The following is a 72,089-nucleotide window of genomic DNA, read 5'->3' on the forward strand; positions in this document are numbered from 1 at the left end:
CATATTTTTTTAAAATTAAAATTTTATAAAAATCCAAATTTTTCATCGATCATCGCAAACATAATAATTTTAAACATTTTGATACCAATTTGGTGAAAATCAGTCCATAAATGCGCGCGCGCGTGGATGGGTGCGTGATTTGGGGTTATAAACTTTAAAAAACCATCATTGTCGCCATTCCCGAAAAAATTTAAAAATTTTGGTACCAATTTCTATAAAATCGGTCAACAAATATATGAGTTGATGGATGGGTGCATGGGTGGGTGGGTTGGTGAGCAAAACTTAAAAAAATCACATAATAGCCATCCTCGAAAAATTTGGAAAATTTTCTTAACAATTTCTATAAAATCAGTAAATATATTTTTGAATGCGTGGGTAGATGCGTGGGTGGGTTGATCGTAGTATAAAAATTTAAAAAAAACAGTAGTCAGCCCCAAAAATTTTAAAAAAATTTAATATCAATTTTGATAAAATCGGTCAACAAATATATGAATTGATGGATTGCTGCGTGGGTGAATGAGTGGGGATATAAAACTTAAAAAAAACCACAAAGGTACTTATATGTATATATATAGATTATATAAAAATCTGTCAATGAACATGTGAATACACCAATTTCGAGAAAATCGGTCAAGAAATATATGAATTGATGAATTGCTGCGTGGGTGGATGAGTAGGGATATAAAACTTAAAAAAACCATATAGATATATAAAGTACCTTTCGGTCGAAAATCGGTCAATAAATGCGTGAATGCGTGGGTGGGTGTGCGTGGTGGGTGTAAACTTAAAAAAACCTTTAAAAAACCACAAATTAAAGATCCCCGAAAAATTTGCAAAATTATGGTACCAATTTCGTGAAAATCTGTCAATGAATATGTGAATATACGTGGGTGAGTGCGTGGGTGGGTGCGTGGGTGGGGGTATAAAACTAAAAAAAACACATCGTCATCTACGAAAAATTTGCGAAATTTTGGTACCAATTTCGTGAAAATCGGTCAATAAATGCGTGAATGCGTGGGTGGGTGTGCGTGGGTGGGTAGAAACTAAAAAAAAACCACATTAGTAGCAATCCCCGAAAAATTTGCAACACTTTGGTACCAATTTCGAGAAAATCGGTCCACAAATGTGGAAGTAGTTCGCGGTCAGACAGACAGACGGACGGAACTTATATATATAGATTTATATTATTTATGTTATTTATTATTTATTATTTATTTATGAGTGCCCTCCCCCATTAAATCAAAATTTATTAATTTTATTAAATCAAAATTTAAATAAAATCTATATATCTAACAAAATAAAATCTAATACAATAATAATTGTTTGAAAAACTAATTATTTTGCTACAATTTTTTTTCTATTATACTACTACAATTTTTATTCTATTTATATGTTACAGATCAACGTATCAGATCAACAATTATCAAGCAAAACTTACGTTTACACCGGTTACATTCCACGCGCGGCATACGGCATTTTCTTGCGATGTGTCCGATTTTCCCGCAGTTGTAACATTCGGGTCGTGGCTTAACCTCATTTTCCGCGGTGATTTTATCACTCGGCGATTTAGCGTTTTCGTCGTTCACCGTGCTCGATTGGCTCGCGGATAAAGATTTTGACGCCTGATATTTTCGACCGTTTCTTTGTTTGCAATGCCGTTTTATTCTTTTCGTTCTTAGATGGAAGATTTCCTAACGTCGTCGTATATGCATATAACTCGTTCGCGTTGCAATGTTGCGCGGATCGTATTGTTCTCGCGACATTTTCGTCCGTAACCCCGCCGATTACCGCGTCGATTAAATACTTATCGGGTATCTCTATGTCTAACCAGAGAGAAGCCTGAGAGAGGCCATGCCGGCGATTTTCGTGGGACGCTTTTATTAGGCCGTACAGCAGCGCCGTGCATCCACTTTTAGGAATTGGAACTACGTATCCACATCCACTTTTCGATACCATCGATTATTTGGTTCATGTCCGTGCTAAATACATCCACTTTCATTTCTAGAAGTAAAATCTAAAATCATTTTTTACGCATGTGTGTCCACACATCTTATATCTATAAATTATAGATAAGAAATACATTTCGCGTATATAAATTAATCCATTAAAATAAATTTAAAAAAAGATATATATATATATATATATATATATATATATATATTTTATGTGCGATATTTTACATTTTAACATATATATACACGTACGCGCACGGATGAATATATATTATATATATGTGCGCATATATACAATTAAAATAGTAAAAATAAAATTATATAATTATATTCTCATTTTATACACTCATGAAATATTCATACAATAGACTATCTCAAGTTTATTTTATTCCTAGTCTATAATAAAAAACTTTTATGAAACATTTTATTCCACACAATTTAATTTTTTAAAACAAGCAAAAGTTTTGGTATTTCTCAAATTTAATATTTCACACTATTGCTGTAAAACGAATTAATTTGAAATTGCAAATTATACATATTTGAATATATATAATACTTGAATATATAATTTGTAATTTCAAATTATATATGTATGCATATATGCATGTATGCATACATGTATAATTCGCATGATTATATTATAACATAAGATTTCATTACTTTTATGATATAAAATTATAAATAAATTGAACCATGTATTTTTAATTAATTATATATTTAAAATTTAAATATTCTTTAAAATTTAAAGAACTGCAAAATATTGCAGAAAAAATCCAAACAATTTTTTACCCCACTCGTAGGTCTCCATGATGAGAAATCGTAATAATTAGACGAAGATGGAGAGCTCTTCTAATTACTGCGTCTCGTCACAGATTAATAGACAGATAGCCAAAGGTCTGAAAAAGGCAAGACCGGCATTTCCGTGCGACAGACTTTGCCCCTTACCGACACACTTTGCCCCTGGTTCGAGTCCGTGCTAAACTCCGTTAACTTTACCAAAAGACCCTGCACCCCTATTCTGTAACTTTTTAACAATACTTTCAAGGAGAGATCGCGGTTGACTCTTTACCGATTTTGATCTCCTTTTTTATAGTGAATCTGTATTGAATTTAAGTTGATCCGTGTTCGAGCTTTTCGTCCAATGCGCCTTGTAAGTAATATTTTTTTTTTTTTTATATTGGATATTTAGAGAAATTTTCATGTTTGTTATAAGGCCTAAAGAAAGACACAGTTTTGATTAGTACCGCTGGCGCAGCGGGAGAACACAAGAGTAGTAACTGTGGGGATCGATCCAAGGTTCAAAACTTGGGATGACATAACTTTTTTTTTGTTTTTTATTATTTTTTATCAACAGGGTAGTTAAATTAATCGACCACACTAGCCAATGAATTTGTCTAAGCTATGACTTTATCGACCATATGATTGTGGTCTTTATAAAGTACAACTTGAAATTATTAATTACAAATTTTTCTTAAGTGAGAAAAATATTGGTCCGAAAGTCGCTGAATCGGGAATCGAACCCGAGTCTTTCGCTTGCCGGGCGACTGCTCTTACCTCTAAGCTATTCAGACCCTTCGAAACAATATTTTTCTCTTTTTGCTTTTATATAGTTATTTGTAAATAACGCCTTGTATATCCGCCGGCGTATACTAAACAGTTGGAAAATCATCTATACGGGTAGGCTCCATGATTAGGTCCAGGAGCAAATTTAAATATGTTTTTTATTTTTTATATATCGCTAGTAAATTAATCAACAGGGTAGTTAAATTAATCGACCACACTAGCCAATGAATTTGTCTAAGCTATGACTTTATCGACCATATGATTGTGGTCTTTATAAAGTACAACTTGAAATTATTAATTACAAATTTTTCTTAAGTGAGAAAAATATTGGTCCGAAAGTCGCTGAATCGGGAATCGAACCCGAGTCTTTCGCTTGCCGGGCGACTGCTCTTACCTCTAAGCTATTCAGACCCTTCGAAACAATATTTTTCTCTTTTTGCTTTTATATAGTTATTTGTAAATAACGCCTTGTATATCCGCCGGCGTATACTAAACAGTTGGAAAATCATCTATACGGGTAGGCTCCATGATTAGGTCCAGGAGCAAATTTAAATATGTTTTTTATTTTTTATATATCGCTAGTAAATTAATCAACAGGGTAGTTAAATTAATCGACCACACTAGCCAATGAATTTGTCTAAGCTATGACTTTATCGACCATATGATTGTGGTCTTTATAAAGTACAACTTGAAATTATTAATTACAAATTTTTCTTAAGTGAGAAAAATATTGGTCCGAAAGTCGCTGAATCGGGAATCGAACCCAAGTCTTTCGCTTGCCGGGCGACTGCTCTTACCTCTAAGCTATTCAGACAGATATATTATTTTTTATGTATATGTTATATGTATTATTTATTACGTAGACATAAATATTCGGCATATATTTATTGTTTTTTAGATACGCATATATCTTCTTATATATTTAAAATGTATAAAATAATCATAATATAAATAAAATATTTTTAGAAATATTATCCTTTAATTTTAGATTTGATAAGGACCTGAACCAAAGGTCGAAACGTAGTCTGTATATTTATATATGATATCGAATTAAGAAAGATCAATTAAGCCAGTTGGGTCATTTACAATAATTGCTTAATTATAATTATTTTTTAAATATTCTGAAACGTGTATTATCGCAATAATGATAGCTGTGAAGATATTATATTTTCTGTTTATATATATATATATATATATATATATATATATATATATATATATAGGTATATATATAAAGTATATATAAATTATATTACTCTAAAAAATTATTATTAATTTTTATGACATATGAAAATATATTTATATATGTATCTATATTATATATACCTATATCTAAATATATTTTTATGTATAATATGAAGTGTTGTTTATTTATGTCATAAAAATTAATAATAATTTTTTAAAGTAATATAACTTAGAAATTAATTTAATTAGAAAAACAAAAAGTAAAAATTTTTAAAAACCGGAACCGTAATCGAAAAAATCATAATTTAAACGGTTTCGGTTTTTTTATTTATCAAAAAACCGAAACTGGAACCGGAACAGTTATTCAATATTTTATTTAACCGTAACCGAAACCGAACCCTAATTTTGTTTCGGTCCGGATCCCTGATATATATATATATATATATATATATATATATGTATATATATATATATATATATTGATTACTGATTTAGAGAGATAGATTTATTACTGGATTAATTTATTCACCGAATTTTTTGCATTTATATATACAATGTGTTTGTAGTTGTAAAATTATTGAAATATTTTCAATATTTAAAAATTCTTAAGTATCGCCTTTAAAAATATATATTTTTAATAATTTCTATATATTCCAATAATAATAAATATAAAAAAATATATATATATATATACCGATAGACTTGAACTCGAGTTTTCAGGGTGATAGACCGAACACCTTGCATTGAGCTATTTATATGTTATTCATAAGTTCTTTATATTATTCTTTATGCAGCTGATATTTTTATACAGTAACATCAATAAGAAATCAAGATAACACATACTTGTCAATCACATATATATATATATATATATATATTATGTATAGAGTAATCGATTACATATCGATCAGTATCAATTTAAGTTAAAATTAATCATTGAACAGATATATCAATAGATATGTGAATTTTTTTATTTTAATAACGCACAATCAATGTGTGATGTGAACATACATATATACATATATTTATTATATCTATTTCTTGCAACTTTACTTTATATGGGCATGTTTATTTCACATTCTGTTCCTCTCTTATAAAATCAATGATAATAAATCGAACTATTCAATTCGCGCTAGGAAGCGTATGTGTTGAAAACATTTGTACGTTCAAAGTTTCGCTCTTCGAGCGAATATTGCATCTTTTATACGTTGAATTCATCTTTTATGATAGATTTTTTGTCAAAGGATAAGCACAAAGATGTATCTAACGAGAATGGCATTAGAGCTCGCGGCAATACAATATATCGGGTTGATCAAAGAGGGCAAATGTCCTCTTTGATTGAGGGCCGTTTGATCTCGAGTACGCTTCGCTTCACTCTGTATACATAACGTAATATACGTAATAACGTAATATACGTAAAATAATATACGTAACTGTGCACGTGCATACATAATTGTTTAAAAGTTAAATAAAAAAATATGAAGGATTGATTGTGTTTTTTTTACATTTGGTTTGGCACAAGTTTAAAAATGGAAGACAATAAATAATTATGCATTTTGTTCTGGCCGAGATATATTTTTTAAGATGTATTTTTTGTCTACCCGAAAGATGGCGGAACATATAGTCGGGCCAAATAATAAATAATTAAATATTCAATAAAATTTTGATTTTATATATAAAAAGAACTTGACTTGATTTCAAAAGAACTTTTTGTTTAGTCTAATATTTTTTAAAACAAATGTTGGATTTTTTAAAAATGTAATATAATAGAATAAATATTTTTACTTTTCATTTGCCTGTACTAAAATTTTTACAGAAACGGGAATCAATATAATATAATATTTACAATATAATATTTATCTGAACTGTCAATCTAAACATAGAATGTACAAAAAATATATATACACAAAATTTATATATATACAATATAAATAAAATACAAATAGATACAAATAAATTCTGATGTAAATGCTGTACTAAAGAATAATTTATTTGGTTCACCGCGCAATTTTTTCATAAAAAAGCAATCTTGGATTTAGCAAAATGTGAAACTTTGCGCGTCGAAAAAATTATCGCAAACAGATGCAAAAATAGAGTAAAAAAAAAATACATTTGTATGAAAGAAATCTCTTTTCTTATACGGATCTATTTTTTACAGGCTGTTTTTCTTTAATAATTACAGGATGAACGATGAAAAAAGATTCTTCCATTACCTATTCATCGGTCCACTGTTGGCATCTTCCTTCCAGTCTGTGCATCATCTCTGAGGATTGACGGACCACAAAAGGTACTAAATTTTATCTTTCTGTCTGACTTACTTCAACGGGCGATTGATATTCTTCATTTTTATTCTTATTGTCGTCATTCCTGTGGTATTGTTGACTCTCGAATTCGTATTGATGGAAAACATTTTTTTCCAAGTGCGACAAAACTGCACATTCAAACTTGCGTATATTATAGGATTGTAGCAGATGGAGGATTTTGCGAAAAGCGCAGGCAATACCGCTACGACATGGGAGATTTGTACCTGTAATATATTAACGTATGACTAATTTTTTATGAGCTTTTCTAATCCTTCGAAGTCCGCTCCATACGTGGAGAGAAATTGATCGAGGCATTGAGAAGCTATTGGCGTGTCGGTGATTAAATCTTATTATAGCCAGGCGATCGCCTTGATCCCAATCTTTTCGCGACTTCGTCGCGATTGGACAAAATAATTTTGCTACTCGAATGTATACGTAGTAAAATATTATCACGTTATTTACTCCTTTTACGAGTATATAGAAAATGTCCTAGCATGTCGATTTCTAATTCATAATTGATAAATTAATTAAATCAGCACGCAACGAATACTTTTCGAGCGTTAAACGTTTTATAATTATATATATACTCACATAGAAATACTGAACTGCGAGTGCAAGAATGGCATAGGGTAACCAGGCGATTAGAAAAGCAATGATCATTAGGTACACCATCATTGTAATCTTCCTCTCTCGTCTGTTATTTTGAGCTATAATAAGAAAAATATGAATCCAATTAGAGGAATTAGAAATAAACTTGAAACTGCATTATCAAATTTTCAGAATATATTTTTTTCAAAAATTGTATTTAACATCGTGTGTTTTAGGTAGAAAAAAAATTATATGTATTTAACTTTGTATAACTAAGCTTTATAAAAGCTTGCTATTATAGCTTGCTATTATAAAAAAAGTCTAGCGCAAACTTACCAATCCTTTTTCGCATTTTCTTCAAGCTCCTTATAATGCCGCAGTAACTGCTGATTATTATTGTGACAGGAAGGAAAAATCCAAAAATAAATATAAATCCGATGTAAAAATCATTATGCGTCTCAGGATCGTGTATTTCCCAGGATACGCTGCAAGATATATTACCGGCCTCCAGGCCATAAGTGCCCCAATTGAAAAACGGCGGTAATGACAAAGAGAGCGCATATATCCAAACCAAAAGCGCCAATATGTAAGCGTGTCTATAAGAATTGACAAAGAATTGACAAATTTTTGAAGGAATAAATATTTAATGTAGGAGACAAGAACTTATATAAAATATTAAAATTAATGTTACATAATGATTATAATTATATTATTGCTGGCAGATTTAATTTATATTAAAAAATTTATTCAGCGACTTTCGGATCTATATTTTTCTCGCCTATAATTTTATAGGGGGGTTAGAGGGGAGTCGGGAAATAAATCTCGAATTGAGATTATTCCCAAATAAAGTCTTATAATATAAGAATTAATTTTAGTCAGTGTTGGTCAATAAAATCTTAAACCTTGTTTAAAAAATTTATATTAATTAAAATAAAATACAAAAATTTAGCGTATCCTTGAAAAAATTAAATTATTTTTCGGGGGGACTCGTATTTAAACTTTGAAAAGACAATAACATAAGTAAAATTGCTACGTTCTCTTATAAATTGGCGGATAAAATTTAACTAAATAAAAAATTATTAAATATTTTTAAAAAAATGCATAATAAAAGAATAATTGAAATACCGAAATTATTGATTATTCGAATATGTGCGAATCAAACTCACTGATCTCTATAAGTAGGGATCAGTGATCAAACTCGATATACGTATAATCAGACGCGACTCAAGTTGAACTTCACGAATATAGGTACGTTCTATTGTTTTTCTTTTGTCCATTTATCATGTAATACATTATAATACATAAACACATAATATATATTTATAACACATTTAGATGTGAATTTTTTTGACACAGAAATAAAAATGCAAAATGCATTTATTTCCACACAAGAACCTTTTCGCGTAAAAAACATTTTATGTATAATAATACTTTGTTTTTCAATTTAAATTAATATAATTACGCGAGAAAAAAGCATGCATTTCACATTTTAATTCTATAAAAACACAAATTAATTTAAAAAATAATCTAATATAATATGTATTGTTAGTTTCAATTATAACATAAATAAATTATAACATTTTTTTTATAATTAAAAATATTATATCGCATTCAAATAATAGAATAAAAGTTGTACAAAGTTTTTCAATTATTAAGTCTCACTTGTACTAAAACATATAATTAACAACAATTTTCATGCAACATGTTAAAAAAGAGTGTGAAAATTCAAGGATTTATTCTTTGATTCATTCAAAATTGCTTTTTTTCGCAAAAGTGTGCATATCATTTTTCTAAAATAATTTCTTAACGTCTAGATTAAAATCTTTTGTAATACAAATTTTAGTAAAAACTTAAAAACATTTAATTTTATTGAAGTAAAAGTTAAAGCTTAAATATAAGAAAATAACAAAAGAACACTTTGCTATTTATTCTCATTTTTAAAACAATAACAGTACAATTTGAAATAATTTTCAAAAGCAATTAATTTTCGGTACTTTTTTTCATTTTTTACAATTAAAAAATTATTAAATATTTCGATGTTTTTCGTTGAAGGAAGCAATGAATTTAAACCATAGAGCTACTTTTGAATGAAGAGATTCATATGAAGACATCTTTCAATTTTTGACTTTTTAACACAAAGGCCAGATAAAAATATTGAAATACGTCATATATAAATTCTCTTTTCGGAATAATCCAACATGCAGTATGATCAGAAACCCTACCTCGTTAATGAAACTTTTAACTCAGAGGAATAACGGATTTATTGTTAAAGAGGATTAAAAATCGTTTAGCCTTTTCTCGGTTACTATATCGTCTTTAGACAACATTGTTAACAAGGAGATCATTTTCATCGTTAATTGCGAAGGCACGAATATAATGAAGGATCTGTGAAGTAATACTGAGACGGCAATACTGTATTTTTTGTATTATTAAAAAACGCGTTACGTAAAATTTGTCAAAATGTTCGATAGAAACATATCGTGATTTTCCTGAAACGATTTATATCTACAATATTGTTTATCACGTGCAAATAATTTTACATCCTCTCGACGTAAAGAGACCAAATGTCCTAAAATTCAGGAAACGTTTATTATTCCCGTATTCCGTTCCGTTACTTCTACAATAAACAATAGAAGGGTGACAAAAAATTGTTGTGTTAGTTAAATATTTAACACATTAACTAAATTATTTGTCATAAACTGGGCAAATTTATGTAGAAATTATGTCTTGAAGGTGTTAATGGCTATTTCGTAGGTATGACGAGTAACAGCGCTTCCTGGAGAACGTCGCGATGAAAGTATGCGATGGAAAGTCGAGGAATGCGCAAATTGATCATCATTTCACTGTGTGATGTTTGTACCATATAATTCCAACATTCCGTTTCATAAAGAAAAAAAGAATTATTATGTGTCTGAAAGTTTAAATCTTTATACATGATAGGAACGGGAGTTTATTTCTCGCTGACAACATGCTTTTTTAATAACAAATTACAAAATAAATTAAATAAGTAAATAAGATAAATGTTAACTAAAGATTGAAACTCGCGTCTAAACATAACATAAAATTTTAATTTATATACATTTTTTTTCTTATTTTTTATATGTGTATGTGTATACATATACATATATATGTGCATATTTATTTGTGTTTATCTCATGTGCGTTAATTTATTATTAATAATTCATTACCTTATTGATAATGTCTTCATTGGACATGTCACCAGCAGGAACCTTTCTATTGCCATTACCGTTAAATTACCGATACTGGCGAATCCCATTGTAGTCATAAACCACGCGTACCTAAAATAGGGAATCTGGTTGCCATAATTATATGTAATATGAATCTATTGGATAAAATTTTCTAAAACGTGGATTATATATTTTAGTTTCATTCATCAAATGTTTTTTTGTATCAAATTTTGTAGTGTATAAAATTATATATTTTTAATTATATATTTTTTCTTATATAAAATAATTCTTGTCATCATTCTACATATAAAAATACAAATCTAAAATGAGATTATATAAAAAAATGAGTATTCCTACTTTATATCTTACTTTAGAATTTCTTTTAGCATGTGTGCCATTTTTTGGCATGGCATACTCAGTCAGATATTTTTTTTTAAAGATTGACATTTTTAAAATATTAAAGATCGGCAGCTGTGATTGAACGGTTTAAGACAGTGTGAAGATTTCTTTCACTTTTAGCGCCAACAAAAAGTCATGCGATAACAGCTGTTCACGACTGTTGATGACTAAAATTTATATCGCCTATCTAAGTGTACAGATGTGATTTGTTTTAAATTTTCAGAGAAATGGAAGAAAAAAAATTATTTTATAGCTGTACTCATTACTCTTTTAATATTTTTCAAGTTTATGTTTAAAATTGATAAGAGAAGAGTTTCTCGCAATAATAAGAAATCATATTTATCACAATAATAATAAATCATATTTAGTTGACAAAATCTTTCTATGCTTAGATGTATATGTGTGTCTAAGACCGGAAACGTTTTGAAATTTTTAACATTTTATATTTATATTTTAAAATCAGAGGATCGAGAGTTTATCTGTATTTTGAATGCAACTAAAAAATTCTATATCCATATTATATAGCAAATGTGCTTATAAATATTTGATTATTTTAATAATTTCTGAAATATTTTAATCGAAAGAATATGATATAAAAATTCTGAATAAGAAGAAGCAGTTACGCTCGATGAAAAATATGTCCTAACTGGATTATTAATACTTTTACATATTTGTTAAGGTACTTTTCAATTTTGATATATGCATATACATATATGAAATATTTCATATTCACTTGTGTCAATAATCTCATTTTAATATTTTTATATACAGAATTGAAAAGAAGATAGATTTATGTAAGAGATAATATATATTTTATTTAAAAAATAATAGAAATAATCTATTATTAAAATAATATGAAAGACAAATTTTTCTCCGAAACATTTTTTTAGAAAGCCTATATCAGGTTATTTAGATTGTTTCAAATGGAGTTCTCTGTATATACAAATCAGATTTTCTTGTTTCAATATTTTAAATTTGAGTACTAAAATAGTACATATTTTTTTTATTTCGTAAAAAAAATTTTTTTCTTAAATTCTGATACGAAGAAAAGTAATTTATAAATTTTACAATTACGTGTGAACGTATGTGTGTGTGTATCTCGGACATAATGTGTATATACACACACAATGTATATATTTTATGAATCATGAATTATTTGAACCGGAAAATTCTTGTCGAATTCAATTATAATGAAATAATTATGTGCACATTACCTATAAAATTCAGGTTAAACAACGGAAATATCATAGTTAAACGTGATGTTTCGATATTTCCATTTAATCTGTTTAACCGATTACTTATCATTAATAAATATAACGCTGAAATATATTACGAACGCACATATATATAATCATCTTTGATCAGTCGCATCCAAAATGTATTGCACGATATTTACGCTCTGTTAAGATTCACCTTTAATTATTATAGACAACATTTTTATTGTCATAAAAAGTAAAAAAAATTTTGTCTTTATAAAGACAAAAAATATTACTTTATTATATATTCATTTGAATAATAAAAATAATGATATATACCATAGACACACTTTATGGTTCCAATACCATGCACCAGCGATCGCTGACGTCATCGCGATGGGATTTCCCAGTGCAGCTACTAAAAAATCTCCAACCTGTTGCAATAAATGTGTCAAATGTTATATAAAACTTCTTAAAGCTATTTATATTTACATTAGTTGATTATCATCGCGCATGTAATTAATTATGCATTTGAAAGTTATCTTTCCTAATTTTAGAACAACAATTTGGATACTTTATGTTATTTTCCTGAATTTAATAATTAATATTATATGTGTGTATATGTGTGTATTTACAAAAGAAGACTAATGACACAAAAGATTATGGCATAATAATATGTCATCCATTGCTTTGATTTATTGAAGTTTTTTTCAAGCAATGTCGAATCACAGTAGAGAAACTTTTTTCAGGCATATGGAAATATTTTGAAGAACCAGTGAAATCTAAGTAACGTAATTTTATTACATATTATTCGAAATAAAAATTAATTTAAATTAGATACAAAGATAATAGAAAGATGAAAATGTAAATGTTATTTTTAAATTTCAATAGCTTAAATTTCATAAGTTTAAATTAAGCTTAAGTCAAATCTTAATTTTGTAGGAAAAATTACTTATACGCAATTTGGTTTTAATGTAAAAAGCATGTTCATCTCTCTTTGTGATATCTGTAATTGTATATAGGTTTTTATCAAACGTAAAAAATGCATTATCGTTAAAATTGCACTTTGAAGTACAGAGAAGCTTATTTCTACGCTTAATCATTACCTGCAAATTCAATTGAATAGAGTGATACAGCAATAATACTTACAACCATATTGACGAGGATCACATTGTTGGGTGTCCATAGTATGTTGGCATTCTTGACAATCGTCAGGATGACCAGCAGATTCAAGATGAATCCGAAGAAGCCGATGATACCGAGTACGATGGCCGTGAAAATATAAATAACAAACATCTCTTGTTCCTCGACATTGAGAACATCGTTCGGAAGCTCAGATTTGATGCTCAGATTCAAAAACATTTTTCTATAGGATTTCCGGTTAGATCGCGAAATCACCTGTTCTATGATGAAGAGAATCGAAACATTCGGATGATAACGACAGCTAAATTAATAACTTGTCCGTCTCCCTCATTTGTAAAAAAAAAAAAAAAATTCGAGAGAACGAGCGATGGCAACGACAGCGACACAGTGACACAACGGCAAATCCGTCCTGGCCGCAATAATCAAAACTAATGGTGGAGTTTCAAAGTCATACTACCCTTATATAAAGCTCGCCCAAGCCGCGGTTTCTTCGACCGTCCAGCAACCAATCAACCCCTGCGTGAAGGAAGAGCATGCGCGTACATACATCAAACAGATCACCAATGTTTCTTTATCGAAGCGCATTGTTCGTCCGGGATTGCGTTCCAATACACAATGCACACATATCTTTGTCATAAATTATAAGCGCAACATTTTGATACATAGATAAATAAATGAATAATTAAAAAAAAAATATATATATATAGAAGGAAAGAGAGAGAATATAAGTCATTAGATTATCACTTTTAATAAATCCTAAAATATGTGTTTTATAAAAAAATGTTTTATTGTTAGATAAAGATTATTTGAGATTTCGAAGAGGATTTTCTGTAATCAGCACGGTTTTTTTTTTTTGAGGTGAAGAGATATATTCTGAAATTTTAAATCTATCTTTTTTTTAATGAAATATGATCTTTTCTCTCATATTTTTTGACTTGGTTCTCTTTATCATTTTACATATAAAATAGAATCATAAATAAAAAAATCAATTTTATTTAGAGATATTTAATATTTTATTTTGACAAATCTACAGATCTTTTAGCTGAATTAAATTGTATATATAAATTTTTTTAAAAATCCAAGCTTGACATTAACTTTGATATTTATATTAATTTCGTCATTTATACTTTTTTTTATACAAATTCCTTTTAAGAACTAAAAATCTTAAATAACATATTGAATTTTGGTTGCAATAAAACTGCTTTGATACGTCATATATTGTAGTTGCATGACAAGATTAAATTAAAATAACTATTTTTTGCAACTTTAATTGCAAAATTCTCAAAATTTTGGAGCAATTTGAAAACTGCAATCGTACACAAGGTCAAAAAATTACAGAAAATAATAATCTTGTTCTTCTTGTGTTACTTTTTTTAACTATATAATCATTTCCTTTCCACGAATTCAATAATCCATTTTAACCTTTTAACTTTATTCTTCTGCTGCACCAAAATTTCCCTATTTTAGGCGTCAAAATCGCCTAATGTTTCCGTTGCATATGCATGCTCTGCAGCGGAAATTCCACAATTTTTGTGAAGCGACAAATTATCTCGGCGTGTGACAAGAGCGACTATGATGCTTGGCACCTATTTAACGATTCTCGGATGCCTCTCTCTCGATGAGAGATAAACTTGCCTGTATGACCTCAGTTCTAGGACGCCAATTATTCGATGCGTTCGCATTTCTCTGAAACTGTTATTAAGCGCTGCAGCTATATATACATATATATCAAATATATATGTATATTTTACGTCGGGTTCGTTCTGTTTAATGGTCGACTGCTTGGTCAGATGGAAATAGACAGGCGAAGTAACAGTACACAAATTGAAGTGCTTCAATCCGGTTGATTAAATCGCCTTCGGTTTATGCGAGCAACTCGCAGATCATTCTCTGCACATTCTCTTCTCTATACGTGTTAAAGATACGCTCCTTCGTAAACTTCTGCGAAAAGTTACGCGCAAATTATTTAAGTATTTTTATATATATATATTATATATAAAAGATCCAAACGCCCTCGCGTTTTATCGCAATGTTCTATCGCGGTTGTGTTGTACGCGATTGTGTACAACGCAGGTGTTGTGAGGTACATAAAAAAAAAGAAAAATACGTGTCTCCCATTTCAAAGCTGTGCAATTTAACCAGATAATCCAGTTTCTATGGCTCTCTCGTACGAACTGACCAATCTGCCCGATTGACTTCATTCATGAATTTCTGAAAGTCTCCCCCGTCTCAATCGTTTACTATCGATTGTCTCTTTTTATATCGGGAAAATATTCTGCATTAATACCGCTTAAAATGAATCATAAGAATGTGCTACATTGCTTGAACGATAACATTGAAATTCTGCATTTTTTGTTAGTAATTTTTGTATATAATGTTTTTATACAATTATTACTTTTTAAAAATGTAACTCAAGAAAATCCTTAACTAATATATATGATTAGATTTATCTCTCGACCAGACCTACAAAAGAAATCGATTTCCATTTAAAGAAATAATAATTAGTGAATATCTTGAAAGTAGTGCTATCTGTAAAGAAATTGATATCGCTGTGTTGTGTTTCCCTAAAGTCAAAAATTTTTTTCGTAAAAGACGTAAAAAAATATTTAGGGTGGGACACATTAATACTTTATATAATCTAGATTATAAAGATCACAAATATGTGATCTATACGTGAGATTGAAAATTGATTCGCGACGGAATGAATTAGCAGAAACGCGATAGTTGTTCACACTCTTTCGTAAAATTGGTTTCGAAATACTCTTCCAGGTTACGAGCGAAATACGTACGATAAAATGTTGATACACACGATGAAGTATTCCGCGATGTGGCAGTTTAAAACGCCGAGGCCGAAGATCAAGACCGGACGACCTTTTTTTCCACGAGTCGTTAGAGCTATAAGAAGAAGAGGTGAATCGCTTTGTATTTTATCGAAAAGTGTAAATGTCAGCTGTAACTTACCATCCATGCGAGACATGAGCGAAACGGCTAATATGTATATATTCTATTTATGTGGCACACAGTTGTCGAAGCGTCGCATATCTCTTTAGTGTAACGTGTGTAACATAGCATAGCAATAATTTTTTTGCAGACACATTGTTTTATTTTTCGAACGATGAAATACACGGATGTCCATTTTATTTCGCTATTATTCGTGTTAGCTACGTGGAGCAGAAAATAGGACAAATGTATACAGAGAGGAGGTTTTTCATTTATTTTTATAAATAATATATTTCACGAACCCGAAATTAAAACAAACGTCATTATATTGTATTATTTTGTTAAAATCGCAGGTATAAATTAATGTAGAAAATATACACATATATATTTTTATAGCTCACAATAATAACATATTACAAAAGGCGACAGAGACAGCTGCACGAATTTCACGAATCAAATTTTTCTCGGTTCTTCGCATTAACATTGTCACAATTTTACATCGGAAATTGCTGGCGGGAATAGTACGAAAATTGCATATAGTGATAGTTTGTATTACATTTCAACATCTCAGACGCATCTTGCCTCGATTCGCGCCAGTTGCTCTTATCATCCCCCGTCTCTCATCGGGTTGTGATAAATGGCAAAGTCAGAATTCTCGACGAAAGAGTCTCGTGAGAAATTTATTTGACGTATCTGGGTTGGAACAAGCCGACGACACTGTTTATTTGCGAACACCGTGCTATTTCTTGACTGTGAACGCAACGATATAACTTAGAATTCTTGTCTCCTTGTATTATTAATATCGAACGTCAATCTCTTATTTTGAACCTTCGGGCATAGAGAGCAGACGCATAATTCTCTGCCCAACGATCGTACACTACTGAATAAATTTTTTAATACAAATTCAAGAGACGAATGGCGAGTGCGAAGAGCCTCGGCGGATTCTTGTACAGCGCCGTGAATAAGGCCGGGAAAACCGTGGTGGAGGCCAGCGTGAAGATCAAGAAGACCGTCGAAGAGAACGTGAGTCTTTTTAATTATTTCACTGTCGTCACTAATCTTATAAGCGCTCTGATCGATTTGATCGATCCAACCTCTATAATGACATTACTGCTGCAGTCGATGATTTAACTCGAGATATATCTCGGGAATCGATTTCGAAATCACGTACGCAGTAATTACAAATAATATATCTTGTTAACAAATAGTGATGGCTTTTTTGGCCAATCCAAATTTTAATTTTACGGATGTTGCTTTGGGAGGAATCAGTGCATCGATAATCACATCAATATTTCGCGGAGATTAACGGTTATTTTATTTCGGAGATGTTTTTCGCACTATAATTCCAGAGGCTATGCTTACAGTAATTTGCACATGTTATATAAATCAATAGTAATTTTAATATTTCCGCCGCGTACGATGATGATGTTTTGACATTTCGTGTCTCTGAAAATGTTGCATCGCCGCATAAACCGTGTTCGTCCATATGTACGGATTAATTTGAAATATGGCAAGGAGTACCGAGCTTGGAAGTAAATTTAGTCGGAGAAGCATTTTTTCCAAGGGATGTACAAGAAACTGTATTTCCGTAAATGTTTTTTTTTTTTTTTTTTTTTCTTGTGAGTTTTATCTTCTCATCGGCCTTATGTCTCATTGTCGGTTATCGATATCGGCTCGTAGGATTTACGATTTTGAAATGGTACGGGCTGACGTGTGCATGTACGAGTATGTGTGTAATATACATACACATAAGAGAAAACGGTATTTCGCTAGAATTCGGCGAACCCGATGGTATCTCCGGGATGCGTAATCGCACATTGTGTATACATTTCGGAAAATAAAAGGGAAGGGTTTGACGTTTCGCGTCAGCTGATTCTTACTCGTCTAGTCCCAATAATCGAGAATCCGATATTCGAGACGATAACTTAATAAAATTACTTTGCAACTATCCTTTACGAATTTTTTCGGCCGGTCTATTGAATGGGATTTCTCCCTTTCTCACCCCTTGATCTTTGGATGGATGTATCGATGGCCGACGCAAATTTGCCAAATGCGACAGAGCGAAATTCGACCCGGAATCTGGGTCATCGGGATGCATCGCTGCGATTTTCGCCCACGAGATGATATACATTTTTTTTCGCGGTCTCGTGCAAATTTATCGCGAGTCGTCGGATTCGTGACATATTAATTCGCGCACAATTATTATAATAGCTCATCCATAGGAGAGAAAGTAATTAACCGCTTAATATTGTCGATCTATTACAAATTAATCATAATTAGATATGAAATAATAATAGGGTTTATCGAGATGTATGTACATATATGTATAGCATTCGTTCTATTTCGAACTTTGTTTCACATGAATAATAATATTCCATGCAGTAGTTTGCATCATTTATTTACTCGCGAAACGCTCGATGAAAGCGTTGATATTCTCACAAAAATTGGTCTTTATATTTCTAAATCTCTATTTCCTGGAAAAACATTGAAAATATAAATAGAAGATCTAGAATTCTCAGGAATTAAAAAAAATGTCTCTCTTTAATAATTTGTCTTAATAATGTTTTTCATAATACTACACACAATTTTCTCTTATAGAATTTACCCTGAAAATCATGGTAATCGTGGGATAATATGGTATGGAAAGAATTTTATGAGAATTTCTCTGATTAATATTTATAACAATAAAAATAATAATATCTATCACAATAAAATATAAAATTTGTTTGATTAATTTTACTTTGCAGTTTAGTAAAATTAATTAAACATGTTTTATACTTTATTGTGATAGATATTATTATTTTTATTGTGATAAATATTATTCAGAGAAATTCTCATAAAATTCTTTCCATACCATATTATCCCACGACTACCATATGATTTTTAGGATAAATTCTAAGAGAAAATTTTCTCAGTGTAAAAAAATAATATTAAATTATAATATTTTTCTTATGAAAGTTAGTTGTCTTGTCAGTATATTTTTTTCAAATTCAATATTTGAAACTTAAATGACTCTGTATATCTTTTTTTGCTTGATTGCATGAGTAGAGAACTTTAAAAAATACCTTCAATAATGAAACTTAATTTCAAAAGTTGCATCTAATAAGTCCTTAATTTTGTCCGGAATTTTTTTGAACAAAAATACGCGAAAAATCCGGGAATTTTCAGGGAATTTTTTTACAAGATTTGATTAGACACCCCCTGTGTAGACATATATTCAATTTAAGCAGTTTTAATACGTCATAACGTGACGACGAAAAGTCACACATTTTTCTCGGCTTCTTGCCAAACATGTTTCCTAGCAATCTCAGCACTGATTTATCGTTTTCGCTGCGTTGACCATACAGCAGCGCGACATTCGCGTGCACACGACACGTAATTTCTCAAGAGACCGCGAAGTATCGCGAGACGCATGCATTGCGCGTACACTCGTCGCAGCATCCATTTGTCTCGCAATGATCTTCGATTACCAGGTTACAGAGAGGTCAGAGAGATATTGCCCGATTACGTTGTCAACGCTAATTCAGTTAACGCAGACAACAATCTGTACCTATAATTGAAATAAGAATATCTCTAAGAGTATAAAATTTTTGAATAGGCGAATGTGATATTGTATAATTTTTATTAAAATTTATTTTAATAAATATAAGAATTTGATAAAAACAAATTTTAATAAAATCAAAATTAAAATAGAAAATTATAAAATAAAATAAAAATTTATAATTCATAAAATAAATTAATAAATTTAGAGAATTTATTAAATTTTTATTTTATTTTATTATTTTTAAAATTTTAATTTGATTAAAATTGATTTTTATTTAATTTTTATGGTTATTTTAGAGTTTTTTATTTTTATTCAGTTATTTTATTTTAATTTTTATATTTATATTTTATTCAGTTTTTATGCTTATAAATATTTTGTTCTAGTTCATATGTATAATAGAAGTCTTCATAACAATTAATTTAGATATCAATTCAATTTCAACACACTCTTATGTACAATTATCGAGAGAGATATCATCAGTTGCAGTAATAATACTGTTAGTAGTTTCAACAATCTATCATACTCAATAATTTCGGTATTTACAATTAGACTCTGGATTTAATTTCAGGCGTATAAATTTACGCCGGCGAGTACATGAATGTAACATAAATTCGCGCGTGTAGATGCACTCGATGCTATTATCGTCGAGCATATATTATTGTTGTAACAAGCCTTACAACAGATTGAATGCCTGACGGATAGATACTGTCGCGTGACAGGTGCCGGCAAACAAAACGACACGGATCTCCTCGAATGTACTACAAACTCAGAAATGTGGAATTATTGTATATAGATATTACGCGTACAGAGCTCTTTCTCACAAACCAAAACTATGCATGTGCAATGTGCATCATGCTTTTTACATCGTTCATCGTATCGTGTATCGATTACAATCGACGTTGATGAGAAAATTTGTTTTATCAACAACGTTATCATTTAATTGTTTTACACGTAAATCTTTTTTTTCCTATCGGATCTCAACAGTTTATTTAATACGATTTTTTTAAATTATCAAAACTGATTTAAAAGTTTATTAAATTAAACTGCACGAATTTGCGCTATTGCTCTGTTCCAATCTCAAATCTGGAAATTTATCCTGCAATATTCTTGAACGGATCGTATCTTCCGGATAGAGATGTTAACGGTGCTTCATGTTTACGAGATATTAAAACGGGACGATTCTGCCATTTTCACGCATTTTATGAAATCATGAATGTGTTTTGGTTCCGGTGTGTAACTCTCTAGATTTATCGATACTCTGCAGAGCAGATAATAATACAGAGAGGACTGCTCGAAACATATGTTGTTGTTGGATCGTATCGAGATGTAATACATGTCAAGATTCTATGTGCTTTGTTATCTGATTTTGTCTTTCATTATTGAATTATCTTATTTTATACTTTTATATTTTTAATCACTCACACACACACACACACACACACACACACACACACACACATTTTATGAATAAAAATTATTATTAATAGAAAAAAAATTCTCTCTTGCGAACACCTCACGCTCTCCTTCGCTATCTCTGTCTCTCGCGTGCGCCTCTCGCTATCTCTGTCTCTCGCGTTCGCCTCTCTCTCTTTCTCCTCGCGCTCTCCTTCGCTGCATCATCTCTCGCGTGCGCCTCTCTCTCTCTCTCCTCGCGCTCTCCTTCGCGTCATCTCTCTCTCTCTCTCTCCTCGCTGCGCATCACGCTCTCCTAAGCGCTACCTCTCTCGCAGGCCCTAACTTCGCGCTATCTTTCTTTCATATACCTCGCCGCAACATCTCTCTCCTTCACGTTCGCCTCACACCCTCTCTTTCTCTCGCGTTCACCTCGCGCTCTCTCTTTCTCTCCTAAGCGCTACCTCTCCCGCAGTCCCTAATCTCGCGTTATCTCTCTTTCATGTACCTCGCCGCAACATCTCTCTCCTTCACGTTCGCCTCGCGCTATCTCTAACTTCTCTCGCGCTATCTCTCTCATGGTCCCTAGCGTCGCGTTCCCCCTTCCCCGCATGACGTCATCCACCGCAAGGCCCATGCAACGAGCTACGTATGAGAGCTGGGACTGCTTAGGGGGGGGGGAAAGATGGAGAATGGAAATGCATGCAAAGAAATTACATCATAATTTAGACTTAAAAACTCTTTATTCTTCTTTTAAATATTTTTTTCTTACATATTATGGACTAAAAACTAAAGCTGCCAGCTCGCAATCGATGAGCTGATGCTTGTTGAAGGCGTCGCGAGCGCGTATTACATTTGATACTTCTTTAGGATTCGTTACATTGAACGCGATATTTGAAAATTGCGTAAACTTGATATCGACTGTATCGGTAATTTTAACCAATCGGTCAAAAGTTACATCAATGCATGGATCGAGATTGAACATACGGTGTAACGTCGATTCGATCATCATCATGCATACATTTGAAGATTCAAGACTTATTAACTTGGCGTCGTTAATCGTACGAACTCGCACTGTTAGCAGTCCAACGCTTATAAAACTGTAGGCATCTTTAAAGTCGTTTCGAAGAAAATTTTAAAGTATCATCGAATATGAAATTCTTATGCTTTTATTCCATATATTCCATATATTCCTACAATTTTGAAGATCTTACATTAAAAATTATTGTACGGAATTCACAAATTTGACATAATAACTTACAAAAGCGAATTTATTTCGTTCTTAAATCGGATTTTTTTTTATGCAAAGAATAATATAAAATCGTAAATCCCCTTACTAATCTTGATTATTGAATAAATCTCACCATTTATCTACATTTCCCTTCAATCAGAAATTTATATAAATTTAAAATCATACTATATTATCATATGCAATTAATTACAACTGCGATTTAGTGCGATTATATATATTTATAATAAAAATGGAAAAATGTTTATATTTGTTTTATTTGAATATAAATGCATAACGAGAAGACTAAAGGAGACCGGGGCTAGTAGGCTCAGTTCAAAGATATTATAAAATACCTCTTTTGTTATAAAATATATATATTTTTTTGTTTTGAACACGCGTTTAGATTGGTCATCACTAATTAAATAAAAATATATTATATAACTAATTTTTATCAGATCTATATTGATGTTTTATTTCTTCTAATATAACAATATTGTAGGATTTAATTTTTTCTTTAGAGTTAGATTGTTTAAATGTTCCAATCGACAATCACCAACAGTTCGTGTGAATTTATATTCTTATTCGAATTAACACGAGGATGTCAGGAAAATCAGATTAATATTTGAATCAAAGAAATAGCGGATCAATTAGAATTAAAGAAATATTTAATTAAACAAAAGGAGTATTAATAGAGCAATACAAATATCGGCGACAACGTTCTAGTTCAAACCAAGGAATCAGACCGAGAATAACCTTACAATATATTTCGAGTATGATAAAGATTTTCATACAGTTCAATATTAGTGCTCACGCTTATTTAAAGTTCGCGATACTATTTCACAGTTCTTATAATGTTTAACGCATTCGCGCACTGATGCTATTACCATCAGAATAATACGATCGAACTGTAACTTCTAAGACAAGCCCGGAGGCGCAAGTAGATTATCAAATCTACGTTGAACTAATGGTCTAGGACCTCAAAAAGCGCGACTGCCTTTTTCCAAGCTCTGCGAGAGAGTGCCCCCAAAATCGCAAATCGGAGCACACGAGCGCGACGATCCTCCACGCGGCAAACGGAGCCGTGGTGGGGATGGTTCTCTCCTTGGTTCTCTCTCAGATGGCGAAAAGCGCCGAATTCAAATTCATTTCTTTCAATATTGATATGTGTGCAATTGAAAACTATTAAAATCATCAAAAAAGGCTGCTTTGCGCCTGTAAAAAAAGGCTGCTATGCCCTATAAAAAAAGGTTGCTGTGCGCCTGTAAGAAAACGGATGTAATCTACAGATACAGTGCTGCTGTGCGCTTATAAAAAAGGCTGCTTTGCTCCTATACAAAAAATTAATATAAAGCAGAATAAGTACGAGAAAGAAAAGATAATTCAAGAAAATCAATAAAATAATGAATAAATATTTCGCAGTCATACTAAAAGACAAACGGTACTTATTTATATAATATCTATATAATATCTATAGATATAATTATTTTTTTATGTAAAATTATGCAATATTTGAAAAAATTTAAATTTAACTTAGGATTAATCAATCAGTTATTTATTTATATTAAATCACATTAAATTGTGCGCCTGTAAAAAAACGGATGTAATCTACAGATACAGTGCTGCTGTGCGCTTATAAAAAAAGGCTGCTTTGCTCCTATATAAAAAATTAATAATATTTTTTCTTTGTATAACAGCTTTTCTCCGACAGATGTATATATAGCATCTTATTTATTCGCTTTTGGAAAGTTGCTAATATTAGTTATATTAATTATATTCAATATTAGTTATATTGAATAAAATAGTTATATTTAAATTATTCAAATGTTTCGTTAATTAACGCAAAATTATGTCAAGCAATGCGATATATTATAAATATGATGAAACTATTTAATTTGTAAATTCCGCATTATATTTCAAACATATATATATATATATATATATATATATATATATATATATATATAAGTGCTATATATCACTTCTGTTGTTTATCCTGTTTGGTGTGGTTTATTTGAATTTAAATGCGCCACATAACATATGCATCAGATGCAGTCTATATATGCAATATTATTCCGATACTAGTTTCAGAAACTATATATACAATATTATTCCGATACTAGTTTCAGAAACTAATTCCATTTTGATACTAGTTTCAGAAACTAATTCCATTTTGATACTAGTTTCAGAAACTAATTCCATTTTGATGGAAATTTCACATAATGAAAGATGGGAGATATTCAATATACATTCATAAATTTCTATGAATTTAGTATCATACGTAGATTTCATGCAATTATAATACAGTAATATCATATATTTTTATATTTTCAGATAATTGTAAAAAACTTTATAACTCAATCATAGATGTATGTAAGAGATTAATTAACAAATAATATCATTTAAAATTCGAATCTCTTTTATGAGTATTTTAGAAAAATTAACATAATTAAATATATAATTCAGATAATTATTCTTAATATATATTATACACATATACATATATATAATTATATATATATATATATATGTATATATATATAATGTATATATAATTCAGATAATTGTATTTAGATAATTCTTAATTTATTTCATTTATCTATCAATCTAATGCAGATTGGTGTGGCATATAAAATTTTTCGTGTGATTGGAATACATATAATTTTCCACACGTATTCCTGTGAGAAAAAATATAATTAAATATATCGTTAAGTAAATTATGTTTTAAAGTATTCAAAAAGTTCGAATATATTTTAAAATGTTCCCATTTCTACATTATATATGTTGTTATATGTTTCAAAATGTTTATATTAAATTTGATTGCAGAGTAGAAAGTTTTAATTACATTTAAATGCTGTTATATTTTCTCATACATATATATATTAAAATTAAAATTATATAATTAAAATAGTAAAAGTAAAATTATAATTTTATAATATATTTATTTACTGAATTTTTGCAATTAAAAGACATCAAACACGACTTAAATCGGATAATTTTTGATTATTCATATATATATTTATTAATTAAAAATTATCTGATTCATGCATCATCGTGTGTTTGATGTCGTTCCCCACACAGCACATGATATCGTACGAATATTCTATATTCATTCTGTGAATGTACGTACTGTACTTAATATACTGAGAACATCTCTATAATATCTTGTGTAGTATATTATTTTTTGTATATTCACAGGATATTATCAGAACATCTTGTGTAGTATATTATTTTTCGTATATTCTTGTATATTCTCAGAATGTACTTTTAATATCTCTTATAGTATATTATTTTTCGTATATTCTCATAATATACTATTGAATTACGCGCATTTTTACTTATGACCGGATATGTATGCCATTTTGGATATGTAATTTCCGCTATTGCCGTCATTTGTCTTTTCCTTCTTCTTCTTCACTGACCACGTGCAAGTGCTATGTGCAATCTGGTGCAATTATATTACGATTGTGATTAATCGCAGATAATCCTTTTTATTTTCAAATAAATTAAATGTAAAAAGGGTATTTTATAAAAGCTATTCAATGATTTATTAATACTTCATAATTATAAACACACAAATTAACCTCATTAATGCAAATTATAACCTCACAATCGAATATTATAATGTATCAAAAATATGTATTTTTATGTGAAATTCTTATTATTATGTTACAGCATTTGCACAAAAAAGGACGTCATTATCAATTGTCGTATATTATATCAATTATCATTTGTGATCTCTGCAGAATCTTTCTAAAGAAAAAGTGTTCTCCGCATACACATATATACATATATAGATGAGATGTAAATGTGAAAAATAAAAGTAAAACTCTGGATTGAAAAATCAAGTGAGTTTTATAACATATTTTAATTATATAGTGTGTACGATTAAGTAAGCTAATTGTTACTGCAATTAACTTTTAAAACGCTCTTAAAAGACTAATGTATGCCAATACTCTATATTTGTATTATACATTGATAATGAATGAAAGATATTGCATACATATAAAATAATATGTTAACTAGGCTTTTAAAACCGTTTTAAAAGTTAATTGCAGTAACAACTAATATATATATATTAATATATATTAATATATGTATTCTTATATGAAGTTCTCATTATATGTTACAGTGTTATTTGCACAAAAAAAGAACGTCATTATCAATTGTCGTTTATTATATCAATTATCACTTTGTGATCTCTGCAGAATCTTTCTAAAGAAAAAGTATCTCCGCATACACACACACATATATATATATATATATATATATATATATATAGATGGGATATGTAAAAAATAAAAGTGAAACTCTGGATTCGCAAAAATCAAGTGAGTTTTATAACATATTTTAATTATATAGTGTGCGATTAAGTAAGAGCTAAGTTATTACTGCAATTAATTTTTAAAATGATATTATAAGTTAATTGCAGTAATAACATATAGCTTATTAAATATATGTTAGATATTATTAAATGTATTCTTATGTGAAATTATTATTATATGTTACAGCGTTTGCACAAAAAGAACATTATTATCAACTTCGTGATCTAATACTTTCTGGGAAATAAGAAAAATTATATACATATATATACGTGGGATATTTACAATATATATTTAAAACAAGGAAATATAAACTGCGGACTCAACAAATCACAATAAATCAAGTAAGATTTAATGATATTTTTTAGTGTAAGTAAACTAGCTGTTATTGCAATTACTTGTAAAACGATTTAAAATTACTAAAGTCTTATTTAAATTCACTACTACACTAAATTATTTTATATTTTACAAAAATGTTTACGTATCAAATTATGTATATATAATTTAACTGGAAAGTACTAATTAATGCTAATGTTAGAGGCAAAATGAATTTAAAAATAACTAAAATTTCAAAAATTTCATTTTTATTTTTTAATAAGATTTTCTAAAATAATGAGAAACAGTTTTCTGAAAATTTTGAACTGTACATCATTTTTGGCTACAATATAAAAAGTTATAACTTGGATAAATGGATTGAATATTTTCTTATTTTTACTGTATACTATTTATTATTTTATTTGTATTATGTATGTGTATTTATATTTAAGTATAAAATATATTTATATAAGTATATAAATATATACATATATAAATATATATATATGTATATATATATATTCTTGCAGCTTATCTCGAAAGTTTCCCAAAACACTTTTATTGAGTTATTTTTCATTAAGTATTTTTGTTAAAGTTTACAATATTTTGACAAAATATAAAATATCTTGGAAAACATTCAGTTTTCGGTAGTCTTATCTTAAAACTTTCATACACAGAATAATGAGATCAATACATTCGTGTAAAAAAAACACAGTTGCTTTTTAAACAAGTAATTTGCAACATGCAGCTGCGTACTTTTTCTGAAAAGCAACTATGTGTTTTCTTTACACCAATTGATAGGTCTCTCATTATTCCATGTATAAAAGTATTAAGATTAGATTATTAAAAACAGAATATTTTACAAAATATTTTAAATTTCATGTCAAAAATTGTAGACTTCAAGCTTTATAACTCAAAAAATACTTTAGTGTTTTGGAAAGTTCTTAAGATAAGCTACAAAAATATTCAATAAAAATAGTAAGTCCCATTTAAGAAATTGAAGGTGACCTTTATGTGACCTTTAAACAATTATCCAAAGAATCAAATCTTTGTCACTATCTTATATCCCTCTTGAAGCCATACAACTTTTTGGTTTGAAATATTTTTCTCTAAAATACTTTCCCTTCAGATATTCCAATGTATTCTTTTAAATGGGACACCCTGTATAATTACAATTTTACCATACAATTTTACCAATATTATATTTTAACAATTTTAACAGCAATATTTTATTTTATAACATCAATTTTATTAACATATATATGTATATATATATATATATATTATAATATCGACATAATAATTAAATATTAAATTATATATTTAATAGTTAATATATTTATCAGTTTCACAATATGTTAACAGAAAAGAAAAAAAATGGATAAAAAGTGCTCAAAAAAAGACGCTGCATGTGTATCAAAACGACATTTAAAAAGATTAGCTGTACAAGAATCCGAAATTGTTTGCGATGCTTTATTAAGTACGACTACAGCGTCATATAGTAACATTACTTATAAATGCACAGAACACTTGGAAAATGTTTCTATAGTAAATTCAGAAGTAAAAAACATTCAAGCTGCTGAGAATGCTGTAATCGAAAATTATAATGTTCACGAGTGGAACGAAAGTAGTAACAATATATCAAACATGCAACAGTCTTCCGTTAGCGATTCTTATGAATCACAAACTGATTTAGCATCTGAAGATGCAAATGTAACAGATGACAATTTGAAAAATGATCTTGCTATCTGGGCTGTGCAACACCAAATTTCACATACGGCTCTAAAAGCATTACTTCAAAGATTAAAAAAACATTCATGTTTTTCATCATTATCTGTAGATGCACGTTCACTTTTAAAAACTCCGAGAAAACAAGATATACGTCTAGTAGAGCCAGGAATTTACTATCATTTTGGATTGCAAAAGTCTATGTTGAATATATTAACCTCCATGAAGAACAATATTGATAGTATAAAAATTGCTATTAATGTCGATGGATTACCACTCTCAAAATCATCGCAACAACAATTTTGGCCCATACTTGGTTCAATTTTTCCATATAATAATGTATTTACAATAGGAATTTATCATGGAACTGAAAAACCTGCAAATGTTAATGATTTTTTAAAAGATTTTGTGAACGAGGCTGCAGAAATGTGTGAAAATGGAATATATGTCAATAGTAATATACAATGCAGAATAGAAGCATTAATATGTGATACACCGGCAAAAGCATTTGTGCTATGTGTAAAAGGGCATTCCGGATATTCAAGTTGCACTAAATGCACAACAGAAGGAGAATATGTCGGAAATCGTATATGCTTCCCACAAATTGATGCAATTAGATCAGATAATGATTTTATTCAAAAAATTGATGACAGTTATCATAAGCCAGATATAACATGCAGTCTACTCAAAATACCTCATTTCAAAGCAGTTACAAATGTTCCCATGGATTATATGCACCTAGTGTGTTTGGGAATTATGCGGAAATTAATGTATTTATGGTTGAATGGAGAATTCTATTATCGGCTACAACATAGAGCCATTGAAGAAATATCAATACGTCTAACAACTCAATTAAAGCCATCGATACCTGTAGAATTCGCAAGAAAGCCACGCAAAATAGATTACATTAAATTATGGAAAGCTACGGAATATAGACAAATATTGTTGTATACAGGTCCATTGGCTTTCAACTCAATATTGAAAAAAAGTGTGTACACCCATTTTATGACACTGCATGTTATTATTAGAATCTTGTGTTCAAAAATTTTGTATGATGAACATTTATCTTATGCACAAGATTTGATTCTTTTTTTTATCAAAACATTTATCAAGATTTATGGAGTGCAAAACGTGTCGCATAATATTCATAGTCTCGTACATCTTGTTGACGATGTAAAAAAATTTGGACTACTCGACAATTTTAATGCGTTCAGGTTTGAGAACCACATGCAAGTGTTTAAAAAATATCTCAAAAAAGCAGAAAAACCTTTGGAACAAGTAGTACGAAGATGTATTGAAAAAGAAAATTTAAGTACATCAAGTAGATTAAGTACATTGACTAATTTGTCAGATTCTATCCTGATACATCCCACTTTAATTACATTACATGACGATGGTCCACTTTTACTCGACTGCAATAATCCACAATATAAAATTATCAAATATGTCAACGGAATAACATTTAAAACTGGCTCACATGCAGATAATTGTTGTGGTTTAAATTGCGGTGCTATAGTATTGAAAACGTGGCACACTGCAAAAAACGAAATATTCCAGTTATTATTGGATATGAATTTTTGGAAAAGGAAGATTTATTTAATATACTTTGCTCATCATCGTTGCTTGGGATTTATTCCGTAAAATCATTATCAGATTTGAAATCATGGCCATTGAAAAATGTGATAAAAAAATATGTCAAATTGCCACACGAAAATGTTAAATACGCAGTTTTCCCATTAATACACAATGAAATATAAGTAATTAATATTCATTGACACAGAATGACTGATAAATTTTATGCAATCGTGGAATTCGAAGATGGACTGCAAGTTACACCAAATAATTGGTTAAGTGGAGACTTAAAAAAAGCTTTTTGGCCAAATTTTACGAACAACAAGCGGTATGATAAAGCAGTTAAATTGAGGGAGGAGCCAGAATGTACTTGGTTGGAGCATCCTATTCGAAAAATATATGGAACATTTCGTAATATAGTAAGTAATATAGTTATATTTTTTGTATATATTATTCTGAACTATTCTTTTACAATAAATAATAAATATACAGTGGCGGCCAACTTTTTAAGATCCCTTGTTTAAAAAATAAATGTCTCACATTTCATAAATTTCAATCTTTTTATGTTAAAATCGTAATTAAGATACATTAAATAGCTTTAGGCCGCCACTATATATATGTTGCTATTTTGTAATAATATAAAAAAATATGATTTTATAAAATTAAATTTGTATTAAATTATTTACTGTTTTATTTAAAAAAAACTTTTTCAGAAAACTATGGAGTGGCAAGGAAAAAGCTAAAAGATGCCGAAGAATTATCCGACATTAACTCTGGCGCTGATATAGAAGAAAATTTAAAAAAGTCGAGAAAAATTAGAGCTGCTAAAATTGTTGACGAAACAAGTAACGATGCTGATGAATCATCAGACGAAATGATACTAGTCTCAGAAATTCCAAAGTTTCCAAACAAGCATTCCATGACTGCAGTAAAACATCGAAAATTACAAAAAATGCACCAAAAGGTAAGTACGATCTAATAATAATATAAAAGTAACAATAATAGATTTAAGTAGGGAAAATATTTTAATAATAGAACACTGTTTATGAATTACAGATGTTAATAATTTGGAAAGAAAATGTACAGCAACACAAATAAAGAAGTTTGCAAACATAAACACAAATATAGAAAAAAGAACAGATGATTCATGTATGATTTTAACTTATTCATTATAATTATTAAAATATTATATAAACATTTATAATATAATAAAAACATTTTATTATTTTCAGCTCTAAATTGCAATAAAAATTTGATTGATGCACCCGCAGAACAATCATCGTTTGATGAAACCGATGATGAAGTTAATGTACAATTGCCAATTCAACTAGGAAATAAAACATCGTCAAATTTATTTTATAAGCAAGGTACAATGCACAATTTTATTTATTTAGTTACGATTATTTTTTATATATTATAAAAATATAACATTTACTGTTTTACTAATTTTTCCTAGTATTTTTAAATTTTAAAAATTATGTTGGAATAATATGATAACATAAACATTTTATTTTTAGCTCTGCATTGTAATAAAAATGTGCTTGATGCATCCGCAGAACAATTGTTTGATGAAGTCGATGAAGTTAATGCAAACATGCCAATTCAATTGAAAAACAAGGCATCATCAAATTCATTGATTAATAAGCAAGGTATAATGCACATAATTTCATTTATTTTAGTTACGACTTTTTATATATATATATATATATTATATTGTATATTTTAGTGTATATGTATAATTCTTTATTTCAATTTCAATTACTTGATTATTTATAATGTAGTTCAGAATTATATAGTATACACACACATTTATTCTTAAACTATTTTTCCTAACATTTTTCTAACACTATTTTTGAATTTTTTAAATATATATAGATTTTATATTTTATTTTTATACATCTTACATCACACATATGTATCTTACATTTTTTATATTTAATATTTTATCTGTACATATATCTTTAATTTAAAGTACATATATTCAAAAGATGTTTAGAGAACGTCTTGTCCTCTATTCTATACATTTTTTGAAAATACGTGGTGTTTGGGATATAATTATAAATATAACCAACATGTGTTTTGAATATTTTTTATAGAATCTGACCCGTACGAACGATTTGTCATTAATAAATTTATAAGTTTAGAATTAAAACTAAACTCTATAGAAAGATGTCAAAAACTTATTCTAAAGAAAATTTCAATCACATTTGAGGCCAAAGAAAAAGAAACAATAGATATCTATCAAGATCTACCGTTAAAAACTGAAACTGATTTACAATCAATGGAAAACAAATTAAATAATGATTCATTATATCGAAATGAAATGGTAAGTTGAATGTCTTGTGTATTTCGACGTTACAAAATGAAATCATATACATTTTTCTAACACTATTTTTGAATTTTTTAAATATATATAGATTTTATTTAATCATATTATTATGAAAAAAATATAATATATCACATATAAGTAGTATTGCATATTACATGTATGTAGTATATTGCATATCACATGTATCGTTACCATTTTATTTTACTATTTCTTTCATAATAATAACTACTTTCATGCTACGCTACCATCCTACTATTTCTTTTATAAGTACATAATTATTGATGTAAAATAAGGAAGCTATAATAAAGAATTTATATACATTTTTATAGTACATAGCATTCATAACATTATTATTTTTACATTATTTATTATTATTAGCTTTTATTTGCTTCCTTATTTTACATCAATAATTATATACTTATAAAAGAAATAATAAGATGGTAGCATGAAAGTAGTTATTATTATGAAAGAAAAAGACCTGGCGAGACCGGCATTTCTCACTGATTTCAGCGCCATATCGTAGTAGTGGCCAATGCAGTAACTATTAACTACATTCCCAAGAAATAAGTCATTTTCGAAGTCAAAAGTCGCGTCGTTAATACGACGGTAATAGTAGTAATTGTGGGATCCCAGGTTCAAAACTTGGGATGGCATAATTTTTTTTTGTTTTTTATTATTTTATATGTATATGTTATATGTATTATTTATTACGTAGCATAAATATTCGGCATATATTTATTGTTTTTTAGATACGCATATATCTTCTTATATATTTAAAATGTATAAAATAATCATAATATAAATAAAATATTTTTACAGAGAAATATTTTTAGAAATATTTTTACTTTTTAAAAATTTATACATTTTTTAAATTTTCTTAAATAATCTAATAATGTTAGAATATACATTTTTCATAACTTACGGAAAACATTTGGATTAAAAATTGATACTGACTATGATTCTGTCAATTTTAACTCACATTTTAACATAACATCATGTGCGTATAGGGTTTACCACGTTACATTAAAGAATAGGTATTACTAATTACAATATTATTACTATAAATCAAAAGTGTTATCTAAATGTATTAACGACTCTGTATTGTGATCAATTTTTGTAGCCTGAAGAGGACCCAATTTAGGGTCGAAACGTCGTAATAAAAGAATTATTGCTTTAGCCAGTGTTGGTCAATAAAATACTCTTAACCTTGTTTTTAAAATTCGACTGGCAATCACATCTTACATTTTGTTATTTACACACCTGGACCTAATAATGGTGTTGATTGAAATAAGAAGTTTTTTCGATGAAATCTCGAGAAAATATGGAAAGGAACATATTATCTGTTTAAAAAATTGGATGAACAGGAAGATCATGGAATCAGAACAACAACTTAAATTCCTACTAAAATGTCGCAGTTATGATGTTCTTCCGGCGCATATCAGCAATTTACGGTTTAATCTCACGTTTCATAGTAACTGGGTCTCTAGATTAAATTATAATCTGATGGAAAAGAACAAGAAAACTTTATTAAATTTTGAAATAAAAGATCTACATCTTAACATTAGATTTTTAAAAAATAAACGATATAATATCGAATGTGAATTGTCATCCTTGTTATCTGATTCTTTTCTTGATGAATTTTACTCTTATAACTATGAAGGTTTATCTCAGCTAATGAATACTCAGAAAAACAGACTTGTCGATAAATTCAATAATATTTTAGACAAACATATAGTTAAGGATAATTTTCTGGAAAACATTGACAAATCTAAATGGCTTATAAATCTGAGCGATAAAACTCTTCCCAATTCTGTTCAAAATATACTGTGCTTGGGTGAAAAATTTAGTCTTAATCTTAATTGTCAGAATCCTAAAGATCGTGCCTTCGTAGCTATAGAACATATAAAAAATTTTGAAACGAATAATAACAAGATATCTGATGAATCTAAGGAAACTATAAAAAATGGATTTGTAAACTCTATTAAAAAATTTTTGCATAGCAAAAAACATCCAAAATATATTGATAACGTAATTCGCTTTCAATACCAACAATGTGATAGATTCCTTAAAAATAACAAAGACTTATTTGTCACAAAGGCCGACAAGGGTCAGATCACGGTCGTTTTGAACAGAATTGATTATATAAACAATATGACATCTTTACTTGCGGACACTAGTACTTATAAGAAGCTTGATAAAGATCCTTTAAAAAAATTGACTAATAACTTAAACTCTTTAATGCGATCATGGCGACAAAACGATATAATTGATGAAATGACTTTCAAGCGTTTGGCTTGCAGTAATGGGAATCTTCCTAGAATATATGGCCTACCAAAGGTGCATAAAAAAGACTTTCCATTGCGACTTATTGTATCCTCTATTGGCAGTCCTACGTACAATCTAGCGGTATACTTGAGGGACATTATATCTCGGTCTGTTAAGAGGCCTGTTTCACATGTAAGGGATAGCTGGTCGTTTGGAAGAGGCATTAAGAGCGCTAATATTAAAGATAATGAATGCATGATCCTTGGATGTTAAGTCTTTATACACAAATGTTCCTAAATCCTTGGTTGTTTCGGCAATCAAAGATAGATGGAAAGATATCTCTCAAAATACGATCATTAACCTGAATCAATTATTTTTATGATATTAAAAATAATAAAGTTAGATTTTTTTTCTATATAAATATTAGACATTAAAATAAGATAAAAAGATTTTTTCAATCCAAGTCATTGAAATAATTTGTGGTTGATTATATACTTTGTTAACTCAATATATATAACTTTCAAATTTCATTTAAATCTTTTACATTACCCGTTCCAATAAATCTTTCTCTGAAATTTCGACAGTCGTGATACGTCCGCCATGCAAAACGCCAAAGTGAAACGCCTTTTGAAACGCCAAAGTATCTAGAGTGATTTGTCATAGTATGTAATATAAGAGTTCACTATGGTCTTTCTTATATGATAGATATTTCTGGAACGTCTGTAATGAAATTTACATGTGTATTGAAAAAAATTTAGATTAAATGCCTTTTCGGATTAAATGCAGATTGAAACTACATATGAAAAAAATAGATATTCTAAAAAGAGATACCTGGCGCATAGATTTCATAACGGAATATTTTTGCGTATCCACAAAACTATCGAGAATTATTCTGATGGCAAGATTCATATCGTTTTCTTGAACGTGATCTCTCAAATGCATTTTAGCACTAGCTTCTGCCATACGAATAATACTTTCTATATGACGTACGGTAATAGGCAAACTTCCAGTCGCCTTTAATAACGCAATATGTATCCTGCAAGCATACAGCCAGTAGCGATTACTGCAACGCCTCCCAAGCTAGCAGCCAATAGACCATGTATTAAAATAGGATAAAAATATCGTTTCTGATCGACAAAATATTCAACTGAATATGCGAAACTATGTTCTCGAGATTCGTTAAGCGGTATAATGACATCGAGAAAATTTGGCAAAAATTGAAACATAATGAAGAACATCAGACAAAGACTTGTAATCGCTATAAAACATAAAAAGGAATATGATATAAAATTTACTGTGTCTCCATATTTCCTGGTTTGTTATATTTAAAAAATTTAGTTTTTGTTAAATTTTTTATTACATAAAACAATATCATAATCGCATATATTTAATGAATGAGAGATATAATAGATGCTAAATTAAAAAAAAAAAGAATTTTGTTTTTATGTTATTAGAATATTACAAAACACGAAATTCTACTTGTTATTATTTTTAAAAATATATTATTTAATCAAATATATATTATTATTAAATATATTATTTAATAAACTCCAAATTGGAAAAAGAAACGTCTATTGATACATAAAAGTACCTATATATCGATGCATATATATAAAAACCTTTAATTTATAGAAGTCATTTAATTTATAGAATTAATAATTTATAAAGTATAAATATATTACTATTTTTTATTTTAAAAATAACCTAAATATAAAAGAAAAATCAACAGATTCGTCAAAATAGTCATAGTCTATAGAAAATTTTGTACAATTACTACTAAACATAAAGTTATATTTTTCATTATTATTATAAACCATCCATTATAATAAATATTTTTTAAATCTTTACACACTTTTCCTAACTATTTATACCATAATTTGATCCATATATGTATATTTAGTGTTATTTATTATTAAATACCAAAAAAATATTTTTTTTTTCTATAATATCTATAAATATATATATACACATATAAGTATATATATTTATACATATATTTATATATTTACGTTTATTTCAATTGTATAACTAAAATAATATTATATACAAATATTATTTTATTTATACATAAATATTTTATTATTTATATAGATTTTATTTATAAATATTATTCGATAATTATAATTTTAGATGCATATAATGTGAGATACTGCGCGTGCATGAAACGATTATTGGAAGATAATTTATATTAGGCAAGAACTGTCGCTATTCTTGTTCTTTTACATATACATATACAATACAAAGATACAAAGATAATATGAATATAGCCAATTCTTGCTAAAATCGCATACATGTCCTCAACATATTAGTATTTGTGCCTACATGGACGCTACTACATACGCGATGCAAGAGAGACAAAAACAGAACGATTATCTCTCTCCTTGTCAAGCTGTCAGTATGTTACCACGAAAATTTCCCCAGTTCCTTAGATCTAGTGAGAATCGTATCGTCCAGATTTCTCATCAAATAAGTGACATAGCTTCGTGATTTTTTTTAAATATATTCTTTATATAATAATGCAATCAGCTAAAGAGCCCGATTTTGCATTTTTGCTCTTAAAAATTTATAATAAATTAAATACGGACTCGCGGCTAACCCAACCTTACCCGTTGCTAACTGCACATTTCCCCAAGTTTATTAAAAAATTTTATTTTCACCTTTTTTAATAAAATAGCTCTTTAGCTGATTACAGTCGAGCTTACTGATTAAGAATATCGTAAATTTAATGAGATTTATTCAGTATTTTGGCTAAAATCTGGATTATACGAATCCGTAATTCCCGGCCGGCCGACAGGCGTCTCCACCGTGTCGCTTGCCGACCCTTAAAGCCTGAGTGAGAAAATACTGTTGGATCAACAACATCGATGCGGTTAAATTTTATTTTATTAATTCAATGATATTATTAATCAAAGCAATACGTCATTTTTTTGTTTTACAAATTGAAATCTTTTCTTCAAGAGTACGATACTTTTGAAAAATTTTATTATATCAATTATATATCTACTCCCCTCTAACAAATATGAATTCATTTTGATTAATAAATTAAATATGAAGTTAATAATTTGTAATTGAATAAGTGTAGTCTATTAAATTAAATTTTCTGTCAGTTAAACCGCATAAAGTAATTAATATAACTCAACAACATAATCGATTTGAAGAAAGAATCAAGAACTGAAGGAATGCCAAAATTTAAAGCCTACAACGATAAATGGATAATTATAGTTGCCATTGATAATGTTAGACTTGCAGGGAAAGTAGACACCGGGACGGACATCACTTGTATTTCCAAGGATATATTGCAACGAACTTTTCTTCCTAGTGCCGCGCAACTTCGTCACTTTTCTCGGTATCTCTAAACACAAAATCCGACAGATTTCTTGGACGCCAGGTACGGTCAGGCCGCACCACTCAAAATAACACGATAATTAGTTCTACAATAGTGACGGCTTAAGCTCGGTAACTCAGTTACTAATTGGCAGAGGGGCGGGGTTCTTAATGCGGGAAATCGTGCTTCGGAGAGAAGGAGAGTCATTAAACCAGCAAATCGAAATCCTTAAAATTTTTGATAAATATATTTCATATCAGAAAGTGAATTGAGGTTTCCTATTACTAATTTTACAGCCTCGTAACTCGGTAGATCCTCAACAATCGAGGTATCACCAGAACAGTCGTGATTCGATATCTATCGCTACCGAGGGGAACATCCCGTATCACATTTCAATTGAAGAGGCGAGGGGAGAAAGACATCTCCACATTACAATACTTAAAGACTTGACACGAGACAATCAGAAGGACAAAACTCGAGACTTAATTAGACTAACATTTATATACAAAATTCTGCACTCGGTACGGCTCTCCACGGAGAGAGAGAGGCTGCGCAGTTCTTACATTAATGGCGAATCTCGGTACGGGCCTCGCGTTTCGGACACTGCCGAGTGCTCGGTAACGAAAATAATAAACAGTAACCTCGATAATAATCTTATTTGTTTTATGAAAACGCGAGTCCCCGCCGAGTTCGCTCTTACCGAGATTTCGAAGTGATGGTCTTACAATTTACTGCGGTCCGTCGGTGTCTCACGTGGTTCGCACGCCGCCGTCTCGTCGAACAGTGTCCCGACTCTGGGCTCGCGGTACGCCGGTAGCCGGTAGCCTGTGGCGCTGCGCGCGCCGCCGATAATCGATCCTTGATCCTATTTCGACACTAGTCGATCCTTGCGGGCCTCGTTGCCCCGGTAATTTCGAAACCGCTCTCGGTACGTTTCGGAATGTTGGCGCGGATAATATGGCTGCTCCCGAACAACTGCTTTTCCTTCTCAGATGTTTGTCGACTTGCTGAGGGACCCGCCGAGAGGTGATCAGTCTCCGATTTCTTCGGGACGATGCCGGCGGCCCCATTGGAGTAGCCATCCCTGTCTCGAGATATCGGAACCCTTTTATGTGCTCATCCGCTTAGTTCCTTCCGCTATCCGAGGCTGCAAAACGTATTCGACAGTAACGGGCCCTTGCTTATTTATTTCATTTATCTTACAATAAAGACCTTACGTGACCGTGCGTTATCCGGCGTCCCCGAACGCACCGCTTCCACCCAGGTCGTCCACTTTCGCTGCAAATCCGCCATCCCACGATGATTGCTCCCTTCGGTACATTTGGGTCATCTCCGACCACTCACTTCAACTCGGTATTACACGAAAAGGAATCGAACGTACCTAAATAAAACTAAAGGCGAGTCGACGAAAAGTATTCGTCGCTCTCTCTCGACCCTTCCTCGGCCGGGCCGTGCCGGCCCTGTGACGGGCGTAAAAACGTCACGTCACAATATATATAAAATATTTATCCGAGATTTGTTCACGATCTACAGAACGTCATATGTTCGGCGCTGATTGACAGGTCATGAAGTGTTTAGGATCGTTTAAAAAAAAATCTTATAAATATAAGACAATAATGACAGATATCTACGTAATACATAGAATGATTAGACAGGATGTTACTAGATGGATCAACGTGCGAAAAATTTACTACTTATATTGAGAACCTCAACCAACCAGTCCCTTTTATTTTTCTTTCTTTCAAAATATATTAATTATCAATTTTGATCAAGATACGACACACGACTTCTTAAAAAATGGATTAAATATAGAAAGGCACTACTGAAAGATGAGATCTTAATATAAGAATTTCAATTTTATTTTCAATAAAATATATATAGAATTTTTGCAATATCTTTCATAAATAGTTTTCACATTTTGTGATTGACAAAACATGGTTTACATTTTCTAAAGCTGCATCATAGGCTTTTGTTTTTAATCTATGCAGCTGCCAAATTATCATGAACTTTTATATGCAATTTTCGAATAAAATCTGTAATTCACTAACCGACTGTTCCTCATTTAGACTCTTTGAACTACTTTTTGTCGATAACAGATATTCTAATGCTCTCTGATAACATTATATTGCAAAAGGCAGCACATCCGAATAAACCGTCAATTTTCACGTTTACATTTCTCATTGCTTTAAAAAAATTAATTCAACTATTGTGTTAAAAGTCACATAGACTAAAGGCAACCACAAGCTTTTTCATAATACGTTACGTTACATTAAGTACTAACCGTAAACTTAAATTCGTGATCTTAAATTTCAGTTAATACAGAAAGAAAATCATAACATAGTAATACTTTTGCTACATATGAGTATCTAAATTTATGATCAATGTTAACGTAATTGAGCGTACCTATTTAAGATCTAAACAAAATGAGAGTTTGAGAGAGTTTTATTTTCTTTTGAATGCTTTTAGTCGGACTAATGTACAAAGAACAATAAGATTGAATGAGTGTGCTTACTTGCACTTGCGCAATCTATAGAATCTATTTGGAAGGACTGTCGGAGAAAACTTAAAATTCATAATTCCCGCCGAATACGTAGATGTCTTAACTAAGCTTAAACTATTGCATAGAAAATTAAATTGATTCTTTGGTAGAGCTTTGATAAAAATATCCGCTCGCTGCATATTCGTCAACACATATTGCACATCTATTTCATCGTTTTTGCCAGTTTCTCTTATGAAATGATACTTTATGTCTACATATATGTTTGATGCGTTTATGAACTATTCGAACTGCGCTCTTATTATCGACAAATAGAATCGTCGCACCCTTGAGTACGCAGCTAAGATCTTTTAATAGTTTCCGCAGTCGTTCCGTATCGCCATAGTATAAATATACACAGTAGCGTCGCTTCTTTATTCTATGTGAGATCAAATTTCCAGTACGCATGCGTCGGTTATACATTTGAAGATATAGCTGCGCCCATATATACGATATTATAACCTGTAAGGCCGGGTCTACATTGGTCGTAGAATTGTAGATCGTAAGAAATTTGACCAACCACAGTCGATTATTTCAAAAATAATCAACTGTGGTTGGTCAATTTTTTTACGATCTACGATTCTACGATGAATGTAGACCCGGCTAAGTACCTGTATTAACCTGTGTATGTAACCTGTTTTTTATAATTCGAAAAGGTGTATGATATTAAAAATAGTTATTTCTAATATAAAAATTAACATTCTATTTATTTATTTATATATAAACTAACATTACATTTTACTCTGAGCATTCAAATTTAAGCGATGTACAATTTTCAATGTGGCAATGGGTCATATGACTTAGGACAACTACATCAAAGATGCCGACTACTCGCTCAATGTCGCTATTGTGTGTACTTATACTGTGATATCGCTTCTTTCGCAATCGTTACTACCTACTACGTATTCGGCTTCCGTTGTGCTCAACCATAGACATATAAGATAGACCCAACATGCATATCTTTGGCAGAACAAAGAGGTAAAACATAGGAGAATTTTTTCTTTTCATCACGATACTTTATACTTTCAGGTGAAGTTAGATTGCCGATCATTGCTGTCACCAATACGTGTACAAGAAAAGGACACAGATTCACCGATGTTTTGCCTCTCTCTCCGTTCTGCCAAACCTAACCTAACTTGTATTCTAAGGAAATATATAGCATGTTGGGATTATCTCATATGTCTACGTGCTCAATGTCACAAGTTTTCTGTCATTGAGACGACCAAGATACAAGATTATTAATTGCACATAACACGTAACCCAATAATTGACCTTCGAGTCTCCACATCGCTTGTGAAATTGAAGCTCGTGCAGTTCTGAAAACTCGATAGATTTGAAAATGTTTCCGTCGTTTTTGTACTTTATTTGGACACACATTGACCATTCAATTAGATATTTAAAGATCCTTTTTACGGTTTTCCAGTGGTCGTAATTATTTAAATATCTACTTACAGAATACGCAATATCTGATCGTGATACAACGAGAAACATTAGTGACTCGACCGTGATATATATACTTTTACCTAACTCTCTTCATCAGAATCGTTTGAAATTAATAATACAGATTGGCAAGCAACTTATAGCTTTTGTCCTACTCATTTGAAATTGATCAATTATTCGCTTCGTATGTGCTGCTTGATGACAGAAAAATATTTTATTTTCGCGATTTCTTTCTATTTTCTCTGACAAATATGTGCCTGTCACCGAGAACATATAATTTCGACACATAATTTTGCATTTCGCAGAGATTTGACAATTAAATCGACGTAATTTGGCTGCGATTAGCCTGTCATCCACGACTAATATACATTGATTCCGTCAACATAATCATAACCACAAAATAAGTACTTATCGGCCTAAGTTTCTCGAAAATTACTGTTTTTAAGAACCGCGAAACTTCTCGTTCCAGCACCGAAGTATTTATTTTAAACCATACAACGATTTATTTAATTTGTATACGATGTCTTGTTTTCTGCTTCCTTGATGTTGAAATCCTGAGAGATTTCCATGTAAATTTCTTCTCACAGCTCTCGAACTGCACGAGCTTCAAATCTTTTTCAACTACCAAGATAAATAGAACTCGCAGAAAATCGAATCTCATGACTGGAGAAAAGGTTTCTGTATAATCAAAACACTGTTCCTGCAAGAATTCTCGAACGCAGAGTTGTGCTTTATAGCGATATGTTTTGTCGCGATGTATCTCGCAACATTTTGAACACGGGTACTTTGTATCGATGGGCTTCCGATTATGTTTTTTCGGTCGTCTAAGTTGCGTTTGATCATTTTGTTGCTCTTATAAGCGTTGAACTCGTTCCTCATAGCCTCGATCCATTTCTCAGTCTCCAAGCTGTTTATTGCTTCCTAGAACGAAGAAGTTGTATTATACTCGGCTATCTAGACCTCATACCTAGAAGGCCTCCAAATCGAAGACTGATCTAAAGTTGTCAATTTTAAATAGGCTCTTCTTGTTCGATTCTGTCCTCGATTAGTTTTGCATGCTCTTGTCCTCATTGTTCTTCTTGAGATACCAGCTCGATGTCTTCTGCTTGCTCGAGAGTATTATGTTTGTCTTTTTCGTAATTAGAGAACGTGTACTCGTTGCAAGTCTCTTCGTTCTTCACCGTTAACTCTCCAAGCGATTCCTCCTTGAAAACAATATCTCGTGATACGATTTGTTCAGTGCTCGTATTGTGTAGACAGTAGTTTGTAGAATCGTCCTGATATCCTATTAGGATTATAGGCGCAGGCGGGAAGAAGAGAGAAGGGAAGAGAGAAGAGGACGAGGATGAAGGAGGAGAGAGGACATCGTGGGAGGGTGAGAGTGGGGCGATGAGAGGGAGGAAGGTGAAAGGGGAAGGGAAAACGGAGAAAGAGGCAGTGATGCAAGATTTCACGCGCGACAGCCACTTCGCGACAGCCATCTTGCAGTGGAGGGGATAGGTCGGCAGCGCAGAGCGCACCGAAAAGATGAGAACCCTTGTCCTTCGAACATATAGAAGAGGACAGGTATATATCTTTTGTCCTTTATTTTCTTTTGATAGAATAGAGCTACGAATTTCGAGCGAATCCGGAATACTGGCGATAGCGAGTAGGCGATGCGACCCAATATGCAAAAAGAAAATATAAAATATAAAAAATATATTTAATATTATAAAATAATATTAATAAAATTATTATATTTTAAACATAAATTAAGTAACTTATATTTAAAACTTTAATTAAAAATAATTATTAATTAATAATAATTATAATTAATAATTATTAATTAATAATTATTAATTAATAATAATTATAATTAATAATTATTAATTAATAATTATTAATTAATAATAATTATAATTAATAATTATAAGTATATTTTATATATAAAAATCCACTCTTGGCCAATATATACGCCAGTAGTGATATAAGGAGAGTTCTAACCCAATGGGGCAATGAGGGGGGGGTGAGGGGCGAGGGGAACCCAGGGCGCGGGGGATGACGTCACGCGGGGAGGGGAAATGACGTCACGCGGGGAGGGGGCATGACGTCACGCGGGGAGGGGGGATGACGTCACGCGGGGAAGGGGAGGCGTCCGCGGGGAGGGGGAAGCGTCCGCGATTTTGGTGCCTGGTCCGCGAGGGGTCCGCGGGGAGGGGGAGGCGTCGGCGAGGTTAGGGTCCGCGAGGGGGCCGCGGGGAGGGGGAAGCGTCTGCGATTTTAGGGTCCGCGAGGGGTCCGCGGGGAGGGGGAGGCATCCGCGAAGTTAGGGTCCGCGAGGGGTCCGCGGGGAGGGGAGCGTCCGCGATTTTAGGTGACGGGTCCGCGAGGGGTCCGCGGGGAGGGGGAGGCGTCCGCGAAAGACCGCATGAAGCTTTTCGGGTAAGGGGTCCGCGCGGAGAGAGGAACGCGAAGGAGAGCGCGAGGCGCACGCGAGAGAGATGACGCAAGCGAGTATATGCAAGAGCGAGAGAGATAGTGCGAGATGGTTAGGGTTAGGTAGCGAGATGATGCGGCGATTGAGAGCGCGAGGTGTTGCAGCGAGGCGTATATGCAAGAGCGAGAGAGATAGTGCGAGATGGTTAGGTAGCGAGATGACGCGAAGGAGAGCGCGAGACGCACGCGAGAGAGATGACGCAAGAGCGAGAGAGATAGCGCGAGATGACGAGAGGTAGCGAGATGACGCGAAGGAGAGCGCGAGAGCTGATGCAGCGAAGGAGAGCGCGAGGTGCACGCGAGAGAGATATTACAAGAGCGAGAGAGAGATGTTGCGAGACGATGCGGCGATGGAGAGCGCGAGAGCTGATGCAGCGAAGGAGAAAGAGAGAGGCGGACGCGAGAGAGACTTTTATTTAATAATATTTTTTTTTTAAATTAATATTTTTAAGATGAGGAAGGGGAGAAGATCTAATCTAAAATAAACTATATATTTTTAATATTTAAAATAATTTTTATTATATAACTATGTGTGTGTGTGTATATTTTACAAAATGTTTGTGTGTGTGTAAATTAAAAAATTTAAAATATAAAATGTATAGGGGGATGTGGGGCGGTGTTGAGCGATGGTGATCGAATCACATGGATCGATATGATATTCCGTGACGATCGACCCATGTATCACCACTTGTGGTGCGAGGCGGTGCGTGAGGTGGTGGCTGCGAGGTGGTGGTGGCTGCGAGGTGACGGTGGCTGTGAGGCGGCAGGGCGGAACTCCTGCATAACAGAAATTTTTATTAAATATATTTATTTTATTATCAATTTATTATTTTAATAATTTTTAAATGAAAAGAAATACTTACAACAATTATTCCTCCTCAGAGGATTCTCTATGCTCAGCATAGGAAAATCTTTTAACGTTCACCTCGAATAGGAAAGAGCGTTTTTTCGGATCATCCCATAGTTTCCGGTAGGCCCATGTATCGCCTGCACAATTGAATTAACCGGAGTGTGTGTCGAAAGCGCAGGAACACTGGTATCTATGCTTAAGAAACGTTTGCGAAGCAATCTTCTTATTTCTTCAAGTCGCGCGATTCGAGTTGTCCGTGATTGTAAATTTCCAATTAATAATTTCTTGGGGTTGATTTGCATTCCGAAAATTCTCATTAGTTCTTGCGGGCATTGTCTTTCTAACAAGTTGATACAACCATCACAATCTGGCTCCCACATCCAGTAAATCGTTTTATCAATTTTATGTGGAGACAGTCCGAAAAAATCCCATTCTTTCAGGTCAGCAGCATTGCACAACACAAGTTGTTCCAGTAATTCAATGTATTCCTCCAGAGTTATCATCTTTACAACACTTGCAGAATTATATATCTTACAGTTTCATGCAACCGCACAGCACGAGCATGCACGTATAAGTCTGCTACTCTATGACACGACACATATATTATAATGTTGCTCCCCTCTTGATTTTAATTCTACATCACTCTTCATCTCTCTGTTCTAACTGGAGTATCATCTAACTCATCATTTTTTGATGAAGAATTTTGCTGATAATGCATGTGCACATCATACTATTCATATACATATAGAACAGGGGCGGGAAAGAAATAATTAAACACACAGTTTAACAGTAAAATAATTTATTTGTTGCAAGCATTATAAATAATTTCATTTATAGCACAAGTTATCAATTCACAATCTATAAGTGATTCGCTATTAAACATATTACTATCACGTATCGCCTTTGCGGCATTGCTCACATCGCGAATATTATCACATTGTAAAATATTTACAAATTGTTTAAATTTTTCATTAACACTATGAGTATTCTCACACAGCTAGGAATACATATGATCAATACATTTGTCGAAATCGAATAAATGTAGTAACGTTGATGGTTTCATGTACAAAAAATTATCAGATGAAGTAATTTTTATAATTTTTGAAGTATACATGTTAATCACTTTGAGTGTTAGATCACTAATCCATAGCGGAGTTTCAGTTAGCTGCTCAATGTCTGCTCGTTTACGCATTAGAGATTTCCATGTTTCAATGGGTAATATTATTTGATTGCCTCGATTATCACCGAGAGCCAATTCCACATAGAATATTATTCCGACGCTGATTCCTATTTCCAAATATTTATAGGATGTTGGGATTAAGACGTATCTTCTTCCGAGTATACGAGCCGCACGATGAGATGAAGCGCTACAAAAATTTTATTGAAAATAATTATTTAACAACAAAAAAAAGTTGTTTATTGAAAAATTCATTTAACAGATAATATTGAAACTTATTTGTCACATTTCTTCTTGTACAAAACATTGCTCTCTTGTACTGGAACGTAATAATTCATGCTGGCGGAGTACATTTTAAAAGAACCTTTCACATAAATGATTGATACAATACTAAATCATTATTACAAGTTTTTATTGATACAAAGCAATGGGGTGAGGATTATTGCTGACGCAAAATTATTTTCAACCAATCAAAGCGCCGATGCACGGCTGCTATGACATCATCCTCAATGAAATATTAAATGTAAAATAATGCAACATATCCAAAATTTCAAGCGTCAATGTACGACTGCTATGACATCATCCTCAATGAAATATTAAATGTAAAATAATGCAACATATCCAAAATTTCAAGCGTCAATGTATGACTGCTATGACATCATCCTCAATGAAATATTAAATGTAAATTAATGCAACATATTCAAAATTTCAAGCGTCAATGTACGACTGCTATAACATCATCCTCAACGAAATATTAAATGTAAAATAATGCAACATATCCAAAATTTCAAGCGTCAATGTACGAATGCTATGACATCATCCTCAATGAAATATTAAATGTAAAATAATGCAACATATTCAAAATTTCAAGCGCCGATGCGCGGCTGCTATGACATCATCCACAAATGAAATGTTAGAATTATTGTCAAGGTCAAAATGTGCAAAATGCAACATATTCAAATTTTAAGCACCAATGCACCGGCTGCTGTCATCCCCCAGGTGTTCAAAATGTGTAAAATTGCAATTTTCAAGCGCCGATGCACGGCTGCTATGACATCATCCTTAATGAAATATTAGAATTATTGTCAAGGTTAAATGTGCAACATACTCGAGTGCCAATGATCTCTACGATTAAATAAAAAGGATGGTAAAGAGGCATACCATGTTAGTATCATTGTCAGAGGTTCAGCAAGAGCATCTCAAAAATGGCACAATTGGAAGCAAGTTTGTTGGAGCAAGCCGCAAGGGTGAATTCGGTGGAAGAATATATTGTGTGGGAGCAGCAATGTGACGAATACATCGAATCACTGGAAGAACAAAGTAGAATAAAACGACCACGATTATCGATCGGAGTTCGACAATCGCTTGTCTCCCAAATCGCGCGTCTCGAAGAGTTGAAGAATTCGGTACGCAGACATTTTGTACATGCAAGTGCCGGAAGCAGTTCGCGAGACATCGGACTCATATGCCGAGAGATTGATACGGCGTTCGAGAGCCGCATCTTGACTGGTGCGGTAATAAACTATAATCACATTGAACCTCGTCAATTTCTAGAGGAGGCCAAAGACATTGTGATCAGACACGTGCAAAAAGTGTTGCAAAAACACACTAATGTGAAAGTGAACACTATATTTAATGGCGAGTTCGTGTCGGGTGATAAGCGTGCTAATAAAAGTATCAATATGAAAAACTTTGAAATCTTTCGCACCTCCGATTTACATGATTGGTACAAACGCCGCGTTATCGACCCCACACTAGCATCGCTAGAAGAGTTTCAAGAACGCGATAGTGGTTGGGCATTATCGCGAATAAACAATTTAACTGTAAATATAAACAAGTATAATCCAATGCGTGCGGGATGCCACATTAAATTACCGCGAGAAATAATGATGAAAAGAGCGGTGGTGAACGTGCAATCAAAAGACAATGCATGTTTCGCGTGGGCGATGGTCGCTGCTCTGCATCCAGTTGCAAAATATAGTGAGAGAACGTCGTCATATCCGCATTATACGACAGTGCTGAATCTCCAAGACATTGAGTTTCCAGTGACTGTGAATCAAATTAAAAAGTTTGAACTATCAAACAACATTTCGATAAATGTGTACAGCATCGAAGAAAAGAACATTGTCTCGATACGTCTCAGTGAGCAGAAGAAAGACAGACACGTCAACTTGCTGTACGTGGAAGATAGCAACAGCGTTGGACATTTCACATGGATCAAGAATCTCTCCCGGCTCGTGAGCTCGCAATTGAGCAAACATAATGGTCAAAAATATATCTGCGATCGGTACGTATATTTAATTAAAAACGCAATATATAAAATATATAAAAATGTAATATATATATATATAAATTATATATGTGGAAAAAAAACTAATTATTTGTTTTACAGATGCTTACACTACTTCCATTCGGAAGACAAGTTGCAGTCACATACAGTAGACTGCGGAAAGATGAATGACTGCGCTATCCGGTTACCGAGCGATAAGGACAAGTGGCTCGCGTTCAACAACTTTAATCGCAAAGAGCGACTTCCTTTTATCGTATACGCAGATCTCGAATGTGTGCTAGCAAAGACGGAAGAAGAAAAAAACTTTCAACATCACCAAGTATTTAGTATAGCATATTATGTACATTGCTCATATGACGATTCATTATCCGAGTATTATTTTCGTCGTAGTGTAGATTGCGTTTCGTGGTTTTCCGAACAACTACAAAATTTAGCGATACGCGTAAAGAATATTTTAGCAACTAACGTCCCCATGGTAAATTTAACATCAGACGAGTGGGAAAAATTTCATAGTGCAACGCATTGTCATATATGTGAGAAACCATTCACGCAAGATGATGATACACGCGTACGCGATCATTGCCATCTGACCGGGCGGTACCGAGGTCCAGCACACTCAAATTGCAACTTGAATTATAAAAACTCTTTTTGCATTCCAATAGTATTTCATAATTTATCCGGTTACGACTCACATTTCATAATTAAGGAAATTTCTACAGCGTTCGAAGGGGGAATCGAATTACTTCCAATAACTAAAGAAAAATATATATCATTTACAAAAAATGTTCAAATTGCAGAAGACAAATCCAGAAATATTAAATTACGTTTTATCGATTCATATAAATTTCTCAATACTAGTCTCGATAAATTGGCATCATTTCTAAGTAAAGATAAACTCAAAAATTATAATTGAAATTTCAAAATTTATCCACCGAAAATTTCGAATTATTAACACGGAAAGATGTCTTTCCATATGAATACATCAACTGTTTTGAAAGGTTACATGATACATGTTACATTTTTGCTCTAAGTCCTACAAATTCAGTCATTATCGTACCGTTATTTTCATCTTTCATTAGACCTGGCACTTTTTTATTCACGAGCGGTATATCGTACGCATTGTCCACAGTGTAATCGCTCGTATCAAATTTGTCGAGGTTGCGCTTTATATTCTCGTACACATCTTCACATTCGATGTGGTATATTAGGCTGTCTGTGTCGGTGTACATTACCCTGCATCTGTCACGATACAGCGGTGACATGTACTCGTGATGAAATTCGTATAAACATGTTTTGGAGATGTCGAGTATGCACATGCCGACATAGATTGGTTTGTAAAATTTTACTTCGAGTTTACGTAATTCTACAGCGATTAGATTTTCTGAAAAGATGCTTCTACTGTGGAAATTTGGTTTCGCAATCATTGCCTCTGCACCGTATCTTCCTTCCCAATGTGTGATGAGTTTTACATCAACACGATTATGCACATTTTCCATCGTTTTGCCGAATACTGCATTATTCATCAATTTATATAAATTTTTTTCAAAATCATTTTTCGCGTGTGTTCTAAATTGCGTATTAAGTTCGATATAATTTCGAAACCATGGAGATTGCGCGAATTGTAATATGCGATGTATTTTTGCAACGCGAAGGCCGTGACGCGTACATTGCTGCAGGTTGCGGTAGTGTATCACATATCGCTTCTTGTTGTATAGCGTTGCGAGAAGCTTATCTTCCCGCTTGCCTGGCGGCTTGTCGCGTGTCGGGCAAAACGGTAGGTCAGTGTGCGTGTCGTGAAGATGTCGCGGATATTCTAAATCTACCTCGAGGATGTAGCCTGTGGGTGAATCGAGCGCGATAGATGATAAATTGAAATTAGATACATCGTCGACCCATTGAAAATCAGCATAAGGCAATGGTTGACACATTGCCCATCCATACAAATTATTTACATCGAAATACATTAGATATGAAGATGGTTTCAATGGATCGTACGACTGCATATACTTGTTATTAGCATGTGCATATCTGTTTGAACATTGACTCAGACCACCGCGTATACCCCGTTCGATAAACATTACCATATCAATGTCTGTGAGCAGTTCGAAATTTACACGTGTATGCATTACGAGTGGATGGTAAGAAAGATACCAAAAAAGTAAAAGGTGTCAAGAGTAACGTTGTCGCGAGAACGATAACGTTTGATGATTACACGCGGTGTTTGAATGAAGAGATTGAAATGACACGTAGTCAGTCATGTATAAGATCGAAATTGCATGAAGTATACACCATTCGCGAGACGAAAATTGCTCTAAGTCCTCACGATGACAAGCGGTATATCATACCTGAAACCACTAATACATTATCATGGGGACATTATAAAATACCTTTGTAAATAATATTTGTTGTAAAATATGTATAGTTTGTATATTTCGTATATGTATATTTTGTATAAATATGTATATTATATGTATATTTGTATTTATTAAAATTATTAGATAAATATATTGTAAAATAAATAGTGTGCAAATATTTTAAATAAATGTTTATAATAAATTATTTTTATGAATCCATGAGTTGTGAGATTTATCCAGTCCCAACCATTTCACATAAACATCATCGCCTTTTTTCCGCAAAACCTTTTCCACGAGATATACATCAGGATTTGCAACATGATGTAACTCGTACTCGTAGAATCCTCCGGCGACGGAATTTCCGCGCAAATCTTCAAGTATATATGTCGCAGGATTAGTTTTCTGCACTTTGATAATTTTAAATATTTCAGTAGTCCAATTTGGTGTAAAACCTTTTTCGAAGACAGTCTTGAATTTACTCACGCGTACCTGACAGCCTACTTTGAATCTTGCCGGAGCAGCAATTTTTATGTTACTGTATACCGTATTTAAAAATTTTTCGGCAATCTCCGGAGTAACATAGATTTCATACCGATAGTGCGATGTTTTCGCGCATTGTACTGTGCAACGAGTCGGGACATCGCGTCGATCCACTTGTAATTACCATTAAGTGTAAACATTTTCCACATATTGTTCTTTAAAGTACGATTAAATCGTTCCACAACTGAGGCTTTCATAACAGAATACGTCGAGTAATGATTGATGTTATGTTTTTTTACGAGTTTCTGCACATTTGCATTGTAAAATTCTTTTCCTCTATCGGTTTGTACGTTTCTCGGACATCTCTTGCTATCTCGAATTATCTCAGCGATAGCGTCAGCTGTTTCGCGTCCGCTCTTATTCTTGAGCGGCGGGGCTCATGCATACTTGCTCAACATATCGATGACGGTGAGTATGTAATTGTATCCTTTGTTGACTCTTGCATAAGGACGCATCTCAACCACGTCAGCTTGCCACAGGTCGTCATATCTATGTACTATGACGTCTACGCGGAAAATTTCTTCTCGCTGGAGCGTGCAATTCCTCTACGAGTAGCTGCTTTTCAGAGGTGTTTGATCGAGGCATATTTGTAATAATGTGATACAATTTTCACGTACAGTTCTTTATATATCTTTTGATGTAGTCTGCGTTACAGCCATTTTATCCAGCGTTAATAATAGCGTCTGCATATTCCTTTCAAGCCTGATTATTTTTTCCTCAATTTCTTTCTGCTGATCTCTCAAAAGCTTGACACTCGCTTCGACATATCGTTTGTTGGCTGCATCATTATCATCTTCCGGTTGCGCTACACGTATCTTGCGCGACCTTGCGTCATAGCCGGAGGCTGTTAGACACAGAGTATTATCGCGCACGTAATGTCTTAGTAATCCATCCCATTGATAATATGAATTATTATTCGACGTTCCAAGTGATAATCCAAATTTATTAATCGACATTTCAATACCACTAATATTGACAGACTGACTCGTATCGTGGATGTATAACTTATTTTATAATAATACCAGCTTCGTAAAGTTCCTCGATAATCGATAATATTTCATTGCTGTGAGCGTTGTTGCCGGCTTGACGTGAAGCTTCGAGCAATCGCAGACGATCTACCAACTCGTTGGGATCATTCCAATGCACGTAATCAATCTTATTATCACGGTCTTGTATACAGGTCTGGGCACTCCTATACTATTTTCATATAAACCGGTGTGAGCGAAGTGACGCCAATATGGCGACTATAATAGGCCGACGCGCAAGCGCAGTTGGCATGTTTTGTCAGACAACATAGTGCCGTATATTTGTGGCTGTTTAGCACACGGTCTCTTTGTATCACATATTTTAATCCATTCTAATATAAATTTTTTTTTAATGCTTCGAGAAATCGAAGCTTATTTCTCAAAGCATGTATCTTCCCCAAATGTTTATGAGGAGACAGTTAATGAAATGTTAAATAACTATAAATTTTAATTTCCTTGCACAGAGCATGGTTCTGAGCTCCTATCCTATGCAATTACATACTATTTACGTTTAAGGATGAGGCAATATTCCCAACAGATAAATAAAGATGCAAAAAAAATAAGTGCCACAAAAAAGAGGCAAGCAAAATATTATAAAAGTTAATAATTATAATTAACATTTATTTTTTGTTATAATATGTTATGTTTTATGAAAATATAATGTTTAATTTTATTATAATAATTTTATTAAAATGTATTAATGTCATAATCCAAAATATAAATTGGAAAACAATTGTTATCTTTTGGGTGCCGAAAACGTGTCTACGCTCCTGGTAATCGGCCAACTGTAGACGCCATATTGGCGTCCCTTCTACTCACATATTTTCGCCGATGTGCCCAGACCTATACAAGACCGTGCTTATTATTGTTTAAGATCATAGCATGCGGTATATCTTTTCCAGATTTTTTATCAGAGAATAATGGTGTGATTATATATTTATATTTGTATCCCTTGTTACCTAATACAGGCTGATTCACATTATCATTTCGTCTGTGAGCATTTGTTCTTATTAATATACTTTTGTAGTTTTGCAAGTCATTCGCAGTATATATTTCATCGTCGGGAATTCTCTTGAAAACCAACTCGTAAAGACCTGCTGTTCCAACGTATTTTGATCCATCGATAATTATATTATCATTTTTATCAACATCGAAATTTTTATTACCGAGCGTCATTCCTTTGTCGATAAATTTAACACCGTATACGTAATCCATCTTGGAATTTTTATCTTGACTCAATATAGCTGCCACATATTTTTGAGCAAGTGGACCCAGGTGATTTCGCAATGAATTTTGACCATCGGATGTTTGTAATGAATGTTGAATTGATGTCACAAGCGATTCAGGTGAAGTCTCGAAAATTTCCTCGATAGATGTCTTATCATGCAATAATTGCCTTGGCTGTACATCTTGTATCGGAGTAGAAGTAGTTGCATCCAATAATTGTTGCATTCGTCTGCTTTTGATTCGCTTTGGAGTAGAAGTTATACCGCTCAATGATATATTTGATCGCTTTGTTTTAAACTCTTTTTTCTCTCCGAGCATACTCAATGGTTCAATCTTTTCTTCACCAGACTCAACACCGACTGTATTTTCAACAAGCTGTTTCAGAGGTTCAGAGATTGGTTTAAAATGCCTCTCCAATGCATCGTCCTCCTCCATTTTACCAGTTTTCAAGAAACGATATTTTTTACGGATTGAATCGCTCATTTTCGCAATCTCCATCACAATCTTTTCACGATCGTTATTCATCATGTTGCAATTTAGACGTTGCTCGATCAATGCATCGAAAGCGACTAAGTGCTTTGCGGTATTGCAAATTCATTAAATCCTTTTTTGTATCGTCCATTAGTCAGCAGACTGTCCTTGTCAATCGCTGCGAATCCATATTTATGTTGCCAACATTTCTGACAAAATGCGCGAAAATTATTGTATGACATATCTGTATTTACGTGATCGTTGTACACATGTTTCAAGTTTGTCCCATCTTGTTTAAATAAAATTAATAAATTTGCATTGTCACGTACAAGATGCTTGGGTATCTTGGCATACGTTTGACAAAGATAGAAACAGTCGACGCTCGAGTGTCGCCCCATTGCAAAGTACTCTCTTATCGTATCTTGCTTGTCACATGCCACGTCATCAAAGATAAAAATAGAATTCGGAAGCGCCTCACTCGGTGGAATGACATCGCTATTATTAGAGAATGTAAAATAACCAATTTCTTCTATCGGTGATAGCAAATTTTTAAAATATCGATATTTCGGTTGTTGAAGCGATTTCGAGTATACGTACACGTTCTCGAAGCAAAGCCCGTGCGGGCTTTCTATCAAACTAATCAACGCGTTAGTTTTACCACAATTCGAAGGACCGCAAATGATTCCGCGTATAGTATTCGGCAGTATGTTTCCATGTCTGCGTATTTCTTTATCCGACATCAGCCGTGTTTTATCGTCGAAATTTGTAACTTTGATTATCATCGATTGCTAAACGAACCGCATGTTTTCTCTCGAATGAATGAATGATTCATGGAGAGCCTATTTATAGCTGTGCGGAACCATGAATCACTCAGTATTGAAAAAATGTTTGTTCTGCTAACAAGTGCTTCCGATATTCACGGTTTAAGCGCCGAACAGCTGCAATTTGTACCAAAAGCATTTTTATTGCGATATGAAAATCACATCCACTACGTGTGGGACAAGCTTCCGGAACACATAAAGGCGGATTCAGAGATTCAGACCTGTCGTCGATGTTTCAAACATTACAATCGACCGTGGCAGCAAACGCACATCGACGGTCCAGCGCCGATGATAAAGGATTGCAGCGAATGTCAACGAAAATAGGTAGTGGTCTCTTTAATCGCGCGATAAACGCACTTCCGATCGAATTACATATCCCCGGCTATCAGTTTTGCGGTCCGGGGACTCATTTGGAAAAGCGATTGGCTAGAGGTGATCGATTAATCCATTGGATGCCGCGTGTCGCGAGCACATTGCATATTCTCAAAGCAACGCCCTCAGAGAACGACACGTTGCTGACAATATACTCGCTGCGAAAGCGCGAAAACGTATTACTGCGAGAGATTCGACTCTTGGTGAAAGAGCAGCCGCTACGACTGTTTGGGCAGCTATGAAAGCAAAGACAAAATTCGGTATGGGGATGAAGACGAAAAAATCTTTGAAAAAGAAGAAGAAACGAATACTGCCTGTGGCGAAGCGTGGTGGTATCTTGCCAATTTTACCATTGTTGGGAGTTCTCGGTTCGTTGGCCGGTGGAGCAGCGGGAGTCGCAAAGGCTGTGAATGATAGCAAGGCTGCGCAACGTCAGCTTGAAGAAATGCAACGTCATAATCGCGCTATGGAAGGTTGTGGAGTTTATCTCGCTCCATACAAGCGTGGACAGGGATTCTCAACTAAGAAAAAAAAACGTCAAAAAAAACGCTAAAAATGCCTGTGGGTGTAACAACTAATGTACAATTAGAATAACTGGCAAGACGTATGCGTATACCATTCTTTAGAGGTGTTTTCATGCGCAATAATTTACCGATAAGCGGTATACGACAAAATGAAAGCGGTATTGTAAATTTGGATGACGTTGATGGTTCCGGTACCCATTGGGTAGCATATGTAAAGAGGGGAAATCGATCAATATATTTCGATAGTTTTGGTAATCTACGACCACCCAAAGAATTGGTGCAATATTTAAATGTTACGAAAATAGAATACAATCACACATCCTATCAAAATTATAATCAGAATAATTGTGGACAATTGTGTTTACGATTTCTTCAAACGGTTGATATAAAACCTGTCAATCCATCATCACGATTCAGTTTGACAACATGTTGCTAACACTAACGTTGACTGGCAAAAGTAGCGTTCTCGCTGTAAGCTACTTTCCAGCTATAGATTTATCGAATGGTGATTATGAGCTCGGTTTAACAGATTTTGAAACTTATCATACGATTCCGAATGTAAATTCTAAGAATAATAAATTTTACTTTGATAACGATGACAAGGAAATTACAATACCCGAAGGATCATACGAAATACATGCTATAGATGAGTATCTGAGACGTGCAATTTCACAATATCCTTCCAATAAAGAGCAGAATGAAGATGCAATAGCGCTTGGCGCCAATCATAATACTCTAAAGAGCGAAATCAAATGCATCTATAGAATAAACTTTAATAAACCATACAATATAGGATCGTTGTTGGGATTCTCGTCGAATCGTATATTGCAACCTCACAAATGGCATGATTCGGATTTACCTATAAATATTATTAGCGTGAATATTATCCGTATAGAATGTAGCGTCACCACTGGTGCGTACAGTAATGACAAGCGCGTACACACGATACATGAATTTTCACCGAGCGTGCCGCCAGGATATAAGATATCGGAAACGCCTGCACAGATCATTTATCTCCCGATCGTCGTACGGAGCATTACTGATCTAACGATACGTATTGTTGATCAAGAAGGACGATTGTTGGATTTTCGAGGAGAGGAAGTTACTGTAAGATTGCACGTACGGCGTCGACAAAATTAGCGTGTGATGCTCGTGCTAAATGATACGGAGCACGTGAGAGATAATAATTTTACGAGGGACATTACGAGGGACAATACTTTTGCGAGAGCAGCTACGGCAGTGAGCGACAATAATCAGAGATCTCGTTACACTAAAAAGAAACTCAGCGCATTGAATCGCGAATTTTTAAAATCATTGGGATTCATCGTACGAAAAGATGATTGATATTTTGAATATTGGTGGTGAACCAGTCTTTGATGATCGTATCGTCAAGGTTGAGACACATACAATCCATATGCTAATACATCGCTTGGACATAGCGACGAGATACGGATACCTATACACCACCAGGATTTGTACACGTTGCCGTGCGAAAGCTTTTATGTCGAGGGAAAGTTGATGACATCTAAAATAGATGCAAATGAAACGATGATATTAACAAATAATTGTGTTGCGTTCATGTTTGATGAAATTCGATATGAACTCAATGGTGTGGAGATTGATCGCAACAGAAACGTTGGAATAACTTCAACGATGAAAAATTATGTTTCTTTAACAACCGAGAGAAGTAAAATCTTGAAGAATGCTGGATGGGATATGACACATAATGGGTCATGTAATGAAATTTGTATGTTCAACTTTTGCGTGCCGCTCAACATGCTATTGAGATTTTGCGAAGATTACAAACGTGTTGTGATTAATGCTCGCCATGAATTAATTTTGATACGTTCGCGCAGCGACAACAATTGTCTGTATGGACCTGCTGAAGCTGCTATTGAATTACTCAAGATACAATGGCGTATGCCTCATGTACTATTGAATGAGGTTAATAAACTGTCCTTGCTATTGGCATTGGAAAGCGGGCAATTCTTAAACATGAGTTTTCGCGCATGGGATCTATACGAATTTCCTCTGCTACATAGTACAACCAAGCATTCATGGATTGTGAAAACTGCTTCTCAGCTGGAAAAGCCGCGATATGTGATCTTTGCACTGCAGACTGGTAGAAAAAATATTATGACAAAAGATGTTACTGTATTCGATCATTGTAAATTAGCCAACGTAAAGCTGTATCTAAACTCTGAATCTTATCCCTATGATGATTTAAATTTAGATTTTGAAAAAAATAGATTCGCCCTCTTGTTTGATATGTACTCTCGTTTTCGTAAATCTTATTACGGGTGTGATATTGAGAATGTACTAACTATCGCGAAATTTCTACATTGCGGTCCTCTCGCAGTTATTGATTGTTCGCGACAAAATGATTCTGTCAAAAATTCTACCGTGGACGTGAGAATAGAGTTTGAATGTAAGGAAGATGTACCGGCAAATACTACAGCATATTGTCTCATCTTGCTGATCGTGTTGTCGAATATTGTCCTTTGTCCAACGTAGTTCGTAAAATTACATAATCAGCAATTATCCCCTCCTCCGATGTAATATAAATGATTGAGATTTTTAACAATCTACATCAGTCGTCCAACATTCTTGCAACAAAATGGTTGTACCGACGTTTGTGGATCTGCAAGGATTTATTCTCAATAAACGATTTATCGTGAAGGAAGCGGCGATTCTGAGAAGAGGATTCATTGTTTCACATTATTTTTTCGCATGCCCCGTACCATGGGGTGTGCTCATAAAATCGGAGAGACGTCAAGCTTGATGGTTGACTCGAAATCATCATGGATTGCAATGGGAAGATGGAAGCGTTCCATACTGCATGGCTCAGCGTTTGATTACAACCTTACAGCTATCGCTGGTATGATACAAGAAGAAGAAGAGACATCCTCTCTTGTGTACGTAAAAGGCCATGAAAAGCGAGAATAGTTGACCAATATAATGGACGATGCGAGAAACGGTTTCATTATTGAGACCTTGGATGCAACTATGAAGATATTCCTGCATTAAACAACTTAGATACTACCTATAGCCTACGTTGCGATAAACATGTAAAAAATTGTGCTTTAGAAAATGTATTTAAAATATTTAATTGGTGGTCAAATCATCACAATGATTCGCCACACACTTTTTTTGAATAAATTAATATTGAAATAATATTATCTTTGTTCGCTCATTTTCCTCATACGCATACAAGTATTATATGTCACGTGCTCGTATTAATTTCAGCATGTGACAGAATTCTTATGTTATAATTTTTTAAATGTAGTCGATTGAGGTTTGACTGTAGTTGATTGATGTTCGATCGAGGTACGAACATGGTTCGAAAGTGGTTCGAAGGTGGTTGATCGATGTATGTACGTGGTTCGATTGATGTTCGATCGAGGTTGATTGATGTTTGATCGAGGTTCGAAGGTGGTTCGATCGAAGTTGATTGATGTTTGATCGAGGTTCGAAGGTGGTTCGAAAGTGGTTGATTGATGTTCGATCGATGTTCGAACGTGGTTGATTGACATTCAATCGATGTTCGAACGTGGTTGATCGAGGTACGAACGTGCTTCGAAAGTGGTTGATTGAGGTACGAAAATGGTTCGAAAGTGGTTGATTGACGTTCGATCGATGTTCGAACGTGGTTCGAAAGTGGTTCGAAGGTGGTTGATTGACGTTCAATCGATGTTCGAACGTGGTTGATCGAGGTACGAATGTGGTTCGAAAGTGGTTCGAAGGTGTTTGATTGATGTTTGAACGTGGTTCGATCGAGGTTCGATTGTGATTAGAACGTGGTTCTATTGACGTTCGAAGGTGGTTTCAATTTTAAATATTATTCATATGCTTATTCTCATCATGGAATCTTTGTCTCGGACCATCTGTTTTCTTATCTCATGTGCCGAGTAAGCGTTCAAGCTATTATGTCATATTACTCCCCTACTCTTTTTAACGTGAGCGGGTCTGTCTCCGCGATGTTCGTCATAAAGTTTTTAGCGTTTGACACGTTAGTATCTTAAAAAAGAGTGAAAAAAAAACAAAAAAAATGACTGGAAGTTTTCTGCGCCGTACGCTCCCCGAAATAGTAAGTTGTACAATTTATTTAAAACTATTGTACAGAATGTTGCAATATGTTTAGATATATATTAAATATTCATATTTTTCAGATGATCTATAACATTGTGCAAAATTTATGGCCGCAACACGTGGTGGAGCAAGATTTAACTGAACGAGAGTGGGTGAGAATGCTGAGGTGGGAACATCGACAAATATTTGCAGAAATGTGGTGCGAAATTGCAGAGGCGCGGGAAATGGATGCCAATAACAGTTGGCTATGGGAGAACATGTATGCTCTTCGGGAACTGTTTGGCCTAGAGCCATATCCACCAGAACCTGTGGTGGAAAATTGGAACTAGTAAGTATTTCTTTTTAATTATAAATTATTAAATTAATTAATAACAAATTTCTGTTATGCAGGAGTCCCCGCCCAGCCGTCGCCTCCGTTTCGCGCTGCATCAAACATTTGACCGCCTCATCATATCCAGACACTCTCGTTCAGACAGGCATTGCTTAACCATGTGTTGCTGTCGTAAATATTATATTTTATATTATTATATTATATTTTAGATTTTATGATTATATTATATTTTATATTATATTTTATATTTTATATTATATTTTATATTATATTTTATATTTTATATTATATTTTATATTATATTTTATATTATATTTTATATTTTATATTTTATATTTTATATATTATTATTATTATATTTTAAATTTTAAATTCACACACACACACACACACACACATACACAAACATTTTGTAAAATATACACACACACATAGTTATATAATAAAAATTATTTTAAATATTAAAAATATATAGTTTATTTTAGATTAGATCTTCTCCCCTTCCTCATCCTAAAAATATTAATTTAAAAAAAAAATATTATTAAAAAAAAGTCTCTCTCGCGTCCACCTCTTTCTTTGCGTTCTCCTTCGCTGCATCAGCTCTCGCGCTCTCCATCGCCGCATCGTCTCGCAACATCTCTCTCTCGCTCTTGTGATATCTCTCTCGCGTGCACCTCGCGCTCTCCTTCGCTGCATCAGCTCTCGCGCTCTCCTTCGCGTCATCTCGCTACCTCTCGTCATCTCGCGCTATCTCTCTCGCTCTTGCGTCATCTCTCTCGCCTGCGCCTCGCGCTCTCCTTCGCGTCATCTCGCTACCTAACCATCTCGCACTATCTCTCTCGCTCTTGCATATACGCCTCGCTGCAACACCTCGCGCTCTCAATCGCCGCATCATCTCGCTACCTAACCATCTCGCACTATCTCTCTCGCTCTTGCATATACGCCTCGCTTGCGTCATCTCTCTCGCGTGCGCCTCGCGCTCTCCTTCGTGTTCCTCTCTCCGCGCGGACCCCTTATCCAAAAAGCTTCATGCGGTCTTTCGCGGACGCCTCCCCCTCCCCGCGGACCCCTCGCGGACCCTAACCTCGCGGACGCCTCCCCCTCCCCGCGGACCCCTCGCGGACCAGGCACCAAAATCGCGGACGCTTCCCCCTCCCCGCGGACGCCTCCCCCTCCCCGCGTGACGTCATTCCCCCTCCCCGCGTGACGTCATCCCCCGCGCCCTGGGTTCCCCTCGCCCCTCACCCCCTTCATTGCTCCATGGGTTAGAACTCTCCTTATATCACTACTTACGCCTTTCTATTAAAAAAGATTTTTTATCTTTAAAGAAATAATTGTAATAAAATAATATTTTAATTTATAAATATTATTTAAGATTTTATTCTTTTTATTCCCTATTTATTTTGTACTAATGTACGACGTAGAGATCACGGGCCAACCATTGCAAAAGAATCTCCGAGAGGCGGAAGACCGTCAACGTTGGACGACGGTGGTTCGCCACTGCACATGACCATAATGTCACGATTCTTCAGGCATGAAGATACGACGAGGAAGAAGAAGAAATGTACGACGTACATATTGTTGCTCAACGGAAACCGCGAGAAAGTGGTGGTTTCTTCAGTCAAAAAATTTAAAATGTATATTGGGAAATGTCATTATTAAAAAAATATTAAAATTATAAAATAATAAAAATAAATAAATATATAAAATAAAAAAAAATTAATAAAAAAATTAATAAAATAAATAAAAAAGAAATAAAAAGTCAATTATATATAATTAATTAATAAAAAGTGAATTGCATCCCAATATACTTCAATATAAATATATTATGTGTATGTGTGTGTGTATATATATATTTATATACACAATTTTCTTACATGCTTTTAAGCATGACGTCTTTTAAATAAAATGTATTATTAATAAGACGAGGGACCAGGTATGTCGGCAACATCAGCGTCTGCAGCATGTAGCTTTAAAATATTTTTATTTTTTTTACAGCAGTAGCATATAATTTGTCCGCCGACATAAGAAACAAATGTTTTTCATTAACTTGCATGTTTATAGCTGTTTCTCCCCTCGTCTTTAATGCAGATTTAAATACACAAATAGCATTAACAGAAGCCGACGAAAATTTATTACGTTTTTTTGTTTTTACATTATTTAAAAGAGAAAACATTCTCTTCGGATCGGCATTAGAATTTGGAAGCGATCTAATAGTATTTATAACATTTTTTAAATTAGGATATTTAGCATTATTATTGGTGTCTCGACGTTGTAAAATTTCTTTCCAAGCATTATCAAAATTTAATTTAGTGAGGCTTTGTTTTTCTACCATTGTAAAATCTGATGCTAATGCAATCCATTCTTTTTTTAAAGCATCTTCATCAAAACCGCTAATAGTTTTAATGACGAAAGAAACGTTATTGAATGATGTTTCTCTATTATAAAAGCTTACAAATGGTTGAAAAACTATTAATTGTGATAAAAATATGTCATTTATTGGTAATCTTTTACGAATTTCTTCTGCAGCAGTCACATAAAATGTTAAACAATTTTCTCGAATAATTTTAACAATGTCTACGTGACCTTCCAGTAGTAATTCGTTAAGATATTCCTCACATTCTGAACCCAAAGTAACTTCATTAAGATCTTTTTGGTTCTCCTTTAGAGAGAATGCAATATTTTCAGAAAATGGTTCTAAATGCTCTTCTTTTAAAAAATTTTTGCAGATTTGGAAAATAAATTTTTTGGATTTTAGTTGTAATAAATGAATTCTGGTTTCTAATGCTTGAAAAAATGCATTAAATGCATTAAAGAAATTTAAAGTATATTTTAAAAAAAGAAAATAAGCTTTTAGTTCAACGTTGTTCATCATAGACAGTAAATATTCTCCAGAATTTTTTTTTTCCCTTACAACCATTTCGGTAAGAAAATATTTAATTGTATCCCAAGATTCAAGAAGTCGTTCGACACATAAATAATGAGACAGCCAGCGTGTATCACATAATTTTAATATTTTGCGATTTGTTTCTTGGAAACATTCACAAAATTCTTTGAAAATTGCTGTACGTTTTGGGCTGCTGTTCAAATAATTAGAAATTTTTTAAATAAATTCATTGCAATACGCAGGTATTTTATTACATGCAGTATGCGCTGCTAATGCAGCGGAGTGGCAAGGGCATGTTAAAGTTAGTAAACGTGGACATAGTTCTTCCAACTTTTTTTTGAACGATAAATATTTCCCTGTCATCACAGATGCGTTATCGCACGATAAGGCGACAATATTTGGAAATGGTATCTGCAGTTTCCACATTTCACATTTAAATGCCTGAAACAACTTTTCTGCGCTTGGATCTTTGGCATCAATATCGATTAATTTGACTAATTGCGAGCGAACATCTAATGTCTCCGAATCAACGCATCGGACAAAAAAAGTCATCCATTGTCTGATGTTTCGTCAATAAAAACTGAAAACTTTGTATTTTGAATTTTATTGACGACACGATCCGTCTCAATCGGACACAAAACGTTTGTAATAATGCCTTTACATTTCGTTCGACTCATGCTCATGCTTTTCAATACGTCAGAATCTTCTCCTATTTGTTGAAAAAATGTAAGAATCTCTGTTGTATTTTGATGAGAAATGTTTTTATCAGCAATTAATGCTGCATATCTGATTTCCGCGGATTTTTTACGCTCATTAAATGGCAAAAGAGATTTATTTTGCATATTTAAATCTTCTAAATTTGATTGATTTTTTTCTAGATATTTTTTATATATATTTATGTGTGTTTTGGATTCTGCATGACGATGGATTTGCGATAAACTACTAGCGATAGATTTATCGCAAATCAAACAAAAAAATAAACTTTCGTCATGTGGCACGCAACCAAAGTTTAAATTCTTCAATATCTAACCATTCTTTTTTAAATATTGATTTACGCGATTTTTTTATTGGTATAAATCGGGAATAGATTGGCTATTCGAGCCGTACGCGGATGTCGGTGCGTCGATTCCAACGAAAATTAATTTTTCGTTGGAATTAACTAATTGTGCACGGGGCACACATTTTGCTTGGTACACCGCCAAGACTTTATTAAGGAACAATCTCAATTCGAGATTTTTAATTCCAAAGATCCCCTCTAACCCCCCTACAGAATTATAGGCGAGAAAAATATAGATCCGAAAGTCGCTGAATCGGGAATCGAACCCGAGACCTTTCGCTTGCCGGGCGACTGCTCTCACCATCTGAGCTATTCAGACCCTTCGACTCTATATTTTTCTCTGCCTTGATAAAATAACTATTTGTAAATAACGCCTTTTTCAGCCGGCGTGAATTAAACACTAAGAATATAAAGGCTCGATATATATCAAATATAAATCGGGACTAGATTTGGCTATTCGAGCCGTACGCGGATGTCGGTGCGTCAATTCCAACGAAAATTAATTTTTCGTTGGAATTAACTAATTGTGCACGGGGCACACATTTTGCTTGGTACACCGCCAAGACTTTATTAAGGAACAATCTCAATTCGAGATTTTTAATTCCAAAGATCCCCTCTAACCCCCCTACAGAATTATAGGCGAGAAAAAGGCGTTATTTACAAATAGTTATTTTATTAAGGCAGAGAAAAATATAGGGTCGAAGGGTCTGAATAGCTCAGATGGTGAGAGCAGTCGCCCGGCAAGCGAAAGGTCTCGGGTTCGATTCCCGATTCAGCGACTTTCGGATCTATATTTTTCTCGCCTTGATAATTCTGTAGGGGGGTTAGAGCTCTATTCTATCAAAAGAAAATAAAGGACAAAAGATATATACCTGTCCTCTTCTACATATGTTCGAAGGACAAGGGTTCTCATCTTTTCGGTGCGCTCTGCGCTGCCGACCTACCCCCTCCACTGCAAGATGGCTGTCGCGAAGTGGCTGTCGCGCGTGAAATCTTGCATCACTGCTCTGGAGGTGTCGGGACCTCCACCCGTGTCAGGGGTCGTCTCTGTATCTGCCTAGGCTCCCCCCCGATCGCCCCCTCTTCCTCTTTCGGTTCGTCTTCGGAGGAATTATCGGATATTTCGGGGGTAGACACGTGTTCCTTCCCGGCTAAGTTCGCGGCCTCGAATCTAAGCAGTCTACTCCGGAGAGTGGGGAGAATCCCTTTTACTGACAATTCCCTAGCCGCGAGTTCCTTCTTTAGTTCGTCCACCTTAAGAGCGCATATCCATCCCAGGCTCTTCTTAGTGGTCATTGTTGCGAAATATCGCGAGAGAAAGAAATATTGTCGATAATCAACGCGCATCTCTCGTTATTAAACCCAGTATGGACGTCGTCGAGCGATAAGAGACGGAACCAGTACGCTTTAAATATTTGGCCGTCAGTAGGGATACTATGAGAGTTCTAACTCAGGTCCTCTGAGGGGGGTGCGGGGCGCGGGGGGTTCTCCGTGGCGAGGGTATGACGTCACGCGGGGCGGGGGTATCTCGTAGGCGCGGGGGCTGACGTCACGCTGGTGGAGGGGGATGTTTCGACAAAGGAGGGGGAGTTTTCTGAGTGCAATATTTGTAGATGGTATCTTTACGACTTTTTTATGAGGGTTCTTAGACATTTTCCCCAAAAAGGTATAGAACAAGCGCCGATGATTAACAATTTTGTACCCTCGTTAATATAATTTTATTACGGAAGCGCCGATGTCCGGCTGCTCGAACTTGTCAACGGAGCGTTCTAGAGTTCATTAAAACTATGTTTTTCATTTTATGGACATTTTATCATTAGGAAAGGAATGAAGATTTTAAGCCGACGCTGCGACGAACATGTCAAACGTGATTTAATAGGCCTCTACCTATTTGCGTTGACGTTCGGCAGCTTTGTACCCTCGCGGAAAATCTCCCATAAAAACGAGAGCGAAACATTTTTCTTAATATTTTTTAAGGAAGAATGCAACGTATCGGCGCCAACGTTCGGCTGCTTTGTATCCTCGCAGAAAATCGGTCGTAAACGAGAGCGAAACATCTTCCTAAATATCTTTTTAAGGAAGAATTGCGATAATTTTGAGAGGGATGGGGGTTGAAACTTATGGAGAGAGTCTGTCTCCGCGTCAAAAAGTCTTTAGCATTCGACGAGTTAAAGTGTCCTATGCGAAGTGTCAGTGGCACAGTGTAGTGAGTTAAAAAGAAATGGAAAATAATAATTTCGAGAGAATATTAGACGAGTCATCTGATGAAGATCACGAGTTGTCGGATAACAATGTAGACGAATCTGACGAAGATCATTGTTGTTGAGTGACAGTAATTATATTAGTGATCGCAGTGAGGACCTTACGGATATTCACGACAAGGTAGTGTCTAATTCACAAATCCTTGCGCTAAACGGACGTACAAAAGTTTGCGCCATATACTTTTATTATTCTACGGGTGGTGCTCTGGCTTTATGTACTTCATGTATGATCTCTATTCAAGATTTCGGACACACGTATGCTGTACGAAAGCATGTGATTAAATTACACAATGCAGTGGATTGTCGATGGTGTTGCTATTGTAGAAAATCATTGTGTCAGATATTTCCATGTGATATGTGTCCTATTTTCACAAAATAAACTTTTGGAGATTGTGCTGGGACACTTAAAGTGAGAATTCTACAAGTGTTGTGAAAATGGCGAGTCAGAAAAAATCGAAGGTGTCTTCGGTGGTACAGTTTCTACGAAATCGTGAACTCGGTGTACAGAAACCCCAAACAAAAGATTTGGCCCATTTTATAGAAATTCATGAAGATATTTTAAGAACAACTGGAGGTTTATCTAAATGCTTCAGAGCACACAACAATATCAAATGCTTTCGACGTCGCTATAAAAGCTGTGTGGTTTACTTTAAAGGATCTGAGGACCCATATATTGGTCGAATGGATATGCCATCACCATCGGCATTATGCGAATCATCGGATTATGATTTTTCGGACCAAGATATTGAGGAACCATTATAATTTTTCAGACCGAGATATTGAGGAACCATATTCTCCCTAACCTGTCATGGAGGTAGTACGTAATACTTGTAAGTATTTATTTAAATAAATTAAAATATTTATAAATTAATAAAAAAAAATTTTCTGTTATGCAGAAGGGATCCCTTGCTGTCCCATAATGGTCCTCTACCGCCTCGCTGCCACCGCCCCACCACCTCGCAGCCGCTGCTCAACCGCTTGCCGCCGACGCATTAAAAATTTTTATATTTTGTATTTTAAATTTATATTGTTTATCTATTTATCTTATTATTTGTATTTTTCTTATATATTCATATTATATTATTATATTTTTTATATTTTTATATTATATTCATATTATATTATTATATTCTTATATATTCTTATATTTTAAATTTTAAATTCACATACACACATATTCATACGCACACACACACACACGCACACACACACACACACACACACACAAAATTATAAATATTACACATACCTATTTTATGAATAAAAAAAAAATTATTTTAAACATAAAAACACATATTTTACTTTAGAATAATTCCTCTCCTTCCTCCCATTTATATTAAGAATATTATTATAAAAGAATTATTATTATTAATATTGGAAAAAAATATTTTAAAAAAAAATCTCCTTCGCATGCACCTCGCGCTATCTCTTTCTTCTCTCTCGCGCTATCTCTCTCACGGTTCCTAGTCTCGCGCTATCTGTCACTCTTTCGTGTACCTCGCCGCAACATATCTCTCCTTCACATGCGCTATCTCTTTCTTCTCTCTCACGCTACCTCTCTAGCCTGGCGTTTCCCCTTCCCCGTATGACGTCAGACCCCGCAAGGACCCCGCAACAAGTTATGTATGAGAGCTGCTTACGGGTGGGAGAAAGATGGAGAATGGAAATGCATGCAAAAATTACATCATAATTTAGACTTTAAAAACTCTTTATTTATATATTTTTTCTTACATATTATGGACTAAAAATGAAAGCTGCCAGCTCACAATCGATGAGTTGATGTTTATTGAAGGCGTCGCTAGCGCGTATTACATTTGATACTTCTTTAGGATTCTCGTTACATTGGACGCGATATTTGAAAATTATGTAAATTTAACATCGACTGTCTCGGTAATTTTAACCAATCGATCAAAAGATACATCAATGCATGGATCGAGATCGAACATACGGTGTAACGTCGATTCGATCATCATCATGCATACATTTGAAGATTCGAGACTTATGAGTTTGGCGTTGTTAATCGTATGAACTCGCATTGTTAGCGGTCCAACGCTTATAAAACTGTGGACATCATTAGAGTCGTTCCGAAGAAAATTTTAAAGTATCATCGAATATGAAATTTTTATGCTTTTATTCCATATATTCCTACAATTTTTTTTGAAGATCTTATATTGAAAATTATTGTACGGAATTCACAAATTTGACATAATAACTTTATAAAAGCGTATTTATTTCGTTTTTAAATCGGATTTTTTTTATGCAAAGAATAATATTATAAAATCGTAAATCCCCTTACTAATCTTGATCATTGAATAAATCTCACCATTTATCTACATTTCCCTTCAATCAGAAATTTATATAAATTTAAAATCATACTATATTATCGTATGCAATTAATTACAATTGCGATTTAGTGCGATTATTTATATTTATAATAAAAAATGGAAAAATGTTTATATTTGTTTTATTTGAATATAAATGCATAACGAGAAGACTAGAGGAGACCGGGGCTAGTAGGCTCAGTTCAAAGATATTATAAAATATCTCTTTTGTTATAAAATATATTTTTTTTGTTTTGAACACGCGTTTAGATTGGTCATCACTAATTAAATAAAAATATATTATATAACTAATTTTTATCAGATCTATATTGATGTTTTATTTCTTCTCATATAACAATATTGATATGTGTGCAATTGAAAACTATTAAAATCATCAAAAAAGCCCGATCTCTAAAAGTTAATAAATTATATAATTTTTTTCCGTGATTCACGTATATGGCACCACTGTGCGACATCTATACAATCTCCGACACCGCAAAGGTTTTACCCGAATAATCTATATCACACACCGAGTCGCAAAGGAAACGTATAAGGATACACAACATTATTGTATGTAACCGATACGCGGTGTTTACCGTGCCGCGCGCGAGCTTCAATGGAATGCGTGCTCGAGCCCGCGCAGCGGTTCTCCGCCTCGAGGGAGAAACAATGTATACGCGATGGCACTCTAAATTCGGGGTTTACTCGTCTCGGCAAGAACCGTCTCACAGGAAAATCTTTTTCTCAGCTCAAAATATATCAATAAATACAGGCGGGAAATACACATAGATAACAGAAAAAAATCTTGAGGAAATAATAAGGCAAACGAAAAATGTTTGGGAAATACGGAACGGCCGTGTGATGGCGATAGCCAACGCAAAGAAATCTCCTATCTCTCTCCTGACTCCTCTCCTTATCTCCGTCGCTTAAGCCAAGTCTCAAATTTCTTAATTAACCGAGGTTAAAAATAATTTTCCCTTGGGCCCCATGTTGGGCGCCAAATTTGCAACGGACTTTTCTTCCTAGTGCCGCGCAACTTCGTCACTTTTCTCGGTATCTCTATACACAAAAATTCGACAGATTGCTTGGGCGCCAGGTACGGTCAGGCCGCACCACTCAAAATAACACGATAATTAATTCTACGATAGTGACGGCTTAAGCTCGGTAACTCAGTTTCTTAATTGGCAGAGGGGCGGGATTCTTAATGCGGGGAATCGTACTCGGGGCTTCGGAGAGAAGGAGAGTCATTAAATCAGCAACTCGGAATCTTTCAATAAAAATTAAGAAAATATATTTCGTATAAGAAAATGGATTAATGCTTCATATTATTCATTTACGGCCTCGTGACTCGGTAGATCCTCGACACTCGAGGTATTACAAAACAATTGTGGTCTGATATTTATCGCTACCGAGGGGAACATATCCCGTATTATATTTCAATCGAGGAGGCGAGAGAGAAAGACATCTCCCAAATTACAAGACTCAAATACTCGATACAAGACAATCAGAGAGACGAAACTCGATAAATAATTAGACTAACATTTATACACAAAATTCTGGACTGTCGACTCGGTATGACTCTCCACGGAGAGAGAGAGGCGGCGCAATTCTTACATTAATGGCGAATCTCGGTACGGCCTCGCGTTTTGCACACTCCCGAGTGCTCGGTAACGAAAGTAATTAACAATAACCTAGGTAACAATTTTTGCCGTGTTACTAGAGACGCGAGTCCCCGCCGAGTTCGCTCTTACCGAGATTTCGAAAGTGGTGGCCTTACAATATATGGAGGTCCGTCAGTGTCTCACGTGGTTCGCACGCCGCAGTCTCGTCGAACAGTGTACGACTCACGGCACGCCGGTAGCCGGCGTCGGTGGCGCTGCGCGCGCCGCCTATAATCGATCCTTGATCCTCTGTCGACGATAGTCGATCCTTGTGGGCCTCGTGGCCCCGGTATTTTCGGAACTGCTCTCGGTACTTTTCGGAATGTTGGTGCGGATAATGTAGCTGCTCGCTGCACGTTCCGAATAACTGCTTCTCTCCTTCTTTAATGGCTGTCGACTTGCTGGGGAACCCGCCGAGGTGATCAGTCTCCGACGGTTCCGCTTTCTTCGGGACGATGCCGGCGGCCCCACTGGAGTAGCCATCCCTGTCTCGAGATGTCGGTACCTTTTTATGTGCTGCTCCGCTTAGTTCCGTCCGCTATCCGAGGCTGTAAAACGTATCCGGCAGTAACGGGCCCTTGCGTATTTATTCTATTTATTTGACAATAAATACCTTACTTGATCGTGTTATCCGGCGTCCCCGAGCGCACCGCTTCCACCCAGGTCGTCCACTCTTGCTGCAAATTCCGCCATCCCACGATGGCTGCTCCCTTTGATACATTAGAGCCTTCTCCGACCACTCACTTCCACTCGGTAAACCTACGGGACTTAACTAACTAAAGGCGAGTCGACGAAGAAAAGTTCGTCGCTCGCCGACCCAAAATTCGTTTCCTCCCTCTCGACCCTTTCTCGGCCGGGCCGTTCCGGCCCTGTGACGGGCGTAAAACCGTCACGTCACAAGGT

At 33.5% G+C, this 72,089-nt stretch overlaps 2 protein-coding genes, 2 long non-coding RNA genes and 2 pseudogenes across 4 annotated transcripts; 5 read left to right on the plus strand and 1 right to left on the minus strand.

The window, feature by feature from the left end:
• Nucleotides 1-7,018: 7,018 nt before the first annotated feature.
• Nucleotides 7,019-13,736, minus strand: LOC145946965 (rhodopsin-like; the record flags this gene model as incomplete). The annotated part of the gene is made up of 6 exons (XM_083056721.1): nt 13,524-13,736; nt 12,714-12,808; nt 10,780-10,890; nt 7,928-8,187; nt 7,595-7,710; nt 7,019-7,227 (listed from the first exon to the last, which is right to left on the minus strand). Coding segments are annotated over exons 1-6 (1,004 nt in total), but the record flags the coding sequence as incomplete, so codon positions are not given.
• Nucleotides 13,737-16,343: 2,607 nt separating this feature from the next.
• Nucleotides 16,344-26,333, plus strand: LOC145946958 (uncharacterized). Its single transcript, XR_014427096.1, has 3 exons — nt 16,344-16,427; nt 17,367-17,480; nt 26,297-26,333. It is a non-coding gene; the product is annotated as an uncharacterized LOC145946958 (long non-coding RNA).
• Nucleotides 26,334-26,353: 20 nt separating this feature from the next.
• On the plus strand, nt 26,354-27,368 carry LOC145946960 (uncharacterized). The gene is made up of 3 exons (XR_014427097.1): nt 26,354-26,469; nt 26,754-26,952; nt 27,133-27,368. It is a non-coding gene; the product is annotated as an uncharacterized LOC145946960 (long non-coding RNA).
• A 1,267-nt stretch (nt 27,369-28,635) lies between these two features.
• LOC145946959 (uncharacterized) lies at nt 28,636-30,743 on the plus strand (annotated as a pseudogene).
• Nucleotides 30,678-32,893, plus strand: LOC145946953 (uncharacterized; annotated as a pseudogene).
• Nucleotides 32,894-47,086: 14,193 nt separating this feature from the next.
• Nucleotides 47,087-53,641, plus strand: LOC145946954 (uncharacterized). The gene is made up of 3 exons (XM_083056712.1): nt 47,087-47,102; nt 48,510-49,242; nt 53,629-53,641. The coding sequence occupies exons 1-3, from the start codon at nt 47,087-47,089 to the stop codon at nt 53,639-53,641; spliced, it is 762 nt and encodes a 253-aa protein (XP_082912838.1).
• Nucleotides 53,642-72,089: the final 18,448 nt, after the last annotated feature.

Source organism: Prenolepis imparis, unplaced genomic scaffold, assembly GCF_030444845.1.
Source record: "Prenolepis imparis isolate NDT839.2.m4 unplaced genomic scaffold, iyPreImpa1.0 SCAF_32, whole genome shotgun sequence".
Lineage (NCBI taxonomy): Eukaryota > Metazoa > Arthropoda > Insecta > Hymenoptera > Formicidae > Prenolepis > Prenolepis imparis.